This window comes from Saccopteryx bilineata, chromosome 1, assembly GCF_036850765.1.
Source record: "Saccopteryx bilineata isolate mSacBil1 chromosome 1, mSacBil1_pri_phased_curated, whole genome shotgun sequence".
NCBI lineage: Eukaryota > Metazoa > Chordata > Mammalia > Chiroptera > Emballonuridae > Saccopteryx > Saccopteryx bilineata.
In genome coordinates, this window is record NC_089490.1 from 19094306 (window position 1) to 19155253 (window position 60948).

At 54.3% G+C, this 60948-nt stretch overlaps 1 long non-coding RNA gene across 1 annotated transcript; it reads left to right on the forward strand.

The window, feature by feature from the left end:
• The first annotated feature begins 55190 nt into the window (after window positions 1–55190).
• On the forward strand, window positions 55191–58492 carry LOC136319809 (uncharacterized). Its single transcript, XR_010728223.1, has 4 exons — window positions 55191–55264; window positions 56541–56813; window positions 57632–57730; window positions 58092–58492. It is a non-coding gene; the product is annotated as an uncharacterized lncRNA (long non-coding RNA).
• The last annotated feature ends 2456 nt before the right edge of the window (window positions 58493–60948 follow it).

Here is a 60948-nt window from a genome sequence, read left to right on the forward strand (position 1 = left end):
AGATATCTCTGTAAAGAGCATTCCCGTCAGAGGAACAGCAAGCGCACAGTCTCTGCGGACCTGTGTGAGTATGGCAGCAGCGCGCCCGCCTGCGAGGGAGGCGCAGGGCCAGCAGAGACGAGTGAGGCTGGAGGGGCGAGGGAGAGGAGGGTGAGGGAGGCTGAGGGGAGATGCTGACAGTCTGGGGGTGCGGTTAGATCAGATTCGGGTCTTCTGAGGAATGGGGAAACCGAGCCATGTAGGAGAGGCTTGGAGAGCCTCTGGCTGGGCCGGGCCTCTGATTTTGAGGCCTCTCCCAGCTTTACCCAGCATCTCCTCTCCCAGCTTTACCCAGCATCTCCTCTCCAAAGCATGAGACCCCACTTCGCTTGGAACTCGTCTTCAAAAACTTTGTCATCTCACCTTCCCCTCCCATTTGTTTGCTAATAAGGAGATGGAGGGGGGCCTGTCTGCCTTCCCTGAATCTCCAGCCTTCTTCCCTTCTCTCCTGCCTGCCTCCTCTACCACTCCCCTTCTCTCCCCAAGAGCTGATGCAGTTAATTGGAGCATCTTGAAAGTGCACATTAACACACAGAGAGCCAAGGAGACGTCTTGGCAGCGAAATATCATTATCACTTCTTGAGCTCCAGCCAAAATCCCCTCACGGTCAAAACACAATTCTTTAAACTAAACAATTAAAGATTTGTGCAAGTGTGGCTGCCACTGAGGTATCAGGCTGGGAGAGGCCACCCCTGCCAGTGTCAGCGGAAGTTAGCGACCTGCTCCACACTCCGAGCCAGGTGATGGGTGGGCGACTCCCCGGCAGGAGGAGAAACAGCGGACCCAGGGAGGGTCAAGGCCTGGCCACCGGGAACAACCTGCCCCAGTCCCCAAACCCAGACAGCCACAGGTTTGAGATCTCAGAAAAAAATCATGGCAGGCCCATCCAAGTCCACCGCCATCGCCCACCAGGAGCTGGGATTCAGCATCGACCTTGTAGCTACTCTGGACTTAGCCAGCAAGGGGTCTAGTCCCTTCCCAATGCCAGACCCCCAACCTCTTTGAGTCCTGGCTCCTACCAGTACATCTTCAGAAGCCCAAGGCCCTGGAATAAGATTGGGCACCACAGCACCCCTTGTGGCTGGGGCCTCACGGGGTCATTTCATTCTGGGGTTCTGGAGGATTGAATGTGATGCTCAAGGTTGCAAAGCTAAGTTCCTCTGACCCCTGGTGCACTGTGCCACCACTTTATCACAGAGCCTTTCCGAGATGCCCACCCGCTCCAGCACAGCACTCTAACGCAAGGCACGCACAGGGCCACGCACACGACGTGGCTGAGTCTGGAGCAGAGCGATGCTGGGCCCTTCACTCCAGCCCCGCCTCACATGTGTCGTTTCTGCTCTGCACGGGTCTCAGCGAGGACCCTGTGTGTGTGGTCATGGGGTGAAATCTGGCTCACTGACGTGTTGCAGAGTAAGTATGCTGTATCTCAAGCAAGTCCCCACCTCTCTCTGGCCCCAGTTCCCGTGTCTGTACCGTATGATTCGGGCTTGACGTTGAAGATTCCATTCAAAACTGTTGTGGGTCTGTGATTACAGTACCAATGGTAAGGGATGTGGGTGTGTTCAAGCAGTCGGCTCAGAAAGCCCTCTCCTTCTGCACTTGGAAGAGTTCCTGTCTTGCTGTGCATTTCTGCAAACCAATTCGATCAGACACCTGCCATGCCCTGGGCCAGGGAAGTGGGGGAGACCGGAAGTGGTTTCTCCTTCTCCAGCCATGTTGGAGCGTTCTCTCTAGACTGCCAAGGAAGCTTGAGTCTGTGAAGCAAAGACTCTGGAGCCAGACAGTCTGGGTTCAGTATGTACCAGCTCCCCAGCTGTGTGACCTCAGCCAAGATGCTTAACCTCTCCGTGCCTCAGTTTCCCCATCTTTAAAATGGAGTTAACAATAGTACCCATCTCTTAGAGTCGATATGAAGACGCAATGAGTTAAAATATGGAGACTAGAACAGTGTCTGGTCCGTGGAAAGCACTGAATGAATAGCAGCTATTATCATTTCTGTGGCTTTTCTAGTAGGAATCCATGACAGCTTATCTCTAAAGATGGCCTCTTAATTAACCACAGTACCCCTGAACTTAGACTTTTCTGTGGATCCCTCTCATATTAAGTCTGGGACAGTCCAGGGTGACCAATAGAATATGGCAAACGTGACATTGTGTGACTTACAAGGCTAGATCAGAAAAGACTTTTCTGCCGGGCCCTCTTGATAGGTTCACTGTCAGGCACCATGTAAGAAGTCCAAATACCCTGAAGCCCACCATGCTGTGAGGAAGCCCAAGCTCCCAGGTGGAGCAGCTGCGAGGAGAGAGAGGAGAGCATGGCCAAGCACTGAGCTAAGATGCTAGACATGTGAGTGAAGAAGACACCTGGACATCCCACCCAATCCAGCCTTCAATTGACCCCAGTTCCAGCTGCCACCTGATTGAACCCCACAAGAGAGCCCAAGCCAGAACCACCTAACTGAACCCAGGCATCCCACAGAACTGAGACAGACAATACATTTTTATTCTAAGCAACTAAATGTTGGGGATGCTTTGTTTCACAGAAATGGACCTTAAGGTCAGACTGCATCTGAGTTGGAAGGAACTTTGCTGATTCTAATTTGGACTGAATCCTAATCAGGTCATGATGTCACTTGTCTTCCCTTAACTCCACATTGGCCTCTCCTCACATTTTAATAAAATCCAAAGTCCCCACTAAGGCCTGCCAGGCCTTACATGCCCTGTGCCCACTCCCCCTCCGACCTCATTTGTCTTGCCTTCCTCTGATCCAAGCACTCTGGCCTCCTAGTCATTCCTTGAATATGACAAGTAGGCTCCTGCCTCAGGACCTTTGCTAGTGCTGTTCCCCCTTATTTTTCTCACAACTCGTTATTTCACTTCATCAGGGCCTTAAATGTCACCGTTTGGGGGGTGCTTTTTAAAAATAGTAACCCCCCCTCCCCAGATCTTCTAATATCCCTCTCTCCTCTTCCTCGCTTTATTTTTCTTCCAGTGTCTCTTTGCTGCCTGATATCATATTACACATTTATTTCTGCATTCACTTACTATCTCTCTCCATTCCACTTGAGTGGAAACTCCATGAGGGTGGGAAATTTGTTGGGTTGACCACTGAGTTTCAGGGCCCAGAACAGTGCCTGGCACATAGTAGGTCTCAATCAACACTTGTAGGCTAAATGAAACTTCTCTACCCCAGGGAAGGCAATTGAGGCCTAGAGGGGAAGAGTGACTTGCCAAGGTCACACAGCTACTTAGCCGGACCCTGTCCCAGGATTCTCTCTCCCCAGGTGTCCCCAGGCACACCCCCACCCCCACCCCCATAGAGCCCTTTCTCCCCTTCGCCAATGGAGCGGCAGCGGCTACTCCTGTCTGCCACTCAGCCAGGCCAATAGCCCTCAGCTCTCCCACTTGTTTCTGTCAAACAGTATTTACAATAAACTTTGTTTGAACTTTTGTCTAAGTGATAATAATAATAACACGATAATTATATGGCGTATAACGTACAGCCAGCTGTATTTAATTAAAGCGGTAATTTCACTAAGGGTTTCTGGAAACAGAGGAAACCGCAAGAGCTGTACCACCCGGACCTCTCAGTGGGGATTACATCTGAACAGGAGCGGGGTGACTGGAGTCGCGGCCCCAGAAGCCAGAGGCCACCAACAGGGTGCAGCTTCCGGAGCCGGGGCGCTCCCATCCTGGAGCCACGTGGAGGGTGGGTCTGTGGTGGCCTCCGGCCAAAGACTGAGTCTGGAACCTCTCAGATCACAGGCATGGATCCCCTCTGACCTTTCCTGGCTCGCGAGAACGTTGTTTCCTTTAGGACTCTGGAATAGAGCTCTCAGGAGCTGAAAAGGCCCCACGCGGGAGCAAGGAAGACTGCTCGAAAGGCCCAGGGTGGGGGGCAAAGGGCAGGATTAGGCCGGGCATGGATTCAGTCAGCTGAATTTTGCTTAGTGCGTATCGCGTGCCTGGCACTGTGCTGGACTCGGGTTAAGGAAACCTGGGCTTTGCTCCGCTGGGAATGTGGTTGAGCATGTATGCCAATCACAAGAGGAGCCGCGGGAAGATTGGCTAGGCCACTGGCTAATGGGGCAGAGCATGCAAATTTAAATCCTGGCTCCGCCCCTCCCAGCGGGGCTTGCCGTCTGAAGTCCCTGCGCTTCACGTTTCCATCTGTAAAATGGGAATACTGTAATAGCATCCATGTCATAGGATTTTTATGAGAATTGAATGAAGGAATCTGTGTCAGGTACTTAGGACAAGAGTAGAGGTGGTCGATAAACGTTAGCTGTCTGGTTGGAATATTTCTGTGAGCACAGAAGGATGACCTGGAAATAGGGTGACCAACCATCCTGGCTTGGATGTGGAACATTCAATGCCAAAACCAGGATAGGGACAGGAAACTCGGACCGTTGGCCATCCACCCTGGAAAGCCAGAGCTGGGTCTCAGGGAGAAGGTGACATCTGAGCCAGGCACATGCCAAGGATGACGAGGAAAGGATACATGGAAAAGTATGGAACCAGGGATTCAGGTCCAGGTCAGTCATGAGCTCCTATGTGACCCTGAGCAGGTCATGCCCCTTCTCAAAGACTCAGTCGTCCCATCTGAAGGTTAACAGGGGACTGATTGCCCTCTGGGGCCCTGGGTAGGTCTGCAGTCCCAGGAGACTGGGGCTGCAGGAAGGAAGAACCTGGCAGAACGGCCTCATGGGTCACCCCACCCGTGCCCCCTGTGTATGTGTGTGCACACACAATGGTGGGGCAAGGGGGAAGATAAGGGAGACCCCTGCCCACATATAAAACTCCCGTTCTCATATAGAACCCCTCTTTGAGGCTTGTAGCAAAGCAGGATCCATAGGGTTAACTGGAAAGTCAGATTTAATTGTCTAAAGAGGCTTGCTGCTGGGGGTGGGGGTTGAGTGAGAAGATCTCTGAAGAGATGCAGAAATATTCCTGGGTAATAAAATATCCCCTTTTCAGTGTCAAAGTTAATGTTCCAGGCCTCAGGTAAAACCGGCTTCTTATCAGCCAGCGCTCTCCCCAGAGAAGACCGGGCGGCTGGGGGGGGAGCGGGGAGCAGCTGGGGCTCCTCCACCTCCGACCGGGGGAGTGGAGGCTTGGCCATCAGAGGGGGCTGAGCCCCCTGTTTGCCTCCATCTCTCTAACTCTCCCCCCCCCCCTCTCTCTCTCTCTCTCACACACACACACACACACACACACAGAGTCCCCTGGCCCCAGGAGGTCAGCCCCAAGCACAGGATGCATCGCCCGCCCCATGCCAGGCTGTCTAGCGCTCTGCCTGCCTCCCCTGGTGCTCATTCATGCTGCCACTGTCCCTGTCCCTTGCTCACTGGCCTCTTTTTCCTTCATCTTTTCCCTCAGACTGTTCTTTCCACCTGTCTGTCCCCGTCCCTTCTGCATGTGCCTGCCTCTGCCATGGTGTTTGTGTCTGTCTGTCCTGCTGGGGTTCTGTCCCCAGAGACCAGCACAAGAGGCAGGCGGCCCCCCACACGCTGCCCGGGAGCGACCTGTATGGGCCACATGCTTATGCACCCCCGTGCAACTCTGCACAAGCAGGTGTGGGTGGGCAACGGCCTCGCCCCACGCGCTGGGCACCGTGCCCAGGCCCCAGGCTGCCGCCTGCACCCCTGCCTCGCCCGGGCCCCAAACCCACTGGCGTGTGCCGGCAGCTCAGCACAGTGACTCTGACAGGCCGCTGGTTTAAATATAGAGTTGCATACGCAAGACGGGGCTAATTTTAGCAGGAATGCGCTGGAAACTTTCTGAGGGCTCTGTTCTCTAGCTGTCTCCCCGGTGCTCATCGCTTAGGGCTGGGAGTAAACCTGCTCATCCTCCATTCTTCACCTTCCCGCCCCTCTCGCGTCCCTGCCACCCTGCTCCACACTCTCACCCCCAAACGCTGGCACTGCTCCTGGTCTGGGTGGTGCCCCGCTCCCAGGGGCCCAAGATCACCCCGCTGCCCGATGCTCTAAGTCCCTCGCACCCCCTCTCTTTCCTCAGGCTCATGGCGATGCCAAGGCTGGCCAGCTCTGGGAGAAACGGTCAGTCACAATGTCCCCTCATCCCACCCCACCCCAGTGATGCGTCCTGTTGGAGGAAAACACATGATGGACACAGCAACACAACCTGCCACCAGCTGACCAGTCCCTATGGGCCAGGCATGCACTCAGTGCTTGTGAAGACTCATGGGTTAATCCTTTCAACAGCCCTGAGGTAGATATGAGTGGTAGCCCCATTTAACAGACCAGGACAGTGAGGCCCAGAAAAGTTCAAGGAACTTCCCAAGATCTTTCCACGCCACACTGTGGGTCACCTAATACATGACCTTTCAAAGGGAGGACGCTCGCCTTTCACGTGAGAACCCCGGGAGGAGGAGTTCCTGTTCAGCACTGAGAAGAACGGTGATGGTGGAACCTCAAGGCCTGTGATTCCAGAAGGGCACAGATCCTCCTGCTGGATAGGGGAGGCTCCTGACCCGTCCTTCCTGGGTCCTGCTGCCCACCCAGGGGCCCAGGGCAATAATAGGCCACGCTTCTCCTCTGCCGGATTCCACATTCGGTTTTGTTCCTCTCTGCCCTGCTTCCCCTTCCTGCTTCGGCAGCATTTATGGGGCTCCTGCTGTGTGCCCAGCGCTGGTGCAGGGCAGGGCCGGCTCTGAAGTCCCTGTGCACTACTTGGTGGCAGGCGCAGGTCTAGAGTAAACAATGAGCTGCATCCTCGTTGGTAAGGATGATTACAGGAGCTGAGAGGACAGAGGAGAGAAAACGCTGACATCCAGAAGGGGCTGCACCCCCGCAAGAAACTCCAGAAGGCTTCAACCCCCCCCCCCCACCACCACCACCACCACCTCGGCGCTCTGACTGTTCTCTCCGGCAGCTCCAGAAAAACGCCCTGTCTCCCACGGGGCTGTGTAACAGCCTTGCGTGGTTGTTGTGTTTGAGCGTGGGGACAGCTCCCTGTAATGAGGATTAGAATAGTAACGAGGAGGATGACACGCTGTAGTGGAAGAGCAGCCGATCTCCAGGGGAGCGCAGGCCCACCCGCCACAGCGATGCCAGCCACCAGGACCGTGCAGCGGCCGGGCCCCATCAGCCAGGCCTGGAGCCACCGGGCAAATGTCCGACTCTGACCTCGGTCCCCAGGCCGCTCCGCTCCCACTGAGCGGTGGGATTGGGTGTCACAGGGCTCTGGCTCACAGCTTGGCCTTGGGGGCCAAGAGGGAACCCTGGGTAGGAAGGAGCAAAGGATGCGCTTAAGACTGCAGCCTCGCCTGACCAGGCGGTGATGGTGACGCAGTGGATAGAGCGTCGGACTGGGATGCGGAGGACCCAGGTTCGAGACCCCAAGGTTGCCAGCTTGAGCAGGGGCTCGTCTGGTTTGAAAAAAAAGCTCACCAGCTTGGACCCAAGATGGTTGCTGGCTTGAGCAAGGGGTTATTTGGTCTGCTGTAGCCCCCCCGTCAAGGCACATATGAGATAACAATCAATGAACAACTAAAGTGCCACAATGAAAAACTGATAATTGATGCTTCTCATCTCTCTCCGTTCCTGTCTGTCTGTCCCCATTTATCCCTCTCTCTGACTCTCTCTCTCTGTCTTTGTAAAAACAAACAAACAAACAAAAAAAAAAAACCCTGCAGCCTCACCTGGCCTTAGGTGGTGCAGTGGATAAAGCATCGCCCTGGAATGCTGAGGTCACCGGTTCAAAACCCTGGGCTTGCCTGGTCAAGGCACATATGAGAAGCAACTATTACGAGTTGATGCTTCCTGCTTCTCCTCTATCTCCTTCTGTCTCTCCCTCTCTTTCCTCTCTCTAAAAATAAATAATTAAAAAAAAATTTTTTAAGAGATCGCAGCCTCTTCCCACCCCTTCTTCTCCTTCCTCCATAGCACATAATTCTTTCTCATATTATATCATTCCCTTATTCATTCTTCTTACTGTCTCCTGACTATATGTAATCTCCATGCTTTGTCCCCTGCTGTTTCTCTAGCAACCAGAGTAATGTCTAGAGCACAGTAGGTGGTCAAGAAAGATTAGTGCAGGACCGAACTAATAGATTTGGGTGTGGACCCTTGGTACCCAGGGGATTAGAGACGCCCCATGCGGTTGAAGTCTTTGTGCCAAACTGTGTTTGTGTGTCTGTGAGGTGTGTCTATGTGTGTGTTTGTGAAGTTGTGTGAGGTGTGTATGTGAGGTGTGTGTGTCCCTGTCCTGCTGGGATTCTGTCCCCTGTATGTGTCTTCGAGGTGTGTGAGTGTGTATGGTGGGTATGTGTGACGTGCATCTGTGAGGTGTGTGGATGTCTCTGTGAGGAGTGTATGTGTCTGTGAGGTATTTGTATGTGAAGTGTGTGTGTGAGGTGTGTGTGTCTGTGAGGTGTTTGTGTGTGTTTGTGAGGTATGTATGTACATGCCTGTGAGTTGTGCAGGTCTCTGTGAGGAGAGGTGTGTAGTGTGTATGTGTGTGTGTGTGTGCACGCGCATGCTCTCAACCTGCTCACTGCCTCCCCTCACACACTTCAGCTGCTGAATGATTGCACCCACTCGGGGAACGGCCTGTGTCTCTTCAGGGCAACCCCCTCAGTGAACGGAAGACGGCATGGGCATGCCTTTCCTGCCTCGGCAGGGGCCCTGTGTCTCGCGGGAGACCCCTGCTGCCACCCGCGCCCACGCCAGGCCTCTGGGACAGACTCCTCCAGGGTCGTGCCCGTGTTGAATCAGGCCTCCCTCGGGGCCTGGGTCCCTGCATCAACTTTTGGAACACAGGCTGCCATGCCCAGAAGTGGGCACCACCCCAGCTTGGCGTTCCCGACTGAATTTTCATGCACTCCATGATGGAAACGCCAAGGCCCATGACAAGTGACAAAAATGTCCATACTTCGAGTATTGCCTGTTATGTGCCAGGCATCGTGCAACAGCCTAATGATTCTCACAGCTCTGGGAGGCGGGGGTTCCTGGGACAGATGGGAAACGGAGGCCCTGAGGGAAGAGTAAACTTGTCCAAGGTCACACACTAGGATGTAGGACAGAACACAGGCACCATTCCTGATTCCTCAAGTCCTGCTCTTGTCCCCCTGCCTGTGGACGGCACCCAAATGAGACAGTGTGCCCCCTCCTGTACCCAGATTCACCACCTCATTCTTTTGCAGGAGAAGGAACGGTGAGGGCATGACGAAGCTGTCTAAGCCTGTCTTCGACCAGGCTTTCTAAGAGTCCTGCAGGTAGTTCATCACCCCAGCGTTACTGACAGCCGTCCCTGCCCTCGTGCAGGTGTTCCCTGTGGGAGGAACGTGCTTTCTGAAAAGATGTGCTTAGATCCTAACTTCTGGTACCTGTGAATATGATTTTATTTGGAAATAGGGTCTTTGCACATGTAGTCAAGATGAGGCTATACTGAGTTAAGGCATGGGCCCTAAATCCAATGATTGGTGTTTTTATAAGAAAAGAGAAGCCTAATCTGTGGTGGCAGGTGGATAAAGCATCGACCTGGGACACTGAGGTCGCCAGTTCAAAATCCTGGGCTTGCCCGGTCAAGGTACATACAAGAAGCAACCACTAGGCATGGATGCATCTCACTTCTCCCCCCACCACACCTCTCTCTCTTTCTCTCTCTCTCTCTCTCTCATTAATATTTTTTTCAGAAAAAAAGGGAAGTTTGGATACAGACACAGAGACACACAGAGAAAAACACTATGTGATGATGGGAACTGAGATTGGAGTGATGTGCCTACAAGCCAAGGATTGCTGGCAGTCACCAGAGGCTAGGAGAGAGGCACGCAACAGACTCTCCCTCTGAGCCCTCCGGAAAGAACCCAGTATGCCCCAACCTTGATCTGAGACTTCCAGTTTCCAGACTGTAAGAAGAAACTCCTGTTTCGTAACCCACTAAGTCCGTGGCAACACTGCAGCCCTAGGAGATGAGCGTACACCCTCCCTTCCCAGTGCAGAAGGACACACACACACACGGTAACTTAAATACACAATTGCTTACACCCACACTTCGACCAGGCCCCACAAGCCCACGCTGAGTGGCTCCTGTGCAGGGTGCTCCCGCTCACAGCCAGGCCACGCCCAGCAGAGCACACACATCCCGGCACATCACTAGCGGGCCTCCCCCCACCCCACCCCCACCCCCACCCCCGCTCTGCTCTGTCAACATTAGCCTCCGGGCTGGCTGGGACAGAGCTCTCTAAACTCCTTTCCTTCCTTGTCTCCCTTTCTGTTCACTTCCCAGCCCCCAGTCTCCTGGTCCGACTTCCTCCCTCCTCCCCTTTCTCCCTCCCTCTCTTCTTCCTTCCTTTCTCTGCCTCTTTTTCTCGCCCTTTCTTTCAGTTCACGGAGGAGTCGTGTAGCAAGGCCCTACATGTTTTCCGAGAGTTGCACGTCGCCACCTGTTGCTATGGAGAAGCCTCTTTATCACAAACACTGAGTAAACAGCTGCTGCTGGGAGCCCCTTTCTGCTGGCCAGAGGTTTATTTGGAGAAAGTCAATAAGGAAAAATAAACATTCCCAGCCTTGTGTATATACAGCTTTGGGACTAGTGCTCCACGGCGGCTCAGGCCTGCCAGCTCCCCAGAGGGTCTGGAGAGGCCAAGCCCCACTCCTGCCTCCGAGCCCAGAATCTTCCACTCCGAAGAGGGGCGGGGCCAGGCAGCCACCTTCCTGTGCACTTAGTCAGACCGCTCTGTAGGCTGCACTAGGCTGCACCATCCTTCCCCAGGCTCAGCCCCAGCCCCCAGCTCCCAGCTCCCAGTCCCTCTGACCTCCACCTCTCTCTCTGTTCTAGACCAGGGCGTGATGAAATAGCCCCACTCACCTGCCTCTCCCAGGTCGCCCTGCCTGCTGGCTTCTGGGGAAGTCCACTCTGTCTGAGCCCCCACGGGGCGCTGGGGTTCCTGAGAAGAGCCATCCACAGTCACTTAGGCCAGGATTCTCTCTTTGGCGTCTGAGTTTCCATTAAAGTCAACATTTAAGTGTTTAATAACCCAACACTCCATTCATTCAGCACGTTTTTATGTAACAGTTATGACTATATCACGGGGCTGTGCGGGCCATGCTGGCTCCTGCCCTCATGGTGCTCCCAGTCTAGTGGGGAAGACAGACTCGGTCACCGTGGCCATCGGCTAACTAGGTCCAGGTGCGTGAAGTTCAAGGCGGGAGCAGCAACGGTCCCAGTGGGTGTGGAGATGCCCTGGACACCTTGCTAACAACCTCTGTTACGTGCATCAGCTCCGTGAATCTTTAGAGGAACCCTGTGAGGTGGTGACATTTTTATTCCCGTTCTACATGTGGAGAAGTAACTTACCTAAAGTCACTTAGCTACTAGATGGGAGACTCGAGATTTAAATGCAAGGTGGCCCGAGGCAAAGTCCCAGGCTCTGAACTACCATGCGATTCCATTGGGCTTGCGATAGGAATGCCACGGTCCTCACAAAGCTCACAAGGAAAGCTCTCATAAAATGTTTACATGACAGGTGGGGACAGGCAATGACAAGAGTGGCCGGTGAAGAATGCCAGTCATTCAGAGGACATCAGTGTGATACCGAGGACTCAAAGCCAGAGGCAGGGGTTGGGCTGAGCTTTGAAAGACGGGTAAAATCTAGATAAAGCCTGAGGCAAGGAAGGGGGTCTCCCAGGGGCCATGTTGGGTAGAGCCTGGCTGGGGCTGGGGGACAGGAAGACCTGTTTTGGAGAAGAGGGAGGAGGCCTGCCACCTTGCTTCTCACTCCAGACCGCTGTGCCTCCCTGGGAAACCCACCTCCCTCCACGCCGCCCCTGCCTGGGAGGATCCTCTCTTTCCTGCGTGTCTACTCAGCCTCCTGCCTGGTCTTCCTGCCTCCAGGCCTGCTCAGCTCTACCCCACTCCCCACCAGCCCCTAGGAACTTCCAGAAACACAAATCTAATCGTATCACACACCCTCCTTTGTGTCCTCGCCGTGAACGAGGCTACACAGCCTGGGCCCTCGTCTCTTCCTCTTCCAAGGGCATCGCATCACGGAGCATATAGAACCACTCGTTTCCCGATCGCGTGGGCCCTCCCGTGACTCAGCTTTGCACTAACTCTTCCAACTGCGTGGAAATCCTCCCTAAAGAGTCACATTCATTCACAGACTCTTGATGGGCACCAACTCTGTGCCCATCACTGTTCTGAGCCCCAGCAACAAAGTAGCAAACAAAACAGATGAAGGTTGGCCCTGGCCGGTTGGCTCAGCGGTAGAGCGTCGGCCTGGCGTGCGGGGGACCCGGGTTCGATTCCCAGCCAGGGCACATAGGAGAAGTGCCCATTTGCTTCTCCACCCCCCCCTTCCTCTCTGTCTCTCTCTTTCCCTCCCGCATCCAAGGCTCCATTGGAGCAAAGATGGCCCGGGCGCTGGGGATGGCTCCTTGGCCTCTGCCCCAGGCGCTAGAGTGGCTCTGGTCGTGGCAGAGCGACGCCCCGGAGGGGCAGAGCATCACCCCCTGGTGGGCAGAGCATTGCCCCTGGTGGGCGTGCCAGGCGGATCCCGGTCGGGCGCATGCGGGAGTCTGTCTGACTGTCTCTCCCCGTTTCCAGCTTCAGAAAAATACAAAAAAAAACCCAAAAAACAGATGAAGGTCCTTGTCCTCATGGAATTGATGTCCTGGTGAGGGATAGACACTAAAACAAAACAAAGAAGTAAAATATAGACGATAGTAGATGCGCCTGAGTGCTACGGAGGAAATCGCGGCGGGGGAGGGGGAGGGCCTTAAGGCTACAGTGATGGTTCTGGGTAAGTTGGGGAACTCTCCCTTCGGTTTTCCGGGGATCCCTCTGGCTGCTGTATTGAGGATAGAATGAAGGTAGCATGGTGGGAGCAGAGAGACAAGCAGGCCACAGGAACTCAGGGTCCCCATTTCCCTCCAAGGCTGTGAGGGTCTGTGTCCAGGGTGTCTACCCGTTCCAGCCCCAACCCCCCAAAATCTCACTGAGGGTAGCCAGGTAAGAGAGGGCATGCCCCCCCCCCCCCGCCTCATCCAGCCCTGCTGGTCCCACAGTGCACTCTGGTTTAAGGGCGCAGCCCCGCTGGTCCCACAGTGCACTCTGGTTTAAGGGCGCAGCCCCGCTGGTCCCACAGTGCACTCTGGTTTAAGGGCACACACAGCCCCACTGGTCCCACAGTGCACTCTGGTTTAAGGGCACAGCCCCGCTGGTCCCACAGTGCACTCTGGTTTAAGGGCACAGCCCCGCTGGTCCCACGGTGCACTCTGGTTTAAGGGCACAGCCCCGCTGGTCCCACGGTGCACTCTGGTTTAAGGGCACAGCCCCGCTGGTCCCACGGTGCACTCTGGTTTAAGGGCACAGCCCCGCTGGTCCCACGGTGCACTCTGGTTTAAGGGCACAGCCCCGCTGGTCCCACGGTGCACTCTGGTTTAAGCTGGTCCCACAGTGCACTCTGGTTTGAGGGCGCAGCTCCGCTGGTCCCACAGTGCACTCTGGTTTAAGGGCGCAGCCCCGCTGGACCCACAGTGCACTCTGGTTTAAGGGCACACACAGCCCCTCTGGTCCCACGGTGCACTCTGGTTTAAGGGCACAGCCCCGCTGGTCCCACAGTGCACTCTGGTTTAAGGGCACAGCCCCGCTGGTCCCACAGTGCACTCTGGTTTAAGGGCACACACAGCCCCTCTGGTCCCACGGTGCACTCTGGTTTGAGGGCACAGCCCCGCTGGTCCCACAGTGCACTCTGGTTTAAGGGCACAGCCCCGCTGGTCCCACAGTGCACTCTGGTTTAAGGGCACAGCCCCTCTGGTCCCACAGTGCACTCTGGTTTAAGGGCACACACAGCCCCGCTGGTCCCACAGTGCACTCTGGTTTAAGGGCACACACAGCCCCTCTGGTCCCACAGTGCACTCTGGTTTAAGGGCACAGCCCCGCTGGTCCCACAGTGCACTCTGGTTTAAGGGCACACACAGCCCCTCTGGTCCCACAGTGCACTCTGGTTTAAGGGCACACACAGCCCCGCTGGTCCCACAGTGCACTCTGGTTTAAGGGCACAGCCCCGCTGGTCCCACAGTGCACTCTGGTTTAAGGGCGCAGCCCCGCTGGTCCCACAGTGCACTCTGGTTTGAGGGCGCAGCTCCGCTGGTCCCACAGTGCACTCTGGTTTAAGGGCACAGCCCCGCTGGTCCCACAGTGCACTCTGGTTTAAGGGCACACACAGCCCCTCTGGTCCCACAGTGCACTCTGGTTTAAGGGCACACACAGCCCCGCTGGTCCCACAGTGCACTCTGGTTTAAGGGCACAGCCCCGCTGGTCCCACAGTGCACTCTGGTTTAAGGGCACAGCCCCGCTGGTCCCACAGTGCACTCTGGTTTAAGGGCACACACAGCCCCTCTGGTCCCACAGTGCACTCTGGTTTAAGGGCACACACAGCCCCGCTGGTCCCACAGTGCACTCTGGTTTAAGGGCACAGCCCCGCTGGTCCCACAGTGCACTCTGGTTTAAGGGCGCAGCCCCGCTGGTCCCACAGTGCACTCTGGTTTAAGGGCACACACAGCCCCTCTGGTCCCACAGTGCACTCTGGTTTAAGGGCACAGCCCCGCTGGTCCCACAGTGCACTCTGGTTTAAGGGCACAGCCCCGCTGGTCCCACAGTGCACTCTGGTTTGAGGGCGCAGCTCCGCTGGTCCCACAGTGCACTCTGGTTTAAGGGCGCAGCCCCGCTGGTCCCACAGTGCACTCTGGTTTAAGGGCACAGCCCCGCTGGTCCCACAGTGCACTCTGGTTTAAGGGCGCAGCCCCGCTGGTCCCACAGTGCACTCTGGTTTGAGGGCGCAGCTCCGCTGGTCCCACAGTGCACTCTGGTTTAAGGGCACAGCCCCGCTGGTCCCACAGTGCACTCTGGTTTAAGGGCACAGCCCCGCTGGCTTCCAGGCCGGGCATTGCCTCTCCCTCACCCCACCCCTGACTCCCTCAGGCTGTCCGCCCAGCTCCCCTCCCAGGGCTCCGAGGAGGACAGGAGCCCCGCTGAGCAGTGATCCACATATCAGGGACAAGGGAATTAACATTCCCAGGCTGTAATTATACCTCCCACCTGTGACACTTAAGGAAGCATCTTTTTATAAAAGCAGGTAAATTGGAGGCTTATGGGATTGCAGGGGATGAGTGTATTTTTAGCACACTCCCCTCACCACACGTGATGGCCGCAATCCTGGTAATTACTCTGGCACCAGTGGGCTGAACTGAGGCTGGGGGGCTCAGAGGGAGTTCGAGGGGTCAAGGTAAAGGGAATCTGGGAGGTCCTGGGAACCTAGTTAAGCCAAGTGAGAATCTAGAAGAGAAACCTGGAGAAAATCCCTTGATGGGGGAGTAAGGAGGAGGAGTCATTCATGAGAAGGTGGGGAGCACACTTCTTAAATTATATATATATATATCTCCTAATAATAGAACAACAATAGTAATGATAGCTGACTTGATTTTAGCTATGGTGCTTCTTAAGTGCCAGAGAGTGTTCTAAGTGCTTTTGTGTATTAACTCCATTCTTACAACAATCGTAGGAAGAGGAAGCATGTCTTGCTGTTATCCCCATTTTGCAGATGAGAAAACCAAGGCACAGAAAGTCTGTGTCATTTTGAGTAAGGCATTGGAGATACATACATACATCTATACACACAAGAAAGTCTGCTGACTTTCATGGGTGAATGAATGACTTCCCTCACTCTGTAGTCCCCAGATTGTTTACAAAGAAGCCTAAAGTTTGACCAATCACAAGCTCTGAAATCAGGAAGTCCCTACCTTTTGAGGCAGGGTCTCCAATCACACTCCGGTTGGTCTTGAACGGAGACATCCCCACTGAGTGCAAAGTCAGCCATCTTGGTTGGTGGGCAGGCCCACCGTGCTCTTAAGCACAGAACACCTGAGCAAGAGGCTGTGATGAGATGTTCCAGGAGTTGAGCGCAGAGTCCCTCGCACTCCTTTCTGCCCATTGAGGGAACTGGTTAGAATAGTGGATCTACTATTCATGGAGGAAGTGCAGAAAGAGAGGAGGAAAGGGCGGGATGAGGGTCTCCCTAGATGTGGTCCAGCAGTCACTGCTGTCTAGGGACACTCCTTCTCCAGCAAGGACACCGGCATAGAGAAGGCATGAGAGAGAAAGAGGCAGAGTGAAAATGTGCTTTTTTTTTTTTTTTTTTTTTAATGCAAGGCTCAATAATCAGCTATTTGTGATGGAATTTTATCTGTCCCGGTCTCTGAGGGACGACAAGCGGGAGTGAGGGAAGAGGGGTCAGAAATTAGTATGCAGAAATATCTGATCAGCCAAAGTAATTTTCTTTAATAATCGTATTCATACTGCCTGCGCTCTGCTCACTAGAAGAATTAAGTATTTAATAGTAATATATTTCATCTGGCAGTGGTTCCGTTTCGTTAGGAACCGCGATGCTGCGTCCGGGTACGTGGGTGGGTGGAGGTCCGGCGGGGGAGACAGGTTGGAGGTGTCAAAGCAAAAAGAAATAGCTAAGTGAGCAGGACAGGGGGTGTGGGTGGGCAGGAAAGGAGGTACTGTGGAGGGGGAGCTGTGTGCCAAGGTGAGCCCCACAGCCCCCCCCCCGAGGTGTCACTCAAGTGCCTTCGCTGCCTGAGCTGGGCTGTCCAGCTCTGTCCTCTAGCTGCAGGGGTTACACCCCAGAGACCCCCACTTCTGACCCAACCCCTAAAACTTTATCGCTAACCCCTAAAGACAGGCCCTCCAGCTCTGAGACTGGGGGGCAGCTGAGTGGCGGGTCCCCCAGGGGTAGAATCACACAGTGAACTCCAGACCACCCTCTGATCCCCAGGTCCAAGCTTCCAGAGCTCGAAGGCAAATTCTTGGGGCTGCCTCCATGTGTCCCCCAGGCCAGAGGTGAGCCTGCAGTTCCCGGCTCCTGCACAAGCAGGGCTGCTACAGAGGACAGAAGCGGCTTGTGCTGGCTGGAGACTCTGACAGCTGCCGCTCTGCCCCGGGGCTGCAGAAGCAGTGTGCTTTAGCTATTACACGATTTTAATAGTTAAAAAGCAGGCCCAGCGCGTGCCAGGGACATAATTGATGACACCTAGCACTTGGAAACCCGATCTCCATCGGAGGCATTTGGAGAGGCTCTCTGCCTCCTCTGCCAGGCTCCCTGAGCTCAGCTGCCCCGGTTGGAAACCGTCAGTAGGAAAGGCGCGACCGCATTTGTCCGATGAGATTGGAGACAAAGAAAGAGACGGCCGGCCGAGCTGCAGATAGCAGAGTTCAGCTTCTCCCTGCTCTTTTAAGAGCAAACTCCGCAAACTGATGTGCAGTGATGCTGGCATTTCCAGGCGCCTGACAGGCTGGAATTAAACACCTGTCCATTAAACTGTCAGCCCCAAGAAGAAAAGAGAGGGGGAGAAGAAGGAGAAGGGGGAGAGCTGGGAACCCAACCGCAGGCTGGCTGCTTCCCTACAGGAGGCATCGTGCCTGCCCCCGGAGAGAGAGGTCAGGGTGGAAGCCAGCAGCCGGCAGCGACTATGGGCCCTGCTCTCCAGCTTCTGAAGCAGCATGTAGGCCGGTCCACTGCAAACCAGTACTCAGACCTGGACCTGGGGGGTGGAGGAGAAGCACGTGAGGCCCCCAGGAGGCTGGGCCACGGAGAAGTCAGGAAATTTATCCTCATTTGCTCAAAACTCCAGTTTAAAGGCTTATGGTGCTCTGGCATCCTCTGGGCCTCCTCCACACACATGCTCTTTGTCTGCTCTGAACCCTGTAGGCATGCACCAGACATCAGGCAGCCCATCCGTGCTGCCCTGAGACCTCTTGGGCTGTGGACATTTGGATGAGCCTATGCTGGCTCCCCAAACTCAAGTAGAAGCGTCTAAAGAAAACAAAGCTTGTTATCTACTTCACAGCTACTCTCCTACAGAGCTCTTAGTGGGTGGGACTGAGTGAAACGGGCTTATGGGTGGACAGGGCTCATGGATGGGTGGAGGGGTGAGCAGATGGATGGCTGTAATGCTGGTAGTTACGTAGGTCTGTACCGGTTGTTCAAATTTCTGTAAAATTCTGTAAGTAGCCGCTGCCCCGAGCCCGACCGATGCTGCACTCTCCACCCTCCTGGCCAGTGCCTTGTGATTTGCTGGACCTCCCCAAGAGTCAGCAACTAACCATTAGCACCCAGCCCAGCAGGGGGCCTCGGGACTCTGCTCCATTGCTATGACCAGCGTCCACTCTAGCTGGTGAGTAAATAAGCTTATCATTTCAACCAACACCCTTGGGTGGGTAGATGAACAGAGGCCAAGACTGAATATTGATTGAGATGAGGTGATCTTAGGGAAGGAAGGACTGGAAGGAAGTAGGGAGGGACAGAAATGCCAAACAGCTTATCAGGTGGCTGGGGTTTTGTTTTTCCACACTGGCCACCCCCTTGGGATGTGGAGGGGAGCTGTCTGAGCTTCGGCTGGCTCACCTCTCAAATGAGGACAACATCTGCCCTGCCCAACTTAGAGGCTGGTTCTGCCCAGTTGGAACCTGCCCCTTGATCATTATTCATTGCTGTGTGCATGTCCATTTCTCTAACAGAGGGTGTGCTTCTTGGAAGCAAGGATGCTGTGGAGGGCATCTTCACATCCTAGCACGTGCTTGGTGTTTTGTGAACGGATGGAGGCGGGAGTCATGAAGAAGTGGGTGAGAGAAGCAGCAGACTCCGGGTCGTCAGTGGGAGAGGGGTGCAGATGGGCGGAGAAGGGGGGAAGGCGAGCTCAGAAGGATGCACCTGGGTACCTGGAGGGAGCTCCTCCCATCCAGCCAAGCCTCCCTTGCCCTGGTGATGCCCACGTTTCAGGTGCACTAGACCAGCGTATGTTGGCAGAGAGCGTGAGCCCCAGGTGACACAGGCAGGATCCAAAAGTTAGTAATGACACTTCCTCCAGCTTCCCGGGATAAAAAGCTGCAGTCCCTGGAAGCTCCAGGTATGGGACACGGGACTGTCCCAGAGGGGAGAAGGGTAAGTGTCAGAGGAGCGAAACAAGGAGCCAAGGGCTGGAGGCGCTCAGACCCCGTCCTCTGCCCGAGTCACGCCACTCAGCCTGGTTCCTTCCTTTGAGCCTCAGGGCCGGCCGGCTGCCCCTTCTCGGGCCTCTCCCTCGTGCCCAGGGCCCATTCTGGAAGGCTAGGGCCCTGACCCCAGATCCTGCGATGTCAAGACTCACCTCCCAGCTCAGGACCACACGATTTAGCACGGAATTATTTCCCATCTTGCATGATTCTCAATTTGCTGGTGCAAATGTGCACTGCACGTGAGGGTGACCTCTCACAGCATCTGTCACCGTGCGACTTGCCGGGGCTAAGACCCCTGGTCTGGCTGGCCGGCCACTATTCTTGTCTCCAGGGCTTTCGGGAAGAAGGCAGCTGCCCCAAGTGGGGCGGGGTGGGGGAGCAGCTTGCTGCACCACAGTGTGTGCGGCGGCACCCCCTGACCAGAAGCACACATGTGTGTGAGCCTGGATTTTAGGGCCAGACCAACCAGGGCTCAAATTCCAGCTCTGTTATTTATCACCTGTGTGACTTTGGACAACTTATTTAACCTCTCTGAATCTCGCGCATTGGCCCCGTCCCCCTTTCCGAGAGTTGTTCCGAGGATTTCACGAGCACAGGGGTGTGAAAGTCTCCCCAGCGGAAGGTGCATGAACGCACAAGAGCAGCGTGGCGATTAGCGATTACCGGTGTCCTTCTCGAGAGCGTCACCGGGACAGCAGCTGAGAAAGCGGGAAGGGGCCACGGCCGGATCTCATTCAGGTTCTGCAGTGGAGCCGGGTGATGATGTGCAGACTTCTGGGGGAGAGACATGCCTTGCCATCTGTTTGTGTTAGAGAGAGCTTTGCAGCTACTCCAGCCCGCCCCGGCCCCTCTGAACCCATCCTGAACCCCCGGGACCGGCTCGCTCCAGGACCCGGCCCAGCTCATCCTGACGCGCAGCGGCCACTGTCTCCAGCTGCCCTGGTTTCCTGCAGTGTCTGGTCTCCCCGCTGCCCCCAGACGGTAAATCTTCCCTGGCCTGACGACTTCTCGTGTTTCTAGTGTAGCCTGACAACATTTAGCACTGGGGCGGGGGGCTCAGTGTGTGACGGGACAGGAAGGGGAGAGTCGGGGAACGAGGGAGGACCCCCGTTAGGTCTTTGGAGCCCACCCCTGATCCACCACTCTCACTGATTTGAGTGGCCTTCCCCCAGGGGCTCCACCTCCTAATGCCTCGGCCTCCCCACGGGCCTACAGAACCTTCCAGCACCTTCTAGAAAAAGAGTCAGAGCACCTGGGACTCTCAGACCTCACTTCTAGCCGACCACAGTTCCCACCAGACCCATCTCTGCAGGAAGCCAGCCCCCTGCTGACCCATTCCTGGACCCCCCGGGCCCTCCATGACCTGCCCCCTGCGGCCCCCCCACCCACGTCCTCCCAGGGACACCCCAGCTCCAGCCCGTGTTTGTGAGCTCACCAGGAACGGCGGGACACGAGCCTTTCTCTCCGCCGCCGTAATGAAACCCTTTAATCATATTCAAATAGGTTACTGTTCAGGGGGAAAATAGAAATATGGATTTGATAGCAATAAATTTCCCTGGCTGGCTAAGCCCAGTTCTTAATTGTGCTGTCCCAGGGCTCGCACATTTCATTGTTCGTTAGGTGCTTAAGTCCCCACTCTCATTTTGTGGCGGTGACATTACCGTTGATGGCTCTAATACTCTCATAATTTGAAAGGGGATTTGCATGATAGAACGCAGAGTATTAAAAGAAAAAGAAACAAGGGAGAGAGAAAAATTGGGGGGGGCAACATGGGAGGAGGAGCTCAGAAGGGAAGGAGGACGGTCGGGGGGGGGGGGCGGGCAGGGGAGGAACTCCATCCAGCTTCCACTTTAAAAAAGTCACTTTCTTCAAAGTCAAATCATTGTTTTCATTAAAGTAAAAAAAAAGAAAAGAAAAGAAAAGAAAGAAAAAAGCCACGGCTGCACATTGGGCTGACTGGGCACTGGTATTCTCCTTATTGTTCCTAATGGTTATTAATTATTATTAGCCGGCTGCGCAGGGCTCTGTGGACGTAATGTCCCCAATGTCCTTGGGGTGGAGTTAAGGGGGGGGGGTTATCAGTCTGACTCTGAATGGGGAGGTTTGATCCTGGGCCTCAGGAAGATGCAGATGCCAGTAGGAGCCAGGTTTGGGGACCTGGAAAGGAGAGGTGACACTTCCCTAGAAAGAAGGCCTCGGTGGAGGGACCCAAGCCTTCTGGGGCCCGGCCAGCCTTTCTTGAGTTCCCTGGAAGTTTCTCCTTTCCAAAGCCAGTGAACTGGGCACAACCAGCCTTGCTGGACAGAAGACAATTCTGGTCACTGGTGAGGTCTTCCAAGCCACTTCTGCAAATTGGATTGATTCCCCGCCTCCCCAGGGTGGCCGTCCAGAACTGGAAGGCTCTCGGGTTTGGCTGGACTCCCATCGTTAGACATGCTGGGCGAGTGAATGCCAGCCCTTTCCTCCTGGCTGAGGACAGCAGTCCCTGAAGTCTCAATGACATACCTGCTCCCTACTTAGCATCTTTTTACCTGGGCCAGAGGCTCTAGAAATCACTGAAGCCCTGGGTTTCTGAGCGTTAAGGGAGGCCTCTGACTAACCCAGCTTTCGCTGAGGTGACGGGATCCTTGCCTCTCCTCAGACATGGAAGTGTGTGTGGCTGGGTCTCCTTGGACAGATGGAGTGAATGTTCCAGGGACCGTTGCAAGGGGCAAGGTGTGGCATATGTGTGCTCGGTGGGTGTTGACTGGGAAGGGCTGAGGAGTGTTGCCTGTCTGAGCTCATGAGTTCAGGTGCCCGGGCTCTCAGCCTCTATGCAAACCCTTCGCTCTCTAGTTTTGTCATTTTCTATTGTCACCCCATTTGCCTGGCCCCTGGCGCCTCTCCCCATGGGACAGAGAACAGGGCCAGGGCCAGGCTGTGACCTGCTCCTGTGTCTTTGGCATATCACACACCTGTCCCCCTGGTGTTCCTGCCAGCTCTCAGTGCCTCCTGGCCTGGCTGCACCCCCTCCACTTCCTGCAGACTCTCTTCTGGATTAGAATTTTAAATCAAATAAATTCCAGGCTTGGGAGAAAAGCTGTCTGCAGAGAGCCAGTTCATACCCCTCCATCCCCTCTTTTTGGCCTGCTTGCTGCTGGAACTGGGGGCCTGGGAATGCACACCCTAGGGGCATCCTCAGTCCCCTCGTCCCCCATGTGCCCCCTCAGCCTTCCAATCAGCCCTTCCCTATCTGCCAGCCCACTCTGCTGCCCCTCCCCCTCACTCTCCTCACTCTGAGCCCAGGACCACCACCAACTGGGAGGACACCCAGCCCCTGAGGCCTGGGTCTGGAATCCACTTCCCCAGAGGAAGTTGCCCTTGCTCAGCCCTTTGCAGCTGCGGAAATCTGAATACACCCCCACACACACACACATTGAATGGGGCTGAAGCTGCAGGGCAAGGGAGGAAGGAGTCAAGGAGCCGCCATGAGGGTAGAATCCAGAACACACCCCCCCCTAAAAAAATGTGTCTATACTAGACCATAAAACTCGTATTTTTTATTATGAGGATCCAAGAGGAGGATGGACAAGTAGCAGGCCTGTCCCCATCTCTCCCTCGTCCAGGACGGCAGCCCCCACCCCACCCTCCTGGGAGTGATGGAATGCTGCAGACCCAGCCTCTCTGCTCCTCAGCCCGACTCCCGGACTCATAGCACTTTCCACACGACGGGTCCTCAGAGGTGCAGTCTGAGGCTGCAGGGAAATGAACTTGGTGCCCCCCACCCCACCCCCAAGACCCCCAAGGAGAAGCTGTCTCCAGAAAAAGGGAAAAAAAAAAGCCGGAGAGACAAAGTGATTCTTAAATATTTTCCTTCTCTGCAGTCACTCAGGGAGGAAGGGGTGAGGGGCGAGGGAGCCTGGAAGGGGGAACAAAGGGGGTTTAATAGGCTCCGGTGACAGCGCAGTGTCCACATTGGGAAAAGATTAATGACGAAAATTAATCGCCTGACCTTTCTTTCCAGGAGCTGGAGGTGAGGCGGGCCATTAAAGCCTCTTATGTTGTAATTAACGTTGGAGGGGAGAGAGAGCTGCCTTCAGAATGGATGTGATCATTTAATTAGGCTTAGGCGTAGGTGCCACAACAGGTCCGGAGAAGTCATAATTTAACTATAGCTTTAAATTACACAGGCAGAGTAGGGAGAGCAGAGTTTGACGGCCGGAGCGCCTGGCGCGGAACTCAGGAAAACAATTAAATAAATAAACACCCCGAGTGAGGGAGAGAGACGGTAGCAGAGAGACAGACAGACAGACGGACAAAGAAAGCAGTAGGCGCTGGCAGCAGGACGGTGGGAAGCGGGAAGGACACGGGGTAGAGGGGAAAGCGAGGCAAAATGGGGTGACATTAGCAGCCACGTGAGGCTGGGAAAAGTGAGATCGTGGAGTTAGCAACGGCGTGTGTGTGTGTGTGTGTCCCTGGGCAAATGCCTCAGAGCACCCTCAACCCCAACAGAGATGCAAACTGCACCCGCAAACACACCGACCTTCCAGGTTTTGCAGACACTGAGCTCAGGAAGTAGACAGGGCCTCGCTCCTCACCGTCTCCCTACCCAGGACCAGTCGCCTCCTTTCCTAACCTGGACAGTCTGGGGGTCCCCAAGCGCCACGCGGCGCCCACGTCCTGGGGGGGCCAAGCCACGCCCGCCGCGCGTCCTCGCTGCCGGTGTGGAGGCGCGCGGGGTGCGGGCCCGCGAGTGCAAAGCCCCGCAGGACGCGAGCGAGCCGGGCCGGCGCCCGCCCGGGAAGGTCAAGGCCGCCGCACTGCGCCGCGCGGAGGGGGAATGACCCGCGGTCTCTGGGGCGCCGGGGCCCGGGAGTTGCTCAACCTGCGGGATTAGTCACTGGGCGGGAGGAGCCGGACCGCACGAAAAACGCGAGCCGAGTGCTTCCGTGCAGGGGGTGGGGAGAAGAGGGACTGGCCATTCGGATGAATGGGCAGCAGCGGGTGGACCCAGGCGGAAGGGGCGGCATGGGAACCCCGCGGGGCTTTTGTGGAGCGCTGTTAGAGAGGTGTCACCTCCTCTGGTTTTGTTCAGGACGGTGGGGGTGGTCGACTCCGAGTGGGTCAAAGAAAGGCTCACGGTGGCACCCCACACACACACACACCTGGATCCCTGCTCTGTCTTCAGAGGCTGGTCACTGTTGGGGTTTTCCTGGGCCCCTGGGGACTGCGATGACCTCACTGTCCCCTCTCACTCTTACCCTTCACAGGGGACCCTGCAGAAGGATCTGGAAAGAGGGAGAGGGAGAAGAGAGGAAGAGAGAGCAAGGGACGGGGTTGAGGGGGGAGAGCAGGGTGGGACTTCCTCTACCCTCCAACAGCTCCTGAGGTCCTCCGGGCACTGGGCTGAACCCAGCTGCCAACCCTCAAGGCCTGGCTGGGGGACTGTACACCTCCCCCTGAACACAAACCATTCGGATCAGAAGAAGAGAGTTATGGATGAGAAGAAGACAGAGATGTCCCCCCAAACTCCCAGTGGTTCACTAGTCCCCACCTCAGAAAATCAAACTACAAGACCCTGCCTCCTGCCCCTTGCCCATGGACAACACAAAAGCCACCAAATGGTCTCCCATAGGCCATTTTTACCCCCAGAACAAAGCAGAGTTTCCAGTTTGATTCAACATCCACAAATTCTCCAAATTAGTGAAACTCTCATTTGGAGCTTTGTCTGTGCCCCTCTAGTTACTTGAATGATAGATGGATTGATTGATTGATTGTCTGATGGGTCTTTGGTCTGTCTTGCAGCTCAGGACTCTGTCCTGAGAATGTTCAGCCTGCACTGGGGACAAAGGAGGAGCTGTGACCTGCAGAGACTGGAGAGCGATGGGGGTGTCAGGTGGGGGGTATAGGGCTCCTCTCCTCAGACCAGCGCTCTGCTGGCCCAGGGTCCGGTCATGTCTTGATTGTGCCAGGGCTGCCTTTGCTGTGTGACCGACCAAAGGGCCACAAAGCCCAGTTGCAGAACTCCTAAGGCCTGACCTGGGTCAGATAAGGAGGCAGAGGCTGCCGGGCACCCAGAAGACCAGAAGGGGGGTGGGGGGAGCAGGGAGAGAAGGTGGGAACTGAGAGGCAGGAAGGAGGGGTGTTACTAAACAGAAAAGGGCAGGGGGAAGGGCTGTGGGGAGAAGGGCAAGCCTGGATCAGACCTACTGGTTCTGTGAAGCCCCTGTCCCCCACCCCCTAAGTGGGACACAAATCCCAGCCCACAGGAGACCTCTCAGCTGTTCCCCTCCTCTCTCCAGAAGCCTGTGGGCTCCGGGAGACCCTCTCTCTGCCCTTCCATTTTGTTCAGGATGAAATCTAGACTAGTAAGAGCCTAGAAGGCTGCCTGTGCCCTGGGCCCTACCTCTTCGTTTCAGTCTCCTCTCCCTCGTCCCTCCAGCCCTCGTCCACACTCTGCTCCAGCCACACCACCCGGCTTTCTCTCCCTCCCCCCAACTAGACTTGAAGCTCCCCGTGGGCCAGACCAGGCTGTCAGCGTGGCCTGTTGTTCCACAGTGCCTAGAATGGTGCTGTGGTAACAGCCAAATAAACATTTATTGACTAAATGTCTTACAATTCAAGTCGTCCCCCCCCCCCCCCCCGCTGCGCCTGGCACACCCAGAAGGCCCCTCCCCTTATGGACCCCTTATCGCCTGCAGAGACCAAAATTGAATGTTTCTGGGAGGGTCTCGTACAGAGGCCACAAATTAGCCTGCGGCAAAATAAAACAGTCCACTTGGGATGGCTGAGCCCCGTGGCCAGGATAGAGAGCCCAGCGCAGAAAGTGCCGGGACTCCCCTAGCCAGCAAGCGCCCCTTCCCGTCCTGTGTCGGGCCCTGCCAGTGCATTTCTGCAACATGGTGGAGGAGAAAAAGCTACCGGGAAAAACAGCTTTCCAGAACAGACAGCAGGGCGATACCCTCAGAATGAGATGAACAGAAGCCTAGGGGCCCCGTCTGGAGGAATTTGGTTAGGAAGACGCTGGGGCCGGTGAAGGGGGGTCTGCCTCTCCGTGAGAACAGTCCAGGCCACTGGCCTGTTTGTTTTTCTGTCTGTTTGTTGGATGGGGGCGGGAGAGGAGAGATAAGGACATGGAAACAACCTTAAAATAACCTCCACAATTCCCTAGGCACTGCCAGGACTGGGTGCTTGGGTCTAGCAGGCTTGTATTGTGGCTCAGGGGGGTTGGTTCTGGCCCGTGTGTCTGCCTGCCTGTCTGTCCGTCTGTCTGCATGCGTGCATTGTGCTCTCGCCAGGTCGCCAGCCCCCATTTGCTCCCTTGTGTGCTGAGTGAGCTGGAGTTGGTTTCAGCCCTCTCAGCTGACGCTAGCAGGAATAAATAATCCCATGACTTGAGTTAGGAGGCAGGGCCCCGAGGAGTCACAGTGACTGCATAAATCCTGAAGATGTGGGGCTCAGGTGGGCCCCCCTGAGCGCAGGGTCACTCCCTGGGACTTAGGACTCCTTAATTCAACACTTGCCGCCTCCTTCTCTTTATCCCTCCCCAGTTGCATCCCACACACAGAGGGCTGAATCTTGGCCCCCTCCCTCTGTGTCCTGGGGGTCTGGGTCTTCCCTGCAGAGTGTGCTGGAGGCCCTGTGATGCAGAGACGGGCTTTCTCAGACCTCCTCTCCCGGGCACTCCTCTCCCGGATTCCCTCTCAGCTCTCCCTCCTCTCCCCAGCCGCACTCTACAGGGCAACCACAGCCCAGGGAGCAGGTCTCCCCCACCTAAGATTAAGCCAAGAGGGGTGTGGGTCCAGGCCAAAGAATAGAGAGGGAGGCTCAAGATTATCTACCCTTCCATATCTGGGCCTCTCTATACCCCAGGGTCTGAGAGAAAAGTGCAGAATGGGGAACATTTGCCTTGAAACCTACCCTCTCCATTGTCCTCCCCCGGCCCGCCTCTAGACCTGGGCTAGAGTCCCCACTCTGCCACCAGCCCACATCTGGGAGCTTGACCTTGAGCAAACACTCTTCTCCTCTACCCACTGCTTGGATTATCACCCAGCCAAGTTCCTGAGCATTCAGTTGGGTAATGGATGTCCTCAAAAACTGTCTGAATTTTAAAAGAGGGGCTTTTTAACCCAAAGTTTTTGTCACTAGGTGGATGTGTAAGTATAGGGGGAATTTCTGAAATGGGGCTTTTCAAGGGATGTCCCCTTGCCTCAGAAGGCCCCTTCAGCCAGCAGAGTTCTGCCCATTGGCCCCTTCATTTTCCAACTGGTCTCTCTGCCATCATCACCCCAAATGAAAAATAACCAGTGTTGGGTTTTTTTTTAATATTTCTGAACTCAGGGAGAATGGGCCCCAAACTACCGAATAAAATAATCATTTTCTAATCAAATTGCTTAAAAGTATATTATTCCTGTAGACATTAAACATTTATTGAGCAACAATTGTGAAGCACTGGGCACCCACACAGAGATGAAAACCAATGACAATTTAGATTACAGCCGTGTGGTTGATGGTTTACAGTCTAGAAAGCCATTACCATTTAGCCATTCAGTGAGATAGACAAAGATCAGAAAAGGAATCGGATAAGGAGAGGGAAGGGATAAGAGTTGGATTAGGCTATCACCTTTCTCTTCCTCCTGACCCCATGAGGCAGATATGTGCTCTCTCTTGCTGGGTGGCTGATGCTCATTGCCTTTATTATCCATGCCTGGGCCTGAAGCTAGACGTCCAAATCACAATTTCAAGGAAGTTAGTTGTTCAGTGTCAGGTTACACAGGGATGATTGTTGATTCATTTCTTCATCCATTTAACAAGTATTTCCCAAGCACAATCCCACGCTTAACAGAAAACTCCTAAGCCACAGACAGACATAGGAAGGACATTGATAGCCATTTGGAACAATTAAGCCAATGGTGATGCTAGTCAAAGTGTGCTCAGCATCCGTGAAGGGCGTAGGCTGGCAGGGGCAGGAGCTCAGCAGACAGAGGTTGCCCTGGGGCAGGGTGGGGGTGAGCAGTGGAGGAAAGCTTCCAAAGGGTAGTACCTCAGTTACTGTCTTTTGAAGAACAGGTATAGCTCGTACAGACCGGGAGAGTAAAAAAGGAAAAAATTTGGCATTCAAAAAAAAAGAGGAAGAGCCCTAGCTCTTTTGGTTAGAGCATTGTGCTGATGTATAAAGGTTGTGGGTTCGATACCCGGTCAGGGCACATTACAGGTACAGATCCGTGTTTCTGTCTCTCTGTCTCCCTTCCTCTCTCTCTAAAATAAATAAAGATAGATTTCTTTAAGTGGAAGAATAGGGATGGGAAACTACACGTAAAGTGAGGCAAGGGGGAGTGAGACGGCCGGCAGGTTTCACGGGATGTGGAATGGACTGGTTTGGCTGGAGCTCAGTTGTTGGAAAGGGGGCTGGAGAGCTAGGTGAATGGAGACTTGTGGAGATGACCTTGAGGCAGTATTACTCAGCCATTACCACAGTAACTCTGCCTAGCAAATCACATAAACACTCCACCGTTTACAACAACAAGCCTTTGTTTTTCTCAGACTGTGGGTTGGGCTCAAGGCTATTCCACATTCTCTTTGAACCAGCAGGGCAATCACAGGAGCTCCAGAGACCAGACAAACAGCACAAACATTTTACAAACATTTTTAATCCTATGTTCTGGTCACATTCACTGATATGCCATTGGTCAAAGCCAGTCACCTGACCAAGCCCAGCATCATTGTGGTCAGAAAGGAGAGTCACGTGACAAAGGGTGTGAGGTAAAATCCTACTACTGGTGGGAAGAATTGGGACCAGGGATCTCATTCATCTCAGCTGCTAACGAAAAGCCACTGGAAGTTCCTAAGCAGTTGAGTGGTCCGAGCAACACCCTATGGAAGCTGCATTCCAAGTGTCTGAAGCCTTCCACTGATGCTTTCCCATTCTCTTCCCAACAACCCCCAGAAGAAGGTATTGTGATCCCGTTTTTCAGATGAGGCGAGGAGACCCCGAGTGCTGTGGCTCAACAAAATGACACTGTTGGAAAGAGATGAAGCTCGATTTAAACAGGGATGCTTGGGCTCCCAGCCTAGAGCCCCTTGCTCTCCACGGCTGACTTGGAAAGCTGGGTGGGCTGCGGAGTGCAGGCTGGCGAGCAGCGCAGGGCTGTAGACGGTGGGGGTGGGGGCGCGGGGGAGAAGACCATGGTCCCAGCCGTGAGGAGGGCACCAGCGAGGCTGGCAGCAGAGGAGGGGAGACAAAAGTCTAAGCTCCTTTTGGTTTGCTTTTGCATTTTCTTTATAGAGGTATAATTTTCACTGAGTAAAAAAATGCGCAGATCCTAAGTGTGCAATTGATGAGTTTTGTCAAAGGTGTCTGCGTTATCAACACCCAGTCAAGGTAGAGAACATTGCCATAATCCCAGCGAGTTTCCCGGGCGCCCCTTCGCAGTCAGTCCTGCTTCCTCCGCGCAAACGTTTTTTGGACCCCCTTATCACCATAGATTAGTCTTGCCTGTCTTTGTACTTTATATAAATGGAATCACACGGCATGCTCTCTTTCGGGTCTGGTTTATGTCACTCAGCATAATGTCTTGGAGCTTCATCTATGTTGCTGCATGTTGCAGTAGTTAGTTTATTTTTACTGTAATACATATTCCATTGTATGACTTTACCACAATTTAATCCATTTTCCTGTTGGTGGACGTTTTGGGTTGTTTCCAGCGTTTTTGCTATTACTAACAGGGCTGCTATGAACATTTGAGGACAAGTCTTTGTATGGACAAGGTTCTCTTTTCTGTCTGGGTATATCCCGAGGAGTAGAATTGCTGGGTCATGAGGTAGGTGTAGGTCCAACTCTTCTGGTCCTAGCAGCAGACAGAGCGATCTAGTCCAGGATGTGGGGCAGCAGAGAAGCCACTGGAAAACCCCTGGGCAGGCGCAGTCTGTCCCCCCATGGTCACGCCCTTGGCACCATGCTCATCTTTCTTGTGTCCTCACCACCAACAACAACATTACCCTGTTTGCAAAATCCAGCTGCCCCCTGATGCCCCCCCCCAGCTTTAGCCCAGAATGTCCTCCATGACCTCCCTCCAGTGCGTCTGAGCACTCACTTCCTCTCAGACTCATTGCCTCCCTCTCTGGAAGCTCCCTTCCCTTCTTGTGCTTAGCGCCATGGCAGCTGACTGCCGGGTGAGTTTCCCTCCTAGACAGGGAGATTCTTGGGAGCAGGTTCTGCGTCCTAGTCACCTTTGTGTTTTTGGTACCCAGCACATAGGAAGTGAACAATAAACATTTCCTGAAGAAAGAGAGGGAGGAATGTTCTCACAACTAGAGACAAATCCTAAGGGCTCTGCTAAACTTAGTCACATGAAGACACTAAGCTATTGAATCCCAGGGATAGTTAAATAGAGGATAAATACCTTAGCCCAAAGGACTGATAGTAGCATTGATCATGGGCTGCTGAGGGAAAATATATTTTAGCTGGGATCCCTCACAGTGATGCACAGACGTCATCGCATGAGACCAGTCTACCCATCTGTCATCGTATCGGCATTGCTACCATCTGATACACCCGATGCTGTGCCGGGTGCACTGTCCTGCTTAATCCTGATGATGACCCTCTGCAGTGGCTACCATCAGCATCCCCATTTTAGAGATGAAAAAGCTAAGGCACAAAAAGATTAAGCAACTGATCCAGAGACACAACACTAAGTAAGGAACAGAAACTGGAGCTACGGCTGGCTGACTCCCCAGCCCATTCCCCAGCCCAGAGCTTTCTATGGCCCCTTGGAATGTCCTCATGGACAGGCCTCTGCAAGGCGACTTGGATGGCGGTCGGGGCCCCACCTGCTAGATAGAGTTGTAGGTTTTAAGGTGAACTTACTAAATTAACAGAAAAACTTAGGTGAAGGCTGAGGAAGGTGGGAGAGGGCAAGCAGCCCCGTGTGTATGTGTGTGTGTGTCCACGTGCATGAGCATGTGTGCATATGCGCCTGTGCCCACATGTGTGTACAGACGTGTGTGGACATGTGCATGCATGGGTTTGTGTGTGGATACATGTATGTGCCAGGGCCAAGGGGAGGGGCTTGCCAATTAAGAGAAGTTAATTAATGTGAAGTTTCCTCACAGTAAATATTTGCAGAATTGAATTAAAATGCTAAAGAGAGTGCTCTACAAATGTGAGGTGTTGTTATTACTATTATCTCCAAATTGCAGGCTTTAAGAAAAGAGAGGCAGGCAGAGAGTTGGTGACAGGGTGAGCTAGCCTCCGGTCACCCCCAGGCCACACTGCCCTGACTCCCCTTCACAGGCGCTGTCTGGGTGCTTCTCCTCCTGGGCTGGCTGAAGCCGGGACTCGCAACCTGTCAGGATGGCAGCGACAGTGACGTTGGAAACTGACGCGGAAGGAGCCCTCTGCACAGGCTGCCCTGGGCACGTGCTCTGCGTGCCTGCTGTCTGTCAGTCCTCCCCCAAGCAGCCAGGGAGGTGGCGCCCATGGGATCCTGAGCATCCCTGACGCATGGAGAAGAAAACTGAGCTCAGAGGGCTCGTACGAGAGAACGTGCGTGGGCACTGAGAGCGACCGGAGGAGCAGGGCTCTGCTCCCACCATGGAGACCCAAGTCCTCCTGCACAAGGCTAGCACGGAACAGGTTACAGATGGTCAGGACTGTGCAGTGGACCAGAGAGAGAGAGTGTGGAGTGAGAGGCCCCAGAGCCGTCCGAGCCCCGAGCTGGGCACTTCCTCTCCTACCACCTCGCCGTCCTCATGGGCAAAGCGGGAATGAATCGTCGCCACAGCAGAGACTCACTGTGATGGAGAACACAGGTGAAATGCCTAGTACCTAGCGAGTGCTCAAATATGTTAACCGTTATTGTCAATGGACCGAGTTCTCACTTGAATCTAAAATGTATTCCTTCTCCCATAAAGTAATAAGATAAGACTCAGGGCATTCAAACTTTAGGAGTGCATGTTTAGGAGGTATTTAGTCCAACCCCCTCGGGTAACGGGTAAGAAAAGTGAAGCCCAAAGAGCAGCGTCAAGGTCACGTGGCTCACAAGGGGCAGGGCGTGGATTCAAACGCAGATTTTATGCGCCCTGGTCGGCCTCTCGCTGGCCTGAAATGCCTCTGATGGGGGCTCCCCAACTGTTGTCATGGAGCTGGCCTGAGGATCCAGGGGGGCCCAGGACAGGCAGGGAGGGTGCCAAAGCCTCAGCCCCCCAAGGAGAGGTGGCAACAAAGCCTGGGTGGAGTGCAGCTGCCACACCCTCCCACAGTAGATGCCAAGCGAAGAGGCCAGAGAGTGGGCAACCCTGAGGGACCGCAAGCTGGCGCAGGGGATCGTGGGAGGCAGTGTCACTCGTGCATCCCGGAGCCCCTAGACCCTCTTTGTCTCGTGGGGTGTGGGCTCTTTTCTCCTCCCTGCTCTCCCCTCTAGTGTTAGGATCTTCAATGGTTTGAAAGCCACTCTCCAGGAGAGAGAGAGAGGGAGAGAGGGAGATCCTGGGCCCTGTGGTGCCCTGCCCCTCTCCCCTGCCCCTGGCTGCCACTCTCTAAGGCCTGTGCCCTCCCCGCCAGCCCCAGTCACTCTCCCTCCCGACTGCCACAAAAACCCAGAGCCCGCAACACTCCCTGTCAACATGCCTCCTCCCTGGAGGTCCAAGCCCTTAAAACTTAATAGTCTCTCAAATGCTATAACGCTAGAGGGGGCTTTTATGGACTCAACAGGGATAATATTATGAAAGGGTGTTAGCTGCCTAACGTGGGCTGCTCACAGTGGGCCACCAGCCCCCAACCCCTCACACACACTTCAAGGGGCCTCCGAGGGGCCCCCTCCACTGCGAGGGCCACCAGCTCCCACTCCAAGTCCCCCAGCCAGCCAGCCAGCTCTCTTCTGTATTCTAACAGGTTATTACAGAAGAGTTCACTGCAAATAGGGGCCTAGTGGGAGGTTGGGACCCCTCTGGCCCGGGCTCGATTGAAGCCAGACCAATAGGGGGTTGGTACGGGGGAAATATCTCGGTGACTAATGAGTGGGCAATTGAAAGCTCTCTCGTGTCAATGGGGAGCAGATGGGGAAGGAGGATTCCTGAGGCCTGGCCTCGGAGGTATGGGTGGATGGTGGAGGGAGGGTGGGCTGGGGGACCTGCGTGGGGTCAGCAGGTGGGGCAGGGGTGGGGGAGGGCTGGCCCCACTGTCACCGGCAGAGGAAAAGGGCTTCTGGGGCCCAGGCAGTGGGCTAGAGGCCAGGCCAGGCTGTGCCCTGGGCCCGTCTGCTTTTACCTTCTCCTCTTCGAAGGGTCACACTGTGCTGCTCCTCCCTTCTTCCTCTGCTTCCTGCTTCCCCCTTTGTGGCCTACCCGGTCTGTACCTCTGTGTCTGCCCTGCCCTGCTGCCTCCTCCTCTTCCTCCCTGCCCCCTCTCAACCCCCTCTCTCCTACTACTGAGAGACCCCAGACATTCTGCCCAGACTTCAGTAGGACTAGGCAGCCCCCCCGCAAATAAATAAAATACTAAATAACACTAAATAAATACTCTGGCTGACTTGCCAACAGACACACACATACACACACACACACACACACACACACGCTTCTCCCAGACACACATGTGCACGCACACACACACATACACACACGCTTCTCCCAGACACACATGTGCACGCACACACACACACACACACACAGAGGCACGCACACATATTTTCTTCATTACCGCCTCTAATACTGTCTTTCTTCCATCTTGAGTTCAATGTTGTTTTTTGTCTCTTTTTGACCCTCCCCCTCCACTTCCCCTCAATTTATTCCAGCTGTGAAAACCTTTTTCCCATCTCCTCTGTCACCCCGGCAGATAGGTGAGTGGCAGGCAGAGGAGTCCACTCCGCAGCCACTGTTGGTAATGGGTGCCAGATGTGGCGCTGGCCCCCAGCCCAGCCCCAGGCGGGACTCCCGCACCCGGCTCCAGCGTCTGGGTGTGAAAGGGGAGATGCGGCCCAGGCCTAGGTCTTGGTGCGATCAGGAGCCCAGGCTTGGGGGACATGGGTGTGGAGGGCTGGGTCCAGGGGCTGCAGGACGGAGGAGGCTGGGGTGCAGAAAACCAGGGTGTAGGAGCCCCTCGGAGGAAGGCGGAGACCACCGACCGACCGGCTGGCTGGAATGTGAGGCAGGGATGACAGAAGCCAGGGCAGCCTGGACAGAAGACACTGGGAGCAGCCTTCCCTGGGCCCCTTGTCAGCCATTTTATTTCTCGGGGGGTAAAAGTTTTGCTGCCGCTGTTGTGTATAAATGTATGCATTGGGTAAAAGACAAAAAGCCAATTATAACACACTAGGATTCTCCACGATTACTTTACTACTAATGGTAGTGAAACCAGTTCACGTTTATGGAGTACGTGAGGTGCTTTTCGAGTACATGAATTTACTCATCCTCCCCTTCAATTTTCACAGCAATCCTGTGCGGTGGGAACCATGTGGTCCCCATGTTATGGATGCAGCAAAAGAGGCCCAGGGAAAGTGTGGGTACAAGATTGGAATCCAGACCATCTGACGCCAAAGACCACACTAGGCTCTCAGGAACTACTGTAAAATCTTTTTTTTTAAAAAAAAAAAAAAAAAAAAAAAGACTTTAGCCTGACCAGGCGGTGGCACAGTGGATAGAGCGTCGGACTGGGATGCAGAGGACCCAGGTTCGAGACCCCGAGGTCGCCAGCTTGAGCGCAGGTTCATCTGGTTTGAGGAAAAGCCCACCAGCTTAAACCCAGGGTCGCTGGCTCCAGCAAGGGGTTACTCGGTCTGCTGAAGGCCCGTGGTCAAGGCACATATGAGAAAGCAATCAATGAACAACTAAGGTGTTGCAACGCGCAATGAAAAACTAATGATTGATGTTTCTCATCTCTCTTTGTTCCTGTCTGTCTGTCCCTGTCTATCCCTCTCTCTGACTCTCTGTCTCTATAAAAAAATAATTAAATTAAAAAAAAAGACTTTATTCATTTTAGAGAAGAGAGAGAGAAGGGGGGAGGAGCAGGCAGCATCAACTCATGTGCCTTGACAGGGCATGCCCAGGGTTTCAAACCAGTGACCTTAGCATTCCAGGGTCAATGCTTTATCCACTGCACCACCACAGGTCAGGCACTACTGTAAAATCTTTAAAGGAGCTAACTAGAAGGAACTGTTTCTGACAGGGGAACAGAGGTGCGGAGAGGAGAGGTGACTTGGGCAAGGACACACAGAATTGGGCCACTGCAGGGCTGAATCCCAGGGTGTTCATTCGGTTTGTCCTCAGAGCCAGCCCTTCACACAGCACCACGGATCTGACTTGGAACAAGGTGAGGACAGAAACCAGCAGACAGGCAGAGGGAAAGTTTAATAGTGGGGCTGGCAGACTGCACTGTGTCTCTACTGCCAGGCCCTTGGCTCACAAAGAGGCCTTAGAGAAAAATTGCCCTCAAAAAGAAAAAGAGAGCCTGACCAGGCAATGGCACAATGGATAGAGCATTGACCTGGGATGCTGAGGACCCAGGTTAAAAACCCCAAGGTCGCCGGCTTGAGAGCAGGTTCACCAGCTTGAGCGCAGAGTTGACGGCTTGAACGTGGGATCATAGACATGACCCCATGGTCACTGGCTTGAGCCCAAAGGTCACTGGCTTGAAGCCCAAGGTTGCTGGCTTGAGCCCAAGATCGCTGGCTTGAGCAAGGGGTCACTTGCTCTGCTGGAGCCCCCCAGTCAAGATACATATGAGAAAGCAATCACTGAACAACTAAGGCACCACAATGAAGAATTGATGCTTCTCATCTCTCTCCCTTTCTGTCTGTCTGTCCCTGTCTTCCCCCACCCCCTCACTCTCACTAAAAAATAAAGTAAAAGAAAACAAGGCAAGAGCAAAGTAGGGAGCGCCACAGGGGCAGAAGTACGTTGTTTTAAGATACAGTGGCAAGGTGATGTCTGGGCAGACCTCTGAGAGATGAGGGAAGGAGCCACGTGAACACCTGGGGTAAGAGTGCCCCAGGCAGAGGGACAGCAAAAGCAAAGGCTCTGAGGCAGGACTGTGTCATTCAAGCTAATGTGGCCAGAGTACAGGGAGCCAAGAGAGAGAATAACAGCAAAGTCAGAGCCAGGAAGGGCGCAGGTCACAGAGGACCCGATGGCCACCGAAAGGGCCTGGCCACCACTCCCAGTGCAGTGGGAGCTGTGGCGGGGACTCTGGGCAGGGGGTGACGTGGGACCAGAGGGCAGCCGTGGAGGTGATGAGGAGCGGTAGGGTTCTGCATCTATTTTTAAATTAGCGCGCATCTGATTTCCCGAATTGGGTGTGGGGTGCGAGAGAAAGACAGCAGCCCTCCAGAGGACTCCAGGGTTTCCGGCTTGAGCGACTGGACAGAGGAGTTGAGGAGCAGGTCCGGGGGCAGAGAGGGAATGGGCTTCCGAACCCAGTGAGTTTGAGGTGGCTGCTCTCGGCGCCTCCTGAGTCCCCCCTGGAGAGGGGACAGCAAGGGCAATCGGTAAGATTGCTCCTGTATTTACTTAAAATTGTGGTCTTTCATTCACGAGGGTCTTTTGGCGTTCTTTTTGATTTTTTTAATTTTATTTATTTATTTATTTATTTATTTATTTAGAGACAGAGAGAGTCAGAGAGAGGGATAGACAGACAGGAACGGAGAGATGAGAAGCATCAATCATTAGTTTTTTATTGCGACACCTTAGTTGTTCATTGATTGCTTTCTCATATGTGCCTTGACCATGGGCCTTCAGCAGACCGAGTAGCCCCTTGCTGGAGCCAGCGACCTTGGGTCCAAGCTGGTGAGCTTTTGCTCAAACCAGATGAGCCCACGCTCAAGCTGGTGAGCTTTTGCTCAAACCAGATGAGCCCACGCTCAAGCTGGCAACCTCGAGGTCTCGAACCTGGGTCCTCTGCATCCCAGTCCGACGCTCTATCCACTGCGCCACCGCCTGGTCAGGCCCTTTTGATTTTCTAAAATATGATATCAAAAGATTTGTTTACCTCGATTACTGAGGTGCTGAGTCCCTACTTCGCTTTTGTACCCTAGTCTCAGCCCTGCCTTGTTACAGATATCCACGTGGAATGCAGGGGCCGGGCTCACCCCTCTTTGGATTCCCAGATGCCCCCAGAGTCAGTAGTACGCCCCTAGGCCCATGACCAGAATGTGACCAACAGGGTGGCCACATCCAGCCAGGAGGTGGTCCTGAGCAGGGACGGTGGCCAGGGTCGAAAGGAGAGGGGTCTGCTGAGATGTGGGCTGGCTGGCTGACCTAGAAGCAGGCAGAAGGGTGTGAGTCCATCAGCTCACCGGGCCCCACCCGGCCCCAGTGATGGATGGCATCTGTCTTCTGCTTTATTAAACTCACGCTGCTCAGTTCAGCCCTGGATTTGCAAAAGGCTTAATAAGCATTTGGAAAGGATCGGGGAGGGAGGCTGGGATTTCAGGGGGTTACCAAGACCCAGACAGGAAACGGCTTGCGCCCTGAGTGGGCCCCGGGAGGGAGTCAGGTGTCCGGGTGGGAAATTGGGGGGAGTATCTGGTTTCACAGAAGATACTTTGAAGGCCCCAGAGGAGGGGGCCCACAGCTCTTGGGGCCACCCCTCCCCAGCACTGTTCTTGCCACACACTAGGAGTTCCCAGCACCTGGACTGGGTGTTTTGGGCACTTGGATGGCCAAGGGGGTGCAGGGACTATGCAAGGATAGGGGAGGAGAAGAGGACATCTCTGTCCTCTGGGCATTCCCAGCCGCAAAGAGCAGCAGGATACACAGCACAGGCACCCACAGCCAGTTCCCCGCTCTCCCTTCCAACTTCTCAACGTCCACGGCCTCCTTAGCAGGTGCCCTTGGTTTGGAACCAGCTGTACAACTACTGGCACTGGCACTGAGTGTGAGCACCAGGCACCCCTCTCTCCCAAATGGGGCTGGAAACTCCCGGGGGGGGGGAGGGTACAGCAAAGTCACCCCCTCTCTCTGCACAGGCTCCTGGGGCCCCACTTACCCCGCGGTGTGCGGTGGGCAGTCCGCCTGGGCTTGCCAGAGCAGAGAGCAGGCGTCTCTCCCTGACTCCCCGCAGTGAAGGCCACCTTGGTAGCGTGGAGGCCACAGTGGAGGGAGTCTTTACACCCTGGAAATTGGTAAGCGCTTTTTTCCCTCCTGGAGAGCCAGCTGTTGAACGTTTACCAGCATACCTCTGCCTCACATGCCCTTCCACCAGCAAGAGCCACAAGCCCTGCCGGATATACAAATAAATCAACTTTCCCTCCTTCTGGATGGTGCAGATTGGGACCATGTGTCTCTTATTAATAAGGACAGCACCCAGTGCAAATGAGTCTCAGCTGTCTAGGCTCAAATCATGGCTCCACCATTGCACGGTGATATACAGTGTCATTCTGTTAGGTCTTGGGTGGATTGTTCTGAGATTTAAATGAGATAGTATTTGAAAGGTGCTTTGGAATCAGACCTACAAACAATAAGTAGCCAATAGATAGATGCTAGTCCTTACTATGGGTCTCTGGTGGTGCTAAATACCTCATCCTAAGTCAAGCCTTACAACCACCCCGGAGGGAGATACAGCTATTATTCCCATTCTGTAAACGGGCAAAGTGAGGCAGAGATGTGTTCATACTTTACCTGAAGTCACCTAGTAGCAGAGCAGGGATTGGAACCCAGGACCATCCTGGTGTAATAACATGGCTCTCTTGGGCTACTGTGCCATCGGATTCCTCCAATATGGACATGAGGTGGGAATTATAATACTGGCAGCAGCGGCCCTTGGTTCTTCTCCTTTCTCCATCTCGCCACCAGCGGTGATAGGTCCTTCTCCTAGATGACCTGGAGAAGGAGCCCCTCAGAGCCCTGTCCCCCCGGCCATCCCCTCCACAATTGCTCTTGTCCAGCAGACAGCCCCTCCAGAGGTTAGGAACTTCCTTAGCAAGGAAACCCACACTTCTCTCTGGCATGCTCCCCTCTTTCCCAGCTCCCTGCCTTTGTCTCTGGGTCTGTCCCCCAGGCTTCTCTCTCCCTCTCTGGTCTTTGTCTTCCCCTGCCCAGGCCCCATCTATGCAAACGCCCACCCAGGAGCCACCTGACTCCGCAAAGGCACCCACGGCCTGGGTCAGCAGAGCCAGCCCCAGAAAGGTCAAGGACCCCACAGCCTTCCTGCGATTTTCCTTCTAAGTCTCTTTTTTTCCCTTCCTACTTCTTCCCAATTTCACCTTCTCTTCTTCCTTTTCTCCCACCATTTCCTTTCTCTCCTTATCCTTGTTTGTCGCTTCGGGGTCTGGTCTTTCTGTCCTCTGCCCCTCCGTCTCTCTTCCTATTTCTGTCTTTCATTGGGTCAGTCTGTCTGGTGACAAAGGTGCATGTATGTGTTTGTCAGTCTCTGTTCTTTGTGGATGTCTGTGTGTCTGTCTGTGTCTCTCCCTCTCTCTCCTCCCCCTGTACCCCCCTTTCCCCAACATCCTGAAGTGTGTGTGTGTCTGTCAGTCTAGCTGCTGCTGACTCCGTGTGTCTGTCTCCAGAGCTGCCTCTCCGGTCTCTCTCCGGCAGCGTCTGTTAGGGCTGCACTTTGGAGGCTCCCGGAGGAGACCCCCACTCACCCCTCCCAAAGTTCACTGCCTTGTCAAACGGAGCTAATCTCTTATGGGAGGAAAAAGCCTCATTCAAACCGGGGTGGGGGGAGGAGAGGGGGAAGGGGAGGTCTCCTTGGCTGCAGCCTGAAAACACCCTGGCCCATAATACCCCTTTTGTTCTAGGCTGGTGGGAGGGGGTGGGCGATGGAATGAAAGAGGGGGGATATTAAAGGAGCAGGTGAAAGACGTGTGTCTTCAGCAGCCAGAGATAAGCGCTTACCCCCTTCTAATCTGACGGAGGCCTATTATCTTCCCGCCACAGTCATTACTATTAATATTAAACACCCCCCAATCCAGCTAGACAACAACCTGAAGGGGCTGACTCCCTGCCCCAGCCAGTTCCGCTGGGGAGACCCTGCCCTGACCCCCACCCCGCTGTACTTGACCACTGCTCAGCCCCCCCACCCCAAGCCCCCTTGAACTTCCCCACAACCTCCCGCCCACAAGAGCTCCCCTTCTCCTCCCCCGCCCCAGCCCCACCCGCAGCCTCCCTGGTCACCAGCCCTTTCTCCCTCTAGTAGACTCCCCAGCCCAGCTCTGTTTCTGGGGGTTTCTCTGCACCACAGCCCTCCTCTCCACACGCTCCCTTAGCCTGGACAGGAAGACAGAAGCAGGTGGGGTTCACCACACCCCCCCACTTTGACATCTGACGGAATGGATTTACATTCCAGTGCCACCCTTTCAGGCTAGGCGACCAGGGGCAAGGGCCTTAACCCTCTGAGCCTCAGTTTCTCATACCTCTAAAATGGGTGCAAGTTATACTCCTTAAGACATGGGGTTGTCCTAAGGCTTATGGGAAAGAATGAATGAAGGAGCTCTTAATGCATGCCTGATACATTTTTTTTTTTTTTTTTTGTATTTTTCTGAAGCTGGAAACGGGGCAAGACAGTCAGACAGACTCTCACATGCGCCCGACCGGGATCCACCCGGCACGCCCACCAGGGGTGACGCTCTGCCCACCAGGGGGCGATGCTCTGCCCATCCTGGGCGTCGCTCTGCCGTGACCAAAGCCACTCTAGCGCCTGGGGCAGAGGCCAAGGAGCCATCCCCAGCGCCCGGGCCATCTTTGCTCCAATGGAGCCTTGGCTGCAGGAGGGGAAGAGAGAGACAGAGAAGAAGGGGAGGGGTGGAGAAGCAAATGGGCGCTTCTCCTATGTGCCCTGGCCGGGAATCAAACCCGGGCCTCCTGCACGCCAGGCTGACGCTCTACTGCTGAGCCAACCGGCCAGGGCCCATGCCTGATACATTTTAATGGCTCAATCAACAGTGGCGGGGACTGTTGTTAGTTGAACAGCCACCGGACCCCTACAGGGATGGAGAAAACGATTCCTGCCCCTAAAAATTCACAACCTGGTGGCAGCAAGAAGCATGTAACCGAGCAAGCACATGGGTGCAGTGCTCGGTAACGTGAACCACAAGCGAAGTCAGCTCAAAGGGCTTCGGGAGCGTAGGTGATGTGTCTACACTAGCAGAGTATCCACAAGGTGGCAAAGCCAGTTATCACCACGCTCGTGTCTATGAGCATAGCTCCCAAGAGAGAGAGTCGTAAGGCTCCTGTCAGGAGTGGTTGAGGTTTGGCTGAGGGCCATATGTGGGGTCCCCATCCCTGGTCGCGGGGTCCTGGATAGCCAGAGCTAGCCTAAGGAGCCTACAGACACGGAGGGGGAAAGTGAGAGCTGGCCTTTACAGTCTCCTCCTTGGGGCCAGGCACCGGGCTGGGTGTTTCGGTATCAGGGCGCTTACCCCCTATCACTGCCCTTCTCCCAGGCACGCATCACTGTAACCATTTCACAGGGGACACACCGGCTCAGAGAGGAACGTGACTTTCCTCAGAGCCCATGCTAGAAAAAGGCAGAGAAAGACTTTAGGCCACATCTCCCTGGCTCCAAGATCCATGTTATTTCCATTTCTAGTGCATCTCAAATTTTCCACCCCATCTCCATCCTTAACATCAGGGAAACTTGAAAAAATATACAACAGATTGCCTGACCTGGTGGCGCGGTGGCTAAAGCATCCACCTGGAATGCGAAGGTCGGAGGTTCGAAGCCCTGGGCTTGCCCGGTCAAGACACATATGAGAAGCAACTACAATCTGATGCTTCTTGCTCCTTCTCCCCCACTGTTAAAATCAATAAATAAAATCTTAAAAGAGAAAGAAAGAAAGAAAAAATATATAAGAGATGAGAAGCAATCAATGGCACAACTAAATGGAACAAGTTGATGCTTCTCCCTCTCCCTCCCTCCCTCCCTCTCTCTCCCTTCCTCTCGCTCAGAAAAAAAGAAAAAGAAAAAATATACAAGAGGTAGGGGGGAATTGGGTAAGGAAAACAGCCTCCTGCAAGTCCCAAACTTTTTTTTGAGAAAAAGAGAGAGAAACATTGACCTGACATTCCACTTATTTGTGCATTCATTGGTTGATTCTTGGATGTGCCCTGACCAGGGATCAAGCCCACAATCTTAGTGTATTGAGACAATGCTCTAACTAACTGAAATACCCAGCCAGGGTGCCCAAAACTTTTCTGATATCTCCTGTTTTATCTTAGAAATCTATGCCTGACCTGGCGGTGGTGCAGTGGATAGAGCATCAACCTGGGACTCTGAGGACCCAGGTTTGAAATCCCAAGGTCGCAGGTTTGAACGCAGGCTCACCAGCTTGAGCACAGGGTCCATGGCTTGAGCGTGGGATCATAGACATGACCCCATGGTCGCTGGCTTGAGCAAGGGGTCACAGGCTCACCTGGAGCCCTCCCCCCCCCCCCCCGCAACTATGAGTTGATGCTTCTCATCTCTCTCCCTTCCTGTCTCTGCCTGCCTGCCTATCTCTCTCTCTCTATCTATCTCTCTCTCTCTCTCTCTCGCTGAAGAAAAAAAGTTTATGAATTTTACTCCATAATATAGCTATGTGTGTTATTAATCAAAATAATGTTTTCAAATATCATTAAAACCTTTCCCCAAAAAATCTTGTACTAAAATATGAAATTCCAGGATATGAGGCGCGTTTGTTTGCACCTGCCCAGCAGCCCCGGCCACTTTCAGTGAATGCACCCTTTCCCTTTGCAGAACGGCTGCTCCCCCGTTCCGTGAGATTCTATAGGGCTGCCAATCACAGTTCCCCACCACTCTGGCCTCCGGGTGGTCACATGAGCCAGGCTTAGCCAATCATTGCACAGCGTTTTTCTAGCCATTTGATTCATCTAAGAAGGGGGCACGTGACTGGCTAGGCCCATAGGAGTCCCTCCCCCCAGGATTTTATAGACAGAGGTGGTGGGATTGGCAGGCACTCTCTTCCCTCTGAGACAGGAACGTGAGCTTGTCTGCTGCCATGCTCTTCTGCCCACTTCTCCCTGTCCTCCAGCAGATGAGAAGCCTTGACCTCCCTTCTCTCCCCACTCCCAATGGGAAAGAGCGCAGAAGATCCTGCCAGGTGGGGGCGCAGTGGAAGAAGTGCTAACACCGGGCAGATGCTGAGGTGGTCGGTTTGGAACCCTGTGGTCACCAGCTCTGAGCATGGGCTTGTCAAAGCGGGGTCACTGGCTTGAGCGGGAGGGGGGGGGATCGTCCACATGATCCCAAAGCCCTCCAGTTTAAGCCTAAAGGTCACTGACATGAAAACCCAAGGTCACCGGCTTGAGCAAGGGGACACTGGCTCAGCCCTGGTCAAGGCACAACGAAACTACGAATTGATGCTTCTCACCCTCTCTCTGCCTTCCTATCTTTCTCTCTCACACACACACACACTCTCTCTCTCTCTTAAAAAAAAGAAAAAAGAAAAGAAAGAGAGAGAGAGAGAACCGGATTAAGGTTGGTTGAGGCCCCCCCCCCCCCCCCCCCCGCGCAGAAGAAAATATTGAGCCCCTTACATTAGAAAAAAAGTGTCAAGTTGGGGTTTTGCAGGGCCCTTCAGAAGTCGGGGCCCAGGGCGCACGCCCAGTGCGCCCACTGTAAAATCCGCTTCTGGAGAGAAAGAAAGAATACAGGAGAGAAGGCTGATGGTTTCCTTTGAGGCATGGCAATTTCTAAACTGTACCTTACTCCCCACCACATGTGTGTATGCATGTGTACACACGCACACACTCCTGTCCTTCACAGTTATCTGAGTCAATACGTCCCTTCCTTTTGCTTAAAGAACGTGGAGGTGGGTTTCCATCACTTGTTTGCTAAGCAGTAACCCTGGACCATCAGTCCTCCTTCTTCCTCCCAGCTCCCCAGCACCTACAGGCCAGGGAGGGAGCAGGGGCCCGACAGCTCCTGGGGTTGCAGAAGCTCCATCTATGTGGCCTGGGTGTCACATTTCCTTCACCAGGAACCTCCTGGGGGCTCTCCCTTACCCGATTTTGGGTTGGAGAGGATCACAGCAAAGGGATGAGAGGGGACCCATCCCAGTGAGGGGGCTCCCTACAGTCTTCCAGCAAGATAGACTCTGCCTCCTGCCTTAGAAACATATCCCAGGGACCCCATTCTCTGAGACATTCCAAGTCTTTCCGGCTACAAGTCAAGACAGCTGCACCTTGTCCCGCCCTCATGGAAGTTAGACAATAAGCAGTCTTGCCTCTCCTTGTCTCTTCCTTCGGACGCCCAACCTCCTCCTCTCTTCATTAGCCTCTTGTCCTTGTCTGTGTAGGTTCATGTGTGCAGTAGGTGCTACGGGCTGGCCGCGAGCCCAGGCTCCACGCAGGCTGCCCAGAACCAAATCCTGGCTCTGTAGCTTACTGGCTGTGTGACTTTAGGCAAATTGCTTGCTTACCTTCTATGGGCTTCAGTTTCTTCATCTTCAAAATGAGACTGCTTGTATGAATTAATACATGTAAAGTGCTTAGACTGTTCCTGGCACATAGTAAGCACTCAATAAATATTAGCTACTATTATTATATGTTAATGCTGTGTGTATGTGTGTGTGTGTGTGTGCACACGCACGTGTTTAGCCTCCCCCGTCTCCCTGAGAATTCCCTGAGAGCAGGAGGCAGACCCTGTGCATCTCTGAAGGCCCAGGGTCAAGAAGCGCTCAGCGTAGAGAGGAAGCTCAAAAAGTATTAACTGGCCTGACCTGTGGTAGTGCAGTGGATAAAGCATCAAACTGTAACACTGAGGTTGCCTGTTTGAAACCCTGGGCTTGCCTGGTCAAGGCACAGATGGGAGTTGATGCTTCCTGCTCTTCCCCTTTCTCTTTCTCTCCTGTATTTCTAAAAATGAATAAATAAAATCTAAAAAAAAATTTTTTTTTAAGTATTAACTGAATGAACGGTGAATCAACGAAGATTGGTTGGCTGAATACTTTGAGAATTTGAATCCCGATTGCTGTTCTTAGGCCGCTCATCAATTCCCCCTACTCTTGCCCCCAGACAGGAAGCTTTGTCAGGCAAAGGGGGTGGTGAGCGGAGTACCAGTGACAGCAAAAGCAGTCAGCTCTGCCCTATGTCCGGCCCTTGACAGTGTCCAAGGCTCGGTCACAACACCGCACACCACTCTGATGTAGACAGAGCAAGGGTTACCGTTAGGCCATTTTACAGATGAGTACACTGAGGTGTAGGACAGTTAGGTGACTTTTCCAAGGACAGATACTGCTAGCTACTGGCCCAGCTGAGGCCACAGCCCAGTCAGCAGACTTAATTAGATGTCTGTCAACCACATCCCAGTGAGCAGATGCTCCGTCCTTGTTCCCTCCTGGCTGGGGGTTGGGGGGAGGGAGGGCAGGGCCTGGGCCAGGCAGCACCCACCACACCATCTTAGTCCACTGTAATCCAGGCCAGAGCAGAGGGGGGGCAAAGGCAGATGACCAAATTCATCTTCCACTTATCCTGAGATGTGTCCAGCCCAGCAGGAGGGTGATGGAGAGGCCGGGGAAACCCAGGGTCCAGGAGTGCCAGTGACTCCCGGGCACACAATGGCCCATTGTGCCACCCCCACCCCCACGCCTGTGGCCCCTTCCTCTTTCCCCACACCCAGCACACAGCGTCCTGTTTACCTGCCTCCAGGACCTGGCGCCATCTCAGGTGCCACTCTGAATGGGCACGCGCACAGGCATTGCCAAACCCTCTGCCCGCAGGCTGAGGCTTGGCAGCAGGGCCCCTCCCTGAGGACGCCCCCAGCCTTTGTCCTTCCCACGCCCTTCTGGCCCAGCGTGCCACCTCCTCGTGGCTCACAGCACAGTCTCTGGCACACAGTAGGCTCTCTGGAAGTGGTTCCTGCCGAGTGGTTTCTTGGTGACCATAATAACCTTCAGGCACACGGACCTCTGTGAAGGAAGGGCCCCTCCCAGCCTCCAAAGTGGGCGACAGCGTGGAGAAGAAGATGGGCCGGGGGCTGAGTGTCGGCTAAACTTAGAAAAGGCTTCCCTTCCTGCCCCCTTCCCCGAGCCTGGGATTGTGTGCGGGGGGGGGGGGGGGGGGGGGGGGCAGCGTGGGAATACAGAAACTGCCAGTCTCTGGGGACATATGACCCATATTAGGCATTCTCTTGGTCCAGCTGGGAGGCCATTCTCCCGCTCTCTCAGAAGTCAGAGGTCAAGGGTCAGGGCACCACCGAGGCCTTTAGGGACTGAATCCCAGCCAATAAGAATCCCAGCCAATAAGACAGATGAAGAGGCCTGGCTCTGAGGGCCCAGATTCTGTTTGGGGGTCAAGAAGCCAGGTAGAGATGGGGGGGGAGAAGCTGGGGAAGGAGTCCAGCATGAGTTTATCCACACAGCCTCCAGGCCCTGAGAGTGTGGCAGAGGAAGAGGAAGAGAGAGAGGAGGAGAAGACAGCCGAAGAGAGCAAGAAGGGCCAAAGAGGGAAGCCACAGGAAAAGGCCAAGGGGCAGGTGGGAAATGGGAGCAGAAGACCACCCCATCGGATATGCAGGCTCCAGAAGGGAAGAGGAGGTTCCCCTGGTGCAAAGGAGAAGCAGACACAAACCACCAAGGCTGCAGCAGAGCCTGGAGAGCATCCAGTCCCACCCACTCATTTTACCTCTGAACTGTCCGAGGCCCAGAGAGGGGACATGCCTTGCCTAAGGACACACAGCAAGTCAGGACTCAACCCAGGCCAGAGCCCCAGAATAGTGGCTCCAGGCCAGAAGATGTTTCTTGGCTTTCCGCTGAGTAAGAAAAGGGGGCTTCAGAGAGTCTCGCTCTGCTTGGCTTCAGGAAATGTGAGAGCAAGAACAGTCATCATGGCTTGCCCAGCCAGCGGCCAGGTGTCAGAGGGAGGAGATGGCACCCACTGCACATAGCATTGTCTACCTAGTGTCACATGAGCCAAGGTGTGACAGGTTTTCTGTCTTACCCATCTCTTGAGCCTACCACTTATCCTGTGTGCCCAGCACTGTGCCAGGTCCTCAGGTTGGGCAGGGAGAATGGGAAAGGGTGCCAGGGAGGTCTGTATGTATCCTTTGGAAGAAAGGCAATTAAAGGGATCATTCATTCAGAGCTCACCATGTGCCAGCCGCTCGCCTGTGTCATCCAGAAGAGCCTCACAGAGCATTTACTATTATTAGTCCCACTTTTCAGATGATGACATCGAGGTTCAAGAGGCCAAGAAGCCCGAGATCCCACAGCTGATGTGGCACAGCAGGAAGGCGAGCCACACCCTCTGGCTTCAGAGCCCTTGCTCCCAACCACTAGACTGCACTGCTTCCCCATGAGCTCCCAGAGCCAGAGCAATGAGGCCCACCACCAGCACCCTGGGGTCCATAGCACCCCTCCTCCCGTCCCAGCCAGGGTGAGTCAGTCCCTTCTCTGGGCACACCCTGAAGCTTTTATAAATACCTCACTTGGGTCTTATTTTCTGCCTTGTCTTAGAATTGTTGGCATGTCTGTCTCCCTGGCAAGTTTCAGGACAAGAAGTGCTCTTTCATTATCTCCGGATCCCCAGTGCCTAGCACAGTGCCTGGCATCTGACAGGTGCTCAATGACTGCTGTTTGAAGGAGCGTAGCTGGGTAATATGTCATCTCATCTGAACAGATAATAAGGTCTAGGAGACGCTTGGGCCCCCAAGGGCAAGGAGTGCCGTCCATCTCTACCTCCTGACTCCAGCACGCTGCCTGGCACACAGCCGGTGCTCACAAACACCTATTGGGATAAGTACAGCCCATATGGAGGGTGACCCAGGTTGGGGGCTTCTGTGGAACCTGTAAGGGTGGGGGCAGGACATTTGGGACGGCTTCTGGACTGAGGCCAGAAACAAGGGTCTCTCCCCAAAAAAGCCAGAGGCCCAGTCTGGCCACTGTAAGAGCCCACAGAGGACTGGGACCTTTTTCAGTGCTCAGGCTGTTGTTCCTAGAGACGCTGGCAGGATTCAGAGCAGGGGGCTGGTGGTGGGCTGGACGGTGTGAGGAGGAGTAGGCAGGCTGGAGTTGGTGCCCGAGGACAGTACTCCAAGCCTGCAACTCTCACTGCTCCCTATGCAACTGTCACCAACAGCAGGGGGACAAATGGCTGCCCCTTGGGCTTCAGAGTCTAGGACAGGAGCCATGGAGACTAAGAGATGGACTGAGAGAGGTGAGGAGAGAGAGTGGCAGGGGCCCTGGGGAGGGGAAGGAAGGTTACTGAGGAAGGAAGTCTGCACTCCGGGCCAGCCAGGCCTCTGGCACCAACCCCACTGGGCCAGGGTCCCAGGGATTTATTGACTAATCCTCAATGACACACTCTCCCTGATTTATTTTCTCTACCCCTTGCAACTTCACAAGATCCCATTGTCTCAGGGCATCACCGGCCCAGGGCCTGGCCAGGGGCCTCCTGCCTCCTGTCCACTTCTGGGAATAATGGAGGTTCCTCATTGCTGCCAAGCACCACGACCCTCCTTCGGCTTTGCTCTTCCCGCCCAAGGGTCAAGCTGCCAGGCTGCAGGGCAGTGCCGGGCCTGAGCCTGACAGCACCTCATCATCCCAAGGAGACGCTGGTGAACTGGGTGATGGCTGGGAGCTGCTGGCCTTGGCATTGCTCCCCAGTGTGAGGTGGGGGAAGGCAGCTGGAGGGTAGGGTGAGGGGCATGTCACCAAGGAAGTGGTGTCAGGGTGCTGGGCGAGGGGGCAGAGGAAGGTCAGAGTCGAGGATTTCACTGACCCGCATGGGCGGGGGTAAAGGGAATTCATAAAAAGTTTCTTTCTTCTTTAATGGTTGTTTTTTTCCCCCTAACTGAAGGCCAGGGAAGGGAGCGAAGACCAGCGGGGGCAGGGCAGGCCCTCCGCAAGTGACACTTAATTCCTGGTCTGGACTGGGCCGGTGCTTGAAAGCAGCTAAATTAGCAAAACAGAAGTCAACTGTCGATTGCTTCATTGGAGGATTAAGTGTGATAAATGGGGGGTTTGTTCGCTCCCAGGTCCAGATGTTGTGTCTAAGTGAGGATTTTTTTCTTTTTTCTTTTTCTTTTTTTTTTTTTTTTTTTACATTCTTGGCCCAGGGCCCATATATATTTTGGATACTGCTGGGAGTATATAATATCATTGGAAAATGATGCGGTCTGCTAACCTTTTAAATAACATTTCCTCCCTCCTCTATTTTCTAATAGTTTGTTTTTCTTTCCATGTTTGCCTTTTATTGGGGGAAATTTTTTTTGGAAATTAATGAGGCCCAAGTTTGGAGACCAAAATATATATACCCATATATATATATATATATATATATATGCTCTTTTTTTAAGGAGTGTGAGAAGTAGAGGGGAGTGGAATAGGCTGTTGTAGGGGGAGGTCTGCTCTTTGTGTCTTTTAAAACTTTTCTGTTTTTTCTTTCCTTTTTTAAAAAATTTTCTTCTCGGAGGCTGCCTGTGGCCCTCCGTTGGGGCTGCGGGCGGCGCGCCGGCAGAGAGCCCGGGACTCTCCGCGGTGCCCGGTGCCCGGTGCCCGGCACCCGCTCGCTGCCTGGGCCGCTGGGCTGCGCGCCGCAGGCCTCCGGGAAGAACCTGCCATTCCCCTCGCAGCCGGGCGCGACGTGAGAGGGGGCGGGGTGGGGGCGCCTCCTTCCTGAGTGAAACCTACGGAATCCGGCAGGAATTCGGGCCTCCCAGATTTAAGAAAACAAACAAAGGAAAGATTGTCAGAGAGGGGCCGCCAAGAGCCGCCAGGCCGCCGCACTGCCCTCCGCACTCACCCCCGGGGCGCCCGGGATCTCCCGGCGGGGGCGGAACCCGAGGCTGGGGGGGTAGGGCTCCCCCGGGTGGTCCCCGGTGGGCTTCCCTGCCCTGGGCTTCGGCTAACCTGCCATCTCTGTGTCACTGGAGATGAAGAGGCCCCAGGGCGCTAGGGAAAGGACAGTGCCGCTGGGGTGACTGATGGCCACAGAGCCCCCCCCCCCCAGCAGGAGTCTTTCGGGGCATCCTCCTGCCTGGAGGTAAACCCCCGCAGTCCCATCCCGCACCCGCCCGCAGCGTCCCAGTCTCCCAGCCAGATTTGGAAGCGAACTCTCCCCGGCTGCGGTTGCTTGGGGGTGAGGGCTCTTCCTCCACGAAGCCACCCAGGCTCCTCATAGCCCGGACTAGGTCGCCGTGTGGGTGGGCCCAGTCCCCGGCTTCTCTGGGGTCTAGGAAGAGTTATAAAAAGTGAGAATGTGAGAAGAATCTGTAAAGCAAGAGATGGACACCCCTCACGCAGCAGCGGGCCGGTGGTAAACCTGGGGGTCCGGAGGGCCGGCTCTCCCTCCCCTTCAGCGCTTGCTGCTAGTCAGCTCCTTTCTCCCTTCTGCAATCGCACCAGTCCGCCCTGACTGTTCCTGTCTCTCCAACTTTCTGTGTGTCGCTCTCCCTCTCTTCTATCTCTGCCCCCTTCTAAGTCTGACCATAGCTCAGTGTTTCTGGTTCTCCCTTTGTCTCTGGAGCTGTCTCTTTTTGAAAAAAAGAAAGAAAAGAAAGAAGAAAGAAAGAAAGAAAGAAAGAAAGAAAGAAAGAAAGAAAGAAAGAAAGAAAGAAAGAAAGAAAGAAAGAAAGAAAGAGTCTCTGACTCTGCCTTTCTTCATTTGTCTCTCTGTCTTTGAGTCTCTGTCCCTTTCTTTCTTTCCTCTTCCCTATTCCCCTCTGTCTCCTCACCCCGACCCCGCCCCAAGTAGTTCAGGAGACCGACCCTGGGCCAAGGCCGCCGGCAGGGCCTTGCCCGCGTTGACAGAGCCTCGCGCCTGCGGCCCAATGAGCGCGCGGCGCGAGGGACGCGGCATCTGGAATTGCGCTGCGCTCACGGCCAAGGCCGATTGTTTAGTCTGCGCGGCGGGGAGGGCGGCCCGCGCGGTGGCCCCACATCTGGAGCCGCGGCCAGACGGCCCTGCTGGCGGCTGGCCGGGGTGCGTGTGCATTTTTAACTCTGGGATTTGCTGACAAGTTAAGAAGTCAGAAAGTCAGTGGCGGCGGGAACTGGCGAGGCGCACAAGGAAGGGAGGGGCAGGCCGAGGCCCTGGCACACATGTCGCGGAGTAGACACGCTCCCGGGGCGCTCACAGCCGCTAAGCGGGCTGGCCCAGCGTGGCTTTCCTCAAACGTGCCCCCACCCGCAGCTGCCGAGCGCCAAGAAAAGTGTTGACTTTTCTTCCAGATTGCTTCCCTCCCCCCCTCCCCCGGGCTTCATCCTCTCCCATTTCTCCTTCTTCTTCGTTAATTAAGTGGCTGAATTATCCTGAAATCCCACAGTCCTCCCCACACCCACACCCCAGTGAGAGTTCCTTGGGGGAGCTCAGAAGGAAGGCCTGTAATCTCAGGGCACCTACATTTTGAACAAAACCCACAGAGGTCCAGAGAAGGCCAGTGACTTGGTGAAGGTGGCTCGGTGGTTAAGTGGCAGAGCTAGAACCAGAGGTTAACTATCTTGACCCCTAGTAGGGCTCTTGGCGAAGCTCTGGGTCCCTCTTGGGGCTGGTCCAGACTGATGAGTGTTCTCACATTGTCAGAGTTCCTTCCCACCCTTAAAAACATGCTTTTGCTCTTCCATTCATTCATGTAACAAATATCTGTTGCATACTGTGTGTCAGGCTTGGGGAATGCAACTGTAAACAAGACAGTCATGTCTTTATGCTGCAGAACTTATATTTGAGTGGAGAAAACAGAGATGTGGGGGAGTTAAGACACTTCACAGTGAACAAATATAAACTATCCAAAGTTACTAACTATCCAAGGAACAGGAACAAGATAGTTAATGTTTATTGAGCACTTAATTATAAACTTATTATAAAATTTAGGTATTTTCATTTGCATGAACTCATCGAATCCTCATCATGTCCCCATCAGGGAGGTATGTTCCACTTTGCAGATGGACAATCTGAGGCCCAGAGAGGTTAAATGATTTGTCCAAGGTCACACACATCCATAGGTGGTGAGGCTGAGGTACATATTCAAGTCTGACTCCAAAGCCTGACTCTTACTCTGACATTAGGGTACAGGAGCCTGCAGGAAAATTTCGGTTGCCCAGAACCGGGTAACTGGCATCCAGGTGGGAGACAGTTTCCTCTCAGCAGTGAAACGAGCATTCACCGACCTCTGCTGTACATGCTCATCACTAGCACTGTGTACACCTTTACGTTTTCTACGTCATTTCCAGTCGCTTGGTCACCTTTTATCTTCAACACACCTTCGAGATATAAGCATTATTATCACTTCCACTTCCACATCTGGAAACTGAGGCCCGTCAATGCCCCTGAGCTTCTCTGGAGCAGGAAGTTCCTTTTCTTTCCAGTTTTGGTCTGATTTTTTTCTTGTTTTGTTTTCTAAGGGAACAGACTTCAACACCCACCCCCATCCCCCAGGGGATAGTGACTACATCATGCCCTCTCTTGGCCTCAGTATCCTCCCTTCTGAGATGGGAGATTTGAGGCAGAGCAAATCTACTTATCCTAAGTCACTTCTTTGAGAATTTTCTGGAAGCTCAAGATCACCACCTTAGGACAGCTTACTTGCGCACATAAAGTATTTCACACGTATTTCTCAAGAGATTAAAGAATTCCTAAAGTCTGTCTATGGTCATCCTAGGGATCCCAAAACCCCCACGTTAAGAATCTCTGTCCTGGCCTTGGCCTTCTGACTCAGTGGTAGAGCGTTGGCCCAAGTGGTAGAGCCTCAACCTGGCATATGGATGTCCCAGGTTTGATTCCCAGTCAGGGCACACAGGAGAAGCAACCATCTACTTCTCCACCTCCACCCCTTTCTCTCCCACAGCCATGGCTCAATTGATTCACAAGCATCTGCCCTGGGCTCTGAGGCTGGCTCCATGGAGCTTCCACCTGATGTGCTAAAAATAGCTCAGTTGCTAACATAGCCCCAGATGGGCAGAGCATTGGTGCTGGGTGGATCCCGGTGGGGGCACATGTGGGAGTCTGTCTCTCTATCTCCCCTAATCTCACCTGGAAAAGAAGAAGAAGGAGAAGGAGAAGGAGAAGGAGAAGAAGAAGAAAAGAACTCTTGAGCCTGATCTGTGGTGGTGCAGTGGATAAAGCGTCGACCTGGAAATGCTGAGGTTGCTGGTTCGAAACCCTGGGCTTGCCTAGTCAAGGCACATATGGGAGTTGATGCTTCCAGCTCCCCCCCCTTCTCTCTCTGTTTCTCCTCTCTCTCTCTCTCTCTCTCTCTCTCTCTCTCTGTCTCTCCCTCTCCTCTCTAAAAAAAATGAATAAATTAAAAAAAAATTTTTTTGTCCTAAGTGTTCCTATATTCCCCAGCCCTTGGAAACCTCAGTGCTGACTTAGAAGTAAGGAAGCACAGTCCACCTCTCTGATTCCCTTAGATCCTGTGCGATTCCTTCCACGGAGGAGTCAGCAGTTTGAAGGCCTTTGGTCTTTTTTCTTTCTTGATGCTTTCTTTACCTTTGGGGTTGTCACGGGAGAGGAAGAGGTGGGAGACATCCCAGGAGGGTCAGGGGCACACACTTGTGTGTTCTGACCCAGGGGTGTGCCAGGCTTGGTGGATGTGGTAACTAGCATGTCACCAGGCACCTCTCACTTGGATGACGCCTGGATAGGGAAACCACCACCCCCAACCCCATCATCACAAGCCACACCTTACCTGCCCTGAGCACCCCTCAGAGCAGGGGTCCCCAAACTTTTTACACAGGGGGCCAGTTCACACTCCCTCAGGCTGTTGGAGGGCCGGACTATAAAAAAAACTATGAACAAATCCCTATGCACAGTGCACACTGCACATATCTTATTTTAAAGTAAAAAAACAAAACGGAAACAAATACAATATTTAAAATAAAGAACAAGTAAATTTAAATCAACAAACTGACCAGTATTTCAATGGGAACTATGCTCCTCTCACTGACCACCAATGAAAGAGGTGCCCCTTCCAGAAGTGCAGCGGAGGGCCGGATAAATGGCCTCAGGGGGCCGCATGCAGCCCGCGGGGTCGTAGTTTGGGGACCCCTGCCTCAGAGAGTGCTCCAACTCATCACAACTGGGCTACAGGATAAGCAGAGAAGGTGGCAATGTCCCAGTTTTACAGTAGAAACAGAGGAGGACCAGCGTGGTTGTGTGTCTTGCTCAGCATCACACAGTGAGTTCAAAACTGAGCAGCGGGGAGAATCCAGGTTTGTCCGGTTCGAAGAACAAACTTCTTTTGGTCCCAAATAATGAGGGGGTGCCTACTGATTGCAGAACTCTGTGCTGAGGGCTGGAGGGATAGCAGAGCGAAGGACTCAGCAGAGGATGCCCCTGCCGCCTCCCCTCAAGCCCCCTAGGCCTGCCTCTGAGTTCATCTGCTGCTGCAACGGCCAGGCGCAGTGAGCCTGGAGTCGTCCCCCCCAGGTAGCTTTCAGTTTCTTTAGTGCGGGGCCTGAGGGACCTCGGCCCCAGGGCAGCTCAGAAGTGCTGGGGATTTCCAGTCCCAGGGACAGCCCTCAGCTAACGAGGGGAGGAGTGGGTGGAGGAACACCCTGGCCGCTTCCCTCCGGGGGACATTCTGTGGTGTGCCCTTACATCCCCCAGCAAGTCCCCCTTGCCCAGCGGGTGTCGCCCTCATTGACCACCCTTCATTAAGTGTTCCCCTTCCCCTCCGGCTCATTCGGGGATGCCCCCTCCTCCAGCTACCAGGGACCACCTTCCAGATAAACTGTCTGTACTCAAGGTCTTGTCTCAAAATCTCTTTTCAGGGGACCCTCACTAGAACCAACCCTCTTCCACCTCACCACACACACACACACACACACACACACATGTCTCTATGGGAAGACTGGGCATAGAGAAGCATGCTGCCCGGTCACGTCTGGGTGGCACCAATAGTAAATGCTGACACGCCTGGGGCCCCGAGACTGTGCCCCTCACTTTGCTGACTGACCACATTCTGCACTCACTTCATTAAACTTCACAATGATCCCAAAACGATGATACCTATTTTCCAGAGCAAGAAACTGAGACTGGCAGGTTCACCCGCCCCAGGTCCCTCCCTTTCGTGGTAAACCCGGGCTGTGCACCCAGACCTGTCCACCTCTGAAGCAGCGATCTCGGAATGACCACGCAGGGTTCCTAGGGCCAGCGCAGTAGGAATGCTGCCCAGAAAGGTCCATGAGGACTAAGGGCGGAGAGACTTCCTGGAGGAGGTGGGGCTTGGCTAGGGCTTGAAGGACAGGGTAGGCTTTAACTGGCCAGATGGGAAGAAGAGAAAGTTCTGGGCAGAGGGTGAAGAACTTGGAAAACAACAGGGAGGAGCCGGGTCTGGCTGCCCAGGGGTGTGTGTCTGGTAACTGGAGCAGGTTGAGGCCTGAATATCAAGTGGGGGGGGGGGGTGGCGGGGTCCTTCCTTCCCCTCCCCTAACCAGTCTGTGTCAGCGAGCGCTCACCTTGATCTGTCTCCAGCACCCCAGGACCTGTGAAGGCAGAGGCACTGGGCAGGGAAGTCCCGCTCAGGTCTGGGCTGCAGAGAGTTCCCACCTGGCCCGTCCCCTGTTTCCTGCCCAAGCACCTCTGGACTCAAGCCTCCCCTCCGAGTAGTAAATAGATGTGTAAAGCAACCATTTCCATTTAAAGCTCTGAAGACCGAGGGGAGGAGGGCCTGCAGGCCATCTGGGCCCTTGTTTGGCAATGTTTGTGCTCACAACAAACCTGATAGACAGAGATTTATCACCGTTTAAATTAGCTGGGGTTTGCTGCGTTTCCCACCACCGCTCCCCCGACCCCCACCCCCACCCCCACTTAGGAGTTACAGATTTATGGTGAGTGGGAGGGCGGGGGGCACAGGGGAAGGGGAAGGGGAAGGAGGAGGCTGAGAGCAAGGTGTGGTCTTGGAGCAGGGGGTGGGACGGCCAGGAGTGAATCAGCAACAGAGAGGGGACTGAGGGAGGAAAGTGTGTGTGTGTGCACGCGCGCGCGTGTGTGTGTGTGTGTGCCCCTTTGTGTTAGGGAGTGGCCGAAAGACACCTGCAACAACACTCCCCACACACGCACATACACAGCTCATAACCACCCGAATTGCTGAGCATGGAGGCCGCTGACATTCTAGGCCATCACCACCCGTGCTAGGACAGAAGCCAGCAGGGACGCACAGCTCTGGCAACCTTGGGGCCCATTCGGCCTGAACAAAGGCTCCTACAGCTCTCCACCTATTCAGATGCTGTTCCAGGCCTTCCGTATATTCAACTCATTGCACCCTGAACACCCTCCTACCTGGACATTATGATTATTGCTATTTCCCTGATGCCACCCCCTTCCCTTCCCCGCCGCCACGGGCTCCACCTCACGTTTCTGTAGGAAGGAGCCTGGCCTGGTGTTCCCAGTTGTTGCAGAAATCCTCTTTGCCCCTGGATGGTCCCAGGAACTCCTCTCTGAGGTCCTTTCCGCCTCCTCTCTGGGTCAGGACCCTCCATGCCGGCCGGGCTGGCTCTGTGCCAACACAGATTGTGCATGCCCTTCCCATCCCAGTCTCTGCATCTTTTCTCACACCCTGCCTCATCCATCCTCCCCACATCACAATCCTCTGGCCTTCAAGTCCTTCGTGACTTCCTCCAGGAGGCCCGTCCCGAGCTCTTTCAACGTGGTTCAGGCCTACCAATCGGAGACACGTGGAGCTGCCCTTAGAAATGATCTGCAAAGCAGAGGAAGCCGGCGCATGTGGGCTCCCCGCCTCTCAGAAGCAGAGCAGCCCTACTTTCTGTGGCCGAGTCCTGGTTTGGATTTCATTAGACGTGCAGATCCCATTGTTCAGAGAAAAACTGCAAGATGTCATCCGGTGATCAAGCCTAACTTCCTCATTTTATGGACGTGGAACCCAAATCAGAGGGGGTAAGTGACTGACATGCCCAAGGTCACAGGGCGAGCTGGCTGCAGGGCCAAAGGGCAGGCCTCGGCTGATGTTCTTCCCACACGATGTCCCCTGGTGCATGGGTCCATCTTCCCGGGAGACTGTAAGCTCCGGGCGGGGGGGGGGGGCAGAATCCAACTTCTCTGTGTCCCCTCAACGAGCCATGGCCGAGTATCCCGGGCTGGGCTTTCGCTCCCTGAGTCGGGCAGCTGCGTCTGGAACCTGTGTCATAGTTGTCTGTGGTCCCCAGTAGAGGCAGGCTGTGGGGCTGAGGCAGGGGTGGGGTGGGGGAGGAGCAGCTGCTTGTCCCGAGAGAATCCCCTCCACGACGGGAACCCACCCGGCCGAAGAAGCTCTGCCTCAGAATTCACAGCGCTCAAAGTGCCTTCCTTTCCAGAACTACTCATAGCCCGTGCCCCTGTGAACAGAGACGGTCTTTCGGTTTGTTTGTTCGTTTGTTTTTGCCCGGAAGGCCCTCAGCTATAATCTGATGGAAACCAAAGGAACTCCCTCTCCCTCCCCGCCACAAACCAGACCATCAACCCACCCTCATCCTGCTGAGTGCCTGCAGTGTCCCCATGGAAGGCACCCTTTGGGACCGGGCTATGTCGCCAGCAGGGCTGAACTCCATGAAGCAGGAGGGTCACAGGAGCTCTGAATAGGGCTGGATTCCTCAACGGAAGGAGAGTAGACTCCAGCCCCACGTTCTTGGGGTCTAGTCCTGGCTCAGTAACTCATCCACTGAAAAATCCTGGGCAAGCGGCTTCACCTCTCTCTGCTTTGGTGTCTTCCTGTGCAGCACAGGGATCAGAGCGGCCGGAACAGTGCTCCGGGGATTCCTACAAGGGTCGAAGGCGATCACGTGTTAGGGCCCATCCTCACCCGTTCCTATTTTCCTGTGAGTAGGGGCCTCAAGATTATCCAAGTGAATTGCTTGGCAAGGGTTCCAAGGAATGGGAGGATGTCGAAGGTAGAACTGGAAGAGACAGAACAGGCGAGTTACCCAAACATCAGACAGCCCTGGAGACGGGTCTCTGGGGGGGGGGGGGCAGTGGGGAGAGATTTCTGTGTGGCCCCCGGTGGAGAACTCTAAAAAGTGGAAAGAAAAAGATCCGGTACCAAAACCAACTCAGACTCCTTCCTTCATTCGCCAGGAGCTGCCCCTTAGCTTGGCTTAAAATCCCCTCAAAGGGCCATGTTACGTGATAGTAATAACCAATGTTGAATAGCGAACACTCACTCACTGCCTCTTCCCCCAGGGTCCTCCTGTGAGGCAGCGGTAATTCGGGATTATTGTCATTATCTAGTCCTGCAAGAAAAGGACCGAAGCTCTGAGGGTTAAATGACCAGCCCAGGCCACTCGATCCTGAAGAGGCTGGGGTCCTGGCTCCTCACCCCCGGGCCGAAGCCGGCTTCCTCCCCAGCCCCTGCCCAGGTCACACCACCCAAAGGCCTCTCTGCAGCGGCCTCACCAGCCTTTCTCCTGGGGCCACATGAAGTCCACGTTTCTCGCTATCGGGCTGGGATCTGATGCTCTTTCCAGGTTGGTGGAAATTACCAAGGCCCAGGGGCCCAGGGACGGGGTGCACGGCGGGAGAGTGAACTAGGCAAAGAAGACATAATCTGGGCCCTGGGGAGTTTTCCACTCACCCCTCCTGGATCGGGCAAAAGTACAAATGGAGGCCCACATTCCATACGTCTAAATATTTAAAAGTTATAAATCAAATTAACAAACTGTTAAATAAAATATGTTCTATTCTCCCATGCTGACACGTCTACCTTCTAAAGATCTGGAAGGCCAGGTTCAAATTTAGATTTCTCAGGCTTCCTGGAGTTCTGCACAGGGCGGGGCAGGGAGAAACTGTCCCCCCAGCCCCTGCCGTCCCATCACCGACATCACCTTCAGCCATGAAGAGCTTCAGGAGACACACGTGGATACCCCGATCCACATGCACGAGCTTTCTACACGCCCCTGCATTCAGCTCAGCGTGAGGAAGCACAGACATGCTTCACCCTGGAGGCCGGACCTGGGGAGGCGGCCTGCACAGGGTCTGCACACGAGAATTCCAGGGCCCTGGGTATCTGAAGAATGATCTGGAAGGAAGGTAGCTCCCAGTGGAGCCTTCAGACTCCTTGCCCTGTGAGGAGGCCCAGAGGAGGGCCCTAAGTGGAGGGGAGGTGGGACTTCTTACTTAGTCTAGAGGCACTGGAGCTGAACATGGGTCACTATTCTGTTCTTCACCCTTTTAGCTAATCAGCCAACATCTGGACATTTTGGGTGACTTTCCTTTTGAAACACATCTTCGAGCCCCATCACTGCTCCTGTAGTTCAAGTCACTCTCCCAGTTCTGTCACGGGGTCTCCACAACAGCCCTCAGTCCTGCCCCTCCCCCTTACCCACAGCCAAAATCATCATTTCCCAGCACAAATTGGACTCTACGGGGGCAGGCTTGGTACCCTCTGTGGCTCTCTGCTGCCCAGACTTTTCAATGTGTCTGGCTCCCAACCTCTCCGGTCCCAGCCCACGCCGTGCCCTATTTCTCAGTGACATGCTGGCTCATCTACACTGATCCCAGCTCCCTGCGAGGTGTGAACCACTCATCTCAGCTCTTGCTGTCCCCTCTGGCCCATCTCCCATCTCCTGTCTGAGCCAATTCCTCCTCATTGAAGATTCAGTCTGTGATCAAACCTCCAGCGATCCTTTCTTGTCAACAGTCCAGCCCTGTCTCCAGGCGCATCGAGGGTCCCTAACGTGCACTCTCCTAATAGAGTGTTTACACCATATCACAGCGATCTCTTCCCAACACCCCAACCACCCACCTAACCCAGCTTCCTAATCGGTCTCCGTGCTCCTGCTCCCACCTCTATTCCAGGCTGACCTCCACCTGCAGTCACAGCGAGCTTCATGTCACTTCTGCTCAACCCCCCCCCCCCCCCCCAGTGGCTCCCGTCTCTCTCTAAAATTCAAAGACCTTGCTAAGACCAAGGCGCTCATTATCATGTGCTCCCTGGTTCCTCTGACTCATTTTCCCATCTCTTCCCCTCACTCATCCTTCTCCAGTCACATACTGGCCTTCTTGGTCCTCCTTGAACATAAAGGCATCTCTGCCTCAGGACCTTTGTACAGGCTATTCTTTTCCTTCCCTCAGGTCTCCGCTCAAATGTCTCACCCCCAAGACCCTTCTCTTTCCTATACCTCGCTCTGTTTCCCTTCACTCACTCACCCCCACCTGGCAGAGGATACATCACTTAGCTTAGGCATCATTGCCTGTCTCTCCTTCGACCATGTAAGCTCCAGGAAGTGGAGGCTTTATCTGTTTTGTCCACCTCAATGTCCCTAGGGCCTGAAACGGCATCTGGGCACATAGTAGGTGTTTAACAAATATTTGGCAAAGAAATCAAGAAGTCTCTTTATGTTTCTGTGTTCCAACTAAACGTGTCACTCTGAGAGCAGGACCCACGGCTTATTTATCCCAGTGTTCCCCCTGCTTAGCCCGGCACTGGGCACACCAATGGGGGGGCATGCTCCATTTGGGTGGTGAAGAGCGGAGGGCAGGTGCACAGCACATGAAAGGCATGGAAGCCGGCTGCAGTTTAGAGGAGAGGGGGTTAAATTATGGGGTCAAGGGCTGGAAGGCGTCAGGGAAGGGTTGACTCTATGTGATACGGAACATTACTAGGTCTTGGGCCAGAAAGAATTTTATGCAGAAACCAGAATTTGAGGAAAGAGTAATCAGGAAGGCATGGAGCGATGGAACTGACTTCCTTGTGGCCCAGTAGCAGGAGGTCCCAGGGACACAGCACTACGTCTGAGTCAGACACCACGAGGCTGGCCTTCTGCCACTTCTGGGTCTGCTTACCTGGGTTAATGGCTTCCTAACTCTGAACATTGGTCGGGAGGATTCTGGGATTTACATGAGAAGGGTATATACACTATATGAGAGAAGGATTACATGTAATGGATTCCCTAGGGGCAAGGCCTGGGGAAGGGACAGGGAGATGACAATGGATCTGCCAGCTGGGGACAGTCAAAGGCCTCCTCCTGGCATCACCTCTGGCCCAGCCCTTAGTCACCAAGAAAAGCTTGGGAAATAGGGCAATGGAGTGTCTCTGGTC